This window comes from Capsicum annuum, unplaced genomic scaffold (assembly GCF_002878395.1).
Source record: "Capsicum annuum cultivar UCD-10X-F1 unplaced genomic scaffold, UCD10Xv1.1 ctg2621, whole genome shotgun sequence".
In the NCBI taxonomy this organism is placed as follows: Eukaryota; Viridiplantae; Streptophyta; class Magnoliopsida; order Solanales; family Solanaceae; genus Capsicum; species Capsicum annuum.
Genome location: NW_025832465.1, coordinates 19,882 through 79,652, shown reverse-complemented (window position 1 = coordinate 79,652; position 59,771 = coordinate 19,882). Strand labels below are relative to the sequence as shown.

The window sequence follows — 59,771 nt, the reverse complement described above, 5'->3', positions numbered from 1 at the left end:
ATATATATATATATATATATATATATATATATATATATATACTATCACTAATTGAATCATTCACATACACTACCTCTTCTAGTGGAAGAAACATTTTATCACTAAGTTGGTTAAAATGTATGTGAATGATTCACTTATAGTAAACTATTTGTCAAAAAGAAGATTAAGGACCAAACATTAGTTTATATAACCATTTAGGGATGTAATCGCTATATAATAATAAGAGGTCTCAGAATTGAGTCTTAAGAGCGAAAAATTCCTAGTTACGTAGAAAGCACTTTATCTTTATGAGCTCTACGTCGCTCAAATCTGAATTAGTTGGATCAGCAATTTTCAGGAAAATGATTATACGAAAAGCAAGTGCATGTATGGATCAATAAATAAGAGCACCTAGCAAGGGTGCACTTTAATTTGCTCTTCATTTTTAGTATTATTGATCATAAGACAATAAGGAATCTTCATATTTACGACATTATGAATGACAGAATGAGTTTAGGTAGTAGTCAAATTAAACTATGTAGGCTTCTAGGGTATTTGTCTCTGTTCTTACAAAATTGTTCTTCGTGCAACTCTAGCTTATTTAAACCTAGTAGATAGGTGTCTTAAATAATTTAGGTATGAACAAACTCTCTTCAAGCAACTTCAGAAAATTAATTAAGTGGTCCACTGGATAAAAAATTTAGTACTTAAATGGATAACTCATAGAGTAACTATATACGCATTAAACATGTAGGCCATACATATGTAGCTAAATTATATAAGTTCTCAATTAAATTCAGTGTGATACATACGTGTTATTATGAACACAAATTAAATGGCTATTTGAATAAATATATTGTCACTGTGGCGTGCTACATTTTACACCTAATATACTTCTGTATTAAATATATGACAATGCATATTTAGAACAAGAGAATTTAATTATAGTACATTTGTACATACAAAACATGTGAAATATCAGTACTAATGTTTTTTACTATGGTTATATAATTAAATTAAGTAAAATGCATATTGATTAATCATGATTAAGTAACATAAACTTTAAATTCAAACATGGCATGCATGTATTGACTTGGTGTGCGTGTAAATTTTTTCCATGTTTCTACATATATATACATAGTAGAAAGTTTCAACGAAGCGATGTCATTCCTCTAAGGTTGTGGCTCTGCCCCGGTTTAAAAATATACCTTCTGAAAAACGAATAGAAAAGGTAGCCCATTAAGAAATTAACCTCAAGTAGCAAGATTTTGTTCTAGATGGAAGTGAAAATTAGTGAATATATACGTACTGCATGTTCATGAAAACAAGCTAGAACTAGTAGTTTATAGTAACATGGAATAATTAGTAGATTTATGAAATGTACATTTACCATCACATGTGATGATGCAGTGAGTATAGTATTGTATGAAAAATCATTAGTAGATAAGATATAGGCAATGGAGAAATCTGTACTTTCAAAGTGTTTGGACCACCACCACCCATGTGATTGCAATGATTGCCCCTACAATGCATGTGACTTCAATTGTTGTGATGAGATAATATGTTACATTCATGCTTCCATGTTTTTTGGTTTGGTTTTCACTAAATGTCCGATGTCCAAGTAAGTGTTGAGCTTCGATTAAATTCAAATTTATATCAATAAACCCTATATTGGAGGGCAAATTGCTCTTTAACTAGCAATTCTTATAGGTAGAGCTATAAGTTGCGCCGACCAATAAGAGATGAAGAAGAGCTATTATAAATATTTTTAGGGAAAATTCTCACTTCGTCACAGCTTATTTTATACGTAATGCTTTCATGTGAAAACGTACTACCTCACTGCAGGTCCACTTAATTTCCAAAGAACCAAAACAGAAATCCAGTGCATGACGTTAAAATCCACTTTTCACAACCGTACAAATAATAAAATTGACTAAACCTTTCATAAGGTTACTCTGGTAGAACTACTGCAAAAATATTTAGTAATTGCCTAATTGAGTCTTACAAACATTAATTAAATTCTAATGGAAGTTTACTAATCCATTCTAGTTGAAACCAAATTATATTAAACGAGCAGTTCATGACAATTGTACAGTTACTTATGAAAAATGCAAAACTAACATCTTTCTAACGTATGATGTATTGTTATCGATCGTGAAAATTCTACATATTCCTTAAAAAAAAAATATTTAGTGTCCTTAGTCGTCAGGATATTGTCTAAAATATTATTTCGTTACTCTCTTAAACATCTCTCTTAACTAATACTGTGGAATAAATTGATGCAGTAAAGTTGGATTTGAAAAAAAAAAGTAACAAATGCTTCTCTTTTGTTTAAAATAATAAGTAGGTATTTCAACGTGAACTTGGTGACGTTATTCCGAAAAAAAAAAAAAAAAAAAGTAGCATCCCAAGTTTTGTTTATAAAAATCTATTTTAAATTAAAGTTGTATCGGAACAGATTCATTTGGAAAAATGTTGAAATTCAATGAATTTTTTTTGTTTGCTTAGCTTGAAAGTGCTTAGAACTGCTAGTTTCTCAATGCATAACCAAACAGATTTTTGAAACACAAACAAAGAATTTGCATGTCTAAACGAATCCTAAAATATATGTTTGGAATAAACTTAAGAGCAAACAACATAAATTTGACAGAAGCTTGATTACAGAAAATCTTGATATTTTGTATAATTACTAAAACTTTCGATTTTGAGTTTGTCAAGATATATGAAGCTCCCAATATATTCTATGAAGCTATATTTTTTCCTTTGTAAAGAAACATGATTACCTTTCGATACGTTTTTTTTTTTTTTGGGTCTGTCGAGATACATAATACATCCAACGAAGATACGTTTTTTTCTTTGTAGAGATACATAATTAGCTCCCGATCTATTTTTTTCGATTTTGTGGCTGACGAGATACATAATTAGCTCCCGATACATCCAACGAAGATACATAATTAGTTTGAATTTTTGTAATTACTTTATAAGAGTGGAAATTTATGTAAATATAATAAGTTAAAGGGTATGTTTATGTTATTTTTCTTAAAATTAATAATCCAAAGGAGTACTTATATTTAGGAGAACCATAAATGGTAGATTTTAGTTTATAGTTTTAGTTTAAAAAGGAAAAAAAGATAGTAGTAGACAGTTGAATATGTGAAGGAGCGTCAAGGTAAGTTAAACCCGAGATAGCATTGGACCACACACTATGGCCCATTGTTTCAGGGACAAGTTAGGCCCACTATTTGCAAGTTGGTAATTACAAGACCCCACTAGGCCCAATGCCTTCTTGATTTTTGGGGATCTTTTGATTCCCATCTTCAATCCCCATGATTTAATATGAATAATTAATTAATAATTAGCAAACACAAACAAACCTTGATTATACCAATTCTTCAATTATTGAGCGTCCAAGAATTCTTTATGGAAATTGGAACCAACTTTCACTTCTTGTATCACTTTTGTTGTAAGGAAAAATAATATAAACATACACCTTTAACTTATCATATTTATATAAATTTTCACACTTATAAAATAATTACAAAAATCCCAACCCTCGGCTTTATAAAGTAATTATAAAAATCTCAAAAAATTATGTATCTTCGTTGGATGTATCGGGAAGCTAATCTCAATAAATTATGTATTTTTATTGGATGTATCAGAGAGCTAATTATATATCTCGATAGATTCTAAATCGAAAAAATATATCGGGAGCTAATTATGTATCTTTACAAAGAAAAATCCATCTTCGTTGGATGTATCGAAAACTAATTATGTATCACGATTCAAAATTGAGAATTTCATTAATTATATAAAATGTCGCAATTTTTTGTAATTAATCTCCAAACTATTGAAATTTATGTTGTTTGCCCTTCTTTTGAAGGAAAAGATCTCCCTCGATGTTATGTAGCTTCTATTAAATTTGAATAAGAAAACTTGACCTATCTTTTAATTCAGAAGTCTTATTTTTTAGTAAGAGAGGTAATCTACTGGCGATTTGGGGATGCAAGGGAGTTCATCCGAATTTTACTATACAACGTCAAATTAGTTTGATATTTTTATGAGTTTATTTTCATTGTAACTGAATTGCATTAATAAAAGTTCTAATTTTCTACTAGATTCCCGTAGAAATGAACATGAGAGATCACACTCAGAAATATGATTAAATGTTGGGCATACTTCTACCTTTTATAAGAGATTTTAGATTCGCATTCAAAGACAATTTAAAATATCTTATTTTTAAATGAATCTTTAGAGATGGATCAAGTTTTTAACATTAGAATTTTGAGTTTGAATTTGTTATTGCTTGCAATTTTGATGCCTTTTCTTTTTTATATAAAATCATGTTCTATATCAAATACTTGCTCAACAGAATTTTAATTGATGTTATTAATAAATTTCGAATACTAATAGTTAGAATAAATATGAGATGGAAGGATTGAAATGTCCCTATGGTCAATTTTAGAGGTCTATCCAAGGGATATGAGATTCTTGTCTATGTTTTGTCTCATGATCAGCACATAAAAACAAAAAATACCCTTTCGAAACGCATGCCAGTGACCCATTTTATTATTGTTAGTAATAAAGTAATTGATTAAGTATGGAGTTAAATAAACAATTGCTGAGTAATTCTATTTAAGAACACTTGGTGTCCCTTAATATTTTTGTCTCATCCGATAAATACAACAAATATTTGTCTCACTTACAATATAAAATCGGAACTTGAGCAGAAAAAGTTGGTACCAGTTACTCTCCATCTGTTTTAGTTTACCTTGTTTCAATTTGTTTACTATGAGTATATTTTATCTAACATAAATCTAAGAAAATAATATTTTAAACTAAAAATATATTTAATACATCAAAATGTGGTTCTCTCTCTGCCATTGTACATGTCAATGATATAGGTGCAATAACCGATCTAAGATTTAAGGATCATGAGTATTTATGAAGTTCAAACATACGTATTGATGTCTTAAAATTTTAAGGATCGCGAGTATATATTCTTGAAGTTCAAACATACTTCCTCCGTCTTATTTTACTTGTCTCAAATTGAGATGACACATTAATTAAAAAAAATAATTAATAGTATGACTAATTTACCTTATTACCTTTATTAAATGAATATTATATTTTAATTTAAAGAAAAAATAATTAATGTAAAGTATAAAACATGAGAATTTTTTTTTATCTCTTCTTGATTTGTGAGTGAAAAACTTGCACGCACTCAGTGTATACACCAAGACAATACATATACATCGGGTGCGTGTAAGTTTTTATCGTGAAATATGACAAGTAAAATAAGCAATCAAATAAGGATGCTTGGGACATGTAAAATGGGACGAAAGGAGTACATATTAATGTCCAAAGCTTTAATGTTGTGTCTGAAAATCGAAACACTGAATTTATCTTCTTGATTTTCTGAGCATTTTTTTAAAAAATTTATACTCCCTTCGTTCCAAATTTTCTAATTTAATTTTTTTTTCATTCTACTTATTTTTTTTCATTAATCAAGAAGGGACAAAAAAAAATTTTCGGATTTTACTTTTTGCATTAATTATTTTTTCTTCAAATTAAAATGTAAAAATTATTTAATAGGGGTATTATGATAAACTAGTCAAGTTATTAATTATTTTTCTTAATCAATGTATTATCTCAATTTAAGACAATAATTTAAAACGAAAAAAATATCAATTTTCATGCTTTTATAAATACAATTATCTATAATCTTTATCGAATTTAATCGATACTAAAAGAATGCATATAGATCCATCCTGCATAGTGTTTAAAATTAAAACATTACTGTGCATTTTGATACCTTCTATATTTTATAAGTATAATTTAAAACGCAGAGAAATTAACAAAAAAGGAAAAAGATAATGAAAGGAGCTGGACATGATCCGTGGAAAGTGGCGCCCCTAAAAACAGACGCCGTCTGGTCGCCGTCAGGTAACAGTGGGCGTATTAAAGAGGTTAGGTCTCTCTGTTAACGTGACAATAAAGATATGGTTCAGTGAAACGGCGAGACGTTTGCTGACACTTTTGAGTGACGGCGTCTTCTTCTTCTTCTTCTTGTTCATTGGGAATCGGTATTCCCTATATTGTGCTGTGATGGAGTGGGATTGACGGAGATGGGATAACGGCGTGTTACGTCTCGTTCTGCTCCGTCCAGTCAAGTGTCACCCTTGTCAGGCTGGTTAGAATTGCCACGTCAGCTGTGAACAGTGTGTTTGGTCATTTTGAAAATTCACATGACCATTATAATTCATAATTACCGCTGAGGTTGGTCGAAATTTTTAATTCGTTATAAATATATCATTTTTCACTGAATCTCAGTCATAATAAAGAGGGTAAACACATGACACGTGTTAAATATGTTTAATTTATATTTTTTTAAATAAAATTTTACTTTTTATTTAATTTAACACCCCATCCCACCCCACTCCGTCTTCCCCACCCCTATTCAGCACCCCTACCCCCGTCCAACACCCCCATCCCATCAGCATCTCCCCCAAACCCCCACTCCGTCAGCATGCATTTCCGTTCATTTTTTTTTTTTTGGTTCAAATCACTTTAAAAAATAATTTTATGATTGAATTGAAAGTTTTATGATTGAATTGAATTTTTAAGATAGTTAAACGATATGATTTAACTGAAAATGAAGCTTTAATGATATAATTTTTTTCTAAAAAAAAAACTTTAATGGAGGAGTTTTAATGGTGATATTGTGTTGAAGAGCTTTAATGGTGTTGAATAAGACATTGTGTTGAAGAAGAAATGGTGAGTTGTTAAATGATATATGATTTAATTATAAAATAGAGTTTTAATGAATGATTTTTTTAAAAAAAATAAACTTCAATGAAAGCTTTATTGGTGAATTGAGTTGAAGAAAAAGAATGGGTAGGAGGGTTGGGAAGGGGGGGGGGTGGTGAGAGAGGATAGTAATTTTAAAAATAAATAAACATTATATATATTTTTTTAAAGAATATAAACTATACACGTGACAGATTTTAATTGATCAAAAAAGTCAAATTTGTGCCCTTTCACGTAACTATAGAGCTTGTATACACGTAGAGGATCAAAATAGTGTGTTTGTAATGAAATAAAAAAGAATCATGAGTAATAGGTCAAAATAAAAATTTAGGTATTTTTTTATAAATTTCGGACAAAATCAATGATATAATTATGTAGTTACTCTAATTACTACAACCATTTCAATTCTTAGCTCATCCATACATATCAGATGGATGTTGAGCATTCACACGTATTAAATTGTTGAACGCACGAGGAGCGTCTGCATTAAATTGGCCTTCTTATAATAACTAATGCAATACTTTCTATTTTTGCATTGAGATACATCGAAAGTGTGTTTTCTTATAATTAATGGTTCAACAAAAAAAAAAAAGACTTTGTTTTCTTATTACTTCCTCTGTTTTTTTTTTTTTTAACATGATCTCCGAATTAATTTGACTAAATTTTAAACTATACGGATCCCCTTGGGCACCCATAGCTTTTCTTCTTCCTCTTGTCTAGTGTACTGGTTCCCAGTGTGCCCAGTCTGGGAAAAGTAAAAAGATTTGAATATTAACCTGAGCCATATGGCTTTGGGCACGGTGCAACAGGACAAGAGGAAACATCTAGGCCTTTAGGTGTTTTTTGTGTTTCTCATGAGTTTTGTTTGATATTGTTGTGATTGGCATCGTGGTTGATTTAAATTTATGTTGAGTAAAATTATTTAAGTAAAATAATATCGTATAATATAATTTTCTTTTATAATAAGGATTTAAAATTGAGATCTCTAATTAAGGATTAAAAAATTTTATTCATGGACCACAATCCATATTGGTAAGCTTTGGATATTATTCTTATCCAAGAGATGAAAACAAAGTTAAAATTTTAATTTTTAAAATATTAGTATTAATAGTATTTAGTATTAACAATTAGATTAAACCGATTAGTACTATATTAATTTGTGATCTATAAGACTTGTTAAATGGGTTACACTCTATGACTTTTTTTTTAAGCTAACGACTTTGGTGTGATGGGTCAAAAAATGAAATCAAGATTTAAATTTTAGGATCTTTAAATATTAGTATAAGAATTGTTAGCCCATATGTTATTGGGCCTTTAGTTTATGGACCTTTAGGTTATTGGCTATGTATATATAGCCTACTTTTGTTTAGTTAGTTTCAGTTTTTTCAGATTATATTGTAAACCTTAGCCTTTCTTCCTTTCAATAAAGTTCTATTAACATGGTATCAAAGCTAGTTCGATCCATGTCCTTTGATTTGTTGGTTGAAGATTTTGTAGCAGGCACCTACTGCGCGGATCGAACTCCGCGGTGAGTTTGCTGGGGGGTACGGGGTTCGGGGCGGAGCCCCGAATTTTTTTTTTTTTTTTTGAGGTGCTGCTGTATTCGTTTGCTGTTTTCGTTGGGTTTTTGGTTGGATTGATTTGTTGCTGTCTTCGTTTGCTGTCTGGTATTGTTCGTCTTTCGTTCTTTTGCTTGCTGCCATTGTTGTTCGTTCGGAATTGTTCAACCTAGGGTTTTGCATCTTTTTGTTTTTTGAATTGTTTGTGTGTTGCTGTGTTTACAATGACTGGAAAGGATGATTCTCTCCAGTCCATTAGTACTCAATTAGATGGTAAGAACTATGCCTATTGGAGTTATGTCATGAAGAATTTTCTTCGTGGGAAGAATATGTGGGGTTATATCACTGGAGTAAAACCAAGACCTATCGATGATAAAACTGAAAATTTTGATTTGTTGGTGGACTTATGGGAAACTAATAACTCCAAGATTATCACTTGGATTAACAATTCTGTAACTCAGTCAATTGGTATGCAATTGGCTAAGTATGACACAGCAAAGGAGGTCTGGGATCATTTGGAAAGACTGTACACTCAGTCTAATTTTGCTAAGCAGTACCAGTTGGAGTATGATATCCGTGCTCTTCAACAGCATGATCTCAGTATTCAAGATTTTTATGCTGCCATGTCGGATTTGTGGGATCAATTGGCACTTACTGAATCTGCAGAGTTAAAAGGTTTTGGGCCGTACATTGCTAGACGGGAAGAGCAACGCTTGGTTCAGTTTTTGATGGCACTCCGTTCTAACTTTGAGGGCCTACGTGGAACAATCCTTCATCGATCTCCCCTCCCTACTGATGATTCTGTGGTTCATGAACTGATTGCAGAGGAGACTCGTATCAAGTCTCAAGTGGATAAAGGGTCTAAAGTAACTACTACTCCTGTCGTGTTTGCTGCTTCAACTGATCAGTCTAGGTCACCCCGTACTCAGACTCGACAATCTCCTAAAGTTGCATTTGATGAGTGTGCATTCTGCAAACAGAAAAATCATTGGAAGGCTCAGTGTCCGTTGTTACTTAACAAGGTCAAACAGCCTCAATCTGGGCAGCAACAGAAATATGGGCAGCAAAAGTCTCCGTCACGCTCCTCTGGTGCTCCTCCGTGGTCATCTCGTCCTCCACAGTTCGCTGCTGCTGCACCATCTGTAGATGTTGAGTCTGTTAGCACTATGCCACCTTCTGCGTTGGATCCCCAGGTTTTCGAACAGTTCAGACAGTTCTTCGTTTCTAATCCTACGGCCATGTCAGCATCTATGTCTCATTCGGGTTCAGTTTCTTCTAGTACCTCAGGTATTCCTTCCTCCTTGTGGATATTGGATTCTGGTGCGTCTCATCACATGTCCCCTCATTTGTTATCGTTTGGTTCTTTGTCACCCATTTCACCAATCTCTGTTATGTCTGCGAGTGCTGTACCTATGTCAGTCGAGGGTGTTGGTTCTGTTACTACCCCTCACATTGTCCTCTCTGATGTTTATTACATTCCCAAACTTGCTTTAAATCTTGTTTCGGTCAGTCAGTTGTGTAAGGCTGGTAATTGGGTGTTTTTTTCTGATTCTGTTTGTGTTATACAGGACCAACACACTCAGAGGGTGATTGGGACCGGCCGTAGGTTGGGGGAACTCTATGTCTTGGAGAATCTCAAAGTGTCTGTAGTTGCTGCCTCTAGCATAGATTTATCTTCTTTTCGTTTGAGTCCTTTGTCTTCTCAGTTTTATCTTTGGCATTCCAGATTAGGACATGTGTCAGTTTCACGTTTACGTTTTTTGGTCTCTAGTGGTGCTTTGGGTCATGTGAACACTAGTGATATTTCAGATTGTAGTGGTTGTAAACTGGCAAAATTTTCTGCCTTACCGTTTAATAAAAGTGTGTCTTATTCTGTTGCTCCTTTTGACATTATTCATTCTGATGTATGGGGACCAGCGCCAGTATCCACTAAGGGTGGATCGACCTATTATGTTTCGTTTATAGATGACTATACTCGTTATACCTAGGTGTATCTTATGAAACGCAGATCTGATTTCTTTGGCATTTACAACAACTTTAGAGCCCTTGTTAAAACACAACATTCAGCTGTGATAAAGTGTTTCAGGTGTGACTTAGGGGGTGAATATACCTCTAATGACTTCACTCAGTTACTTGCCTCTGATGGTACCATACACCAGTCATCTTGTACCGACACTCCTGAGCAGAACGGTCTGGCAGAAAGAAAACATCGTCATATTGTTGAGACAGCACGCTCTTTACTTTTGTCTGCAGAGGTTCCTAGTATTTTTTGGGGAGAAGCAGTTCTAACTGCTGTATATGTGATTAATCGTATTCCTACTGCATTGACTTCAGGGATGTCTCCGTTTGAGAAACTATATGGTCACCCGTCGAATTATTCTGCATTACGAGTTTTTGGATGTACTTGCTTTGTTCTTCGTCCTCATGTTGAACGAAATAAGTTAGGGTCAAAATCAGCTATATGTGTGTTTTTGGGGTATGGTATTGGACAAAAAGGCTATCGTTGCTATGATCCTGTAAGTCAGAAATTATATGTTTCACGACATGTCACTTTTTTGGAACATATTCCTTTTTATTCCATTCCAGCTAAAACCCATGATGTGACAAAGTCAGATATTCGGCTTATTGATCCCTTTGGGATTGACATAGAGGTTCCAGTTCCGGATTCATCCATGCCATCTGGTGTGCCACCTGATAGTGCTTCAGCCTCGCCTGTGCCTGAGTCTGCTCCTTCGACTGTTGAGACGGGAGACCCACCACCTCTGAGGAGGTCTACTCGACCTTGTAAGTCCACCAAACTGCCAGATTTTTACTATTCTACATATTCAGCCTCATTTGCTTCCTTTATTGCAAACATACATCATCTGTCTGAACCTGAGTCGTATAGAGAGGCTGTGTCTGATCCTCTTTGGCAGAATGCTATGGCCGAGGAACTTGCTGCTCTTCATCATACACATACATGGGATTTGGTTACTCTCCCACCTGGTAAGCATGCGATTGGTTGTCGATGGGTGTATAAGATAAAAACAAAATCTGATGGGTCTGTTGAGCGATACAAGGCAAGACTTGTGGCAAAAGGGTATTCACAACAATATGGTATGGATTATGAGGAGACTTTTTCCCCCGTAGCAAAGATGACGACTGTTCGCACTATGATTGCTGTTGCATCCATTCGACAGTGGAAGATATTTCAGATGGATGTCAAGAATGCTTTTCTGAATGGTGATCTCCACGCGAAAGTTTATATGACTCCTCTCCCAGGTATTGACCACCAGCCAGGTGAAGTTTGTCGGCTTCAAAAAGCTTTATATGGTCTCAAACAAGCCCCTCGTGCTTGGTTTGAGAAATTCTCCACTGTTATTACTTCCCTTGGATTTGTCCCGAGTAACCATGATTCAGCATTGTTTGTTAGATGTACAAGTGCAGGGCGAATTCTATTGTCCTTATATGTAGATGATATGATTATTACTGGTGATGATCATAGTGGTATTGAGTTATTGAAGTATGATTTGGCTCATCGATTTGCAATGAAGGACTTGGGCTTGCTGCGTTATTTTCTGGGTATTGAGGTGGCTCAATCTAAGAAAGGGTATCTTCTTTCTCAGACTAAGTATATATCTGACTTGTTTACACGGGCGCGTCTTTCTAACAACAGGACTGTAGATACTCCCCTTGAAACCAATGCACGTTACTCTCCTAGTGATGGTGTTCCATTATCAGATCCGAGTCTTTATCGGACTATTGTGGGTAGTTTGGTTTATCTTACGGTTACTCGTCCAGATATAGCACATGCAGTTCATGTTGTTAGCCAGTTTGTTACTGCTCCTACTTTTGTGCACTGGGGAGCTGTACTTCGTATTCTAAGGTATCTTCGTGGCACTCAGTTTCAGAATCTCTTATTTCCCTCGACGTCATCTTTCGAGTTGCGAGCCTATAGTGATGCTGATTGGGATGGAGATCGCAATGATCGTAAATCCACCACTGGTTTTTGTGTGTTTCTTGGAGACTCTTTAATCTCGTGGAAGAGCAAGAAACAAGATGTTGTCTCTAGATCTTCCACGGAGGCTGAGTATCGTGCTATGGCTGTGACTACATGTGAGATTATTTGGTTACGTTGGCTTCTTGCAGATATGGGGGTTCACATTTCTATGCCTACTCCCCTGCATTGTGATAACAAAAGTGCGGTACAAATTGCAAAGAATTCTGTCTTCCATGAGCGTACGAAGCACATTGAGATTGATTGTCACTTCACCCGTCATCATTTACAGCTCGGGACCATATCGCTTCCTTTTGTTCCATCGTCTTTGCAGATTGCTGACCTTTTTACGAAGGCTCAGTCGGCGTCTCGATTTCGTTTTTTGTGTGACAAACTCTCAATGCTTATTGCTGTTGCATTGTGAGTTTGAGGGGGGATGTTAGCCCATATGTTATTGGGCCTTTAGTTTATGGACCTTTAGGTTATTGGCTATGTATATATAGCCTACTTTTGTTTAGTTAGTTTCAGTTTTTTCAGATTATATTGTAAACCTTAGCCTTTCTTCCTTTTAATAAAGTTCTATTAACAAGAATATTAAGTATCAACAATTAGGTTTTAAATACTAGTATAATGTTTTAGGTGAATATAAAATTTTAATTAAAGATATTGGAGGTGATCAAATTTTTTAAAAATCTAAAATAAGCAAAGAAATAAAATGTTAATTGCATGGGCACACTCTGATTAAAAAGAGGTTGTCAATAAATCATTTTGCATAAGATTAGTGGGGGGAATTATCTACATCTCATCATTGATGGGATTATTAAAATAAAGTTAGTCATCATATATGTATGATCACCAATATGTAATATTGTCTGTTTTATTGCCAACTTTTTTATTAATTATATATCAATTGAAAAGCAAAGTGTACTAATTATTTGCAAAATTATACTCTATAATGCCAAGTGCATCTACCAAATAATTTGGAGAGGAATCAAAAGTTATTTTAAACAATTTAAAGAAAGAAAATTTAGGAATAAAGTTTATAAAAGTTAGGTATATTAATGTCGTTAACTAAGCTTTTTCTTTTTCTTTTTGATTTCTCCTATTCTTTTTTAAATCTCTAAATATACTTTTTTTTCTACCTTTTGTTTTAAATTTTGGATTTTTGTATCAAATTCCCTCCTAAATTTAAAATTTGCATTGAGACACTGAAATTGTCTCTATTCACTTTATTATAATATTGAGCAAAATACAATAAAGTTTTCACTGGGTATGACTATTCATCATTGCTACTTGTGAAGTTGATGATTCCCAAGAAAAAAAAAGACAAAAATACAATTATATAAATAAAAAAAGGACAAAATTAATGCTGCTATGCCACCTTCCATTCCCTAGTAGGGTCTCACAGCAAATCTTCAGCTCATTCAAAAATACAATAAATAAATATAATAATAAAAGTGCAATAAATAAATAAGTATAATAAATATTGAATTTGGTGAATTTTGTGCCAAAATAAAAAAAAAAGGAAAAGACAAGTATGGAACACATTAACTGTAGCCTTACAGAAAATGTAGCAGTAATTGTGGGACATTCAAATTTGGCTGGTACGTACAGATAAAACTTAGAAGTATCCAAAATCTTGATTTTATTTTCATTTGCAATAATTTACTTGACGCTGCAGAATTTCAAACACAAAAAGTTTTGATCTCATTCGACACCTTTATTTATTTATTTATTTATTTTTCCATTACATATGATGAATTAAGAAAAAAAAAAAGGAGATAGGTGAGGGCAGGTTGAAAATTATGCAAGCTTGTGTAAGAATATTATGTTGCTAGAATTTATGATCCGAATTTTATTGATTCGGTTCAAAAAGATTTCGATACGATCCATGTTAGTAAAATTGTAATTATGAAAATTTTTGGGGGACTTGTATGTTTTGGGGCTTAAGATTTCCTTGAATGCACGTATTATATAATTACAATTTACAGAGTTGATTTTTTAACGATTTTTCTTGTATTCTTCTCCGATATGATGATTTTTTTTCTCCTTCTCTGCCCGAGGGTTTTTCCGTCTAGAATTTGCACATAAAATCTATGTGTTCTTTTTATTTTCTTTGATTTACTGTATTACCTATTCCAGTTTGATTTCATAACATATTTATAACTGAATTTATTTTCTTGCATATTATATGGTGATTTCTTTGATGTAAAGTTACTTAGAAATACGCATGTGACTTCATGCATATACTTTGATAGCCATGGTCTAAAAAAAACTAAAATTAAGTTTATGCTCTAAATTTATTATTCTCTCTTCTCAATCTTGGATAATGATGGCCAAAAGTACGTTCTAAGATGACATGAATCTCGACTTATTATTACCTTTGCGATCAAATTATTATTAATTTTTACCTACTATTTGAAGATACGCACATTATGGAGAAAATATAGTTTAGCTGTCATAAAGATATTTTATTATTTTAGAGAACATAGTATTATACAATATGAAAGTAGACTTTGTTGAAAACTTGATAAATTTAACTGGAATGAAATGTGAAAATTTCCTTCACTTCATTGCTTTAAAAAAAGAGTAAATACAAAATTACACGATTGATTTTGTTCGAGATTTTCAAGAAGACACCTAAATTTTAACATTGATTTATCACTCCATGATTCTTCTTTATTTCGTTGCAAACGTACCATTTTTCTCTGAATCTCAGTCACAACAAAGTGAGTGAAGACATGCGTCAATCAAGTGCTGTCACGTGTCAACTCCTTTTAATTTCATATTTTTTAAATAAAACTTTCCCTTTTATTTAATTTAACACCCCACCCATTCCTCTTTTCCTACCCCATCCAGCACCTCCCCCTGCGTCAGCACCTCCCCTCAACCCCCACCCCCATTCAACACCCCCACCTCCCGTCCAACAGCCCCATCCCCATCAGCATTTCCCTCTACCCCCCCAACCCCTCACTCCGTCAGCATACATTTCTTTTTTTTTTTTTTTTTTTTGGGTTCAATCACTTCAAAAAATAATTTTATTATTGAATTGAAAGTTTTATGATTGAATTGAGTTTTAAATATAGTTAAATAATATGATTTAACTGAAAATGAAGTTTTAATGATATGATTTAAAAAAAAAAAACTTCAACCGAGGAGCTTTAATGGGGACATTCTGTTGAAAAACTTTAATGGTGTTGAGGAAGACATTGCGTTGAAGAATAAATGATGGGTAGTTAAATGATATGATTTAATTGTAAAATGAAGCTTTAATGAATGATTTTTTTTTAAAAAAATAAATTTCAATGGAAGTTTTAATGGTGAATTGAGTTGAAGAAGAAAAAGTGGATGGGTTGGGGGGACGGAGAGGGGTTGCGATAAATAACTATTATTTAAAAAAATATATAAATTATATATCAATTATTTTACACGTGACAGCTTTTAATTGGTTAAAAAGATCAAATTTGAGCCTTTTCACGCACTTGTGACGCGTGTATACAAGCAAAGAGTCAAAATAGTGTATTTGCAGCGGATTAAGTATGAATCGTGAAGTAATAGATCGAATTCAAAATTTAAATATCTTTTTAAAAATTTCAATCAACATCGAAGAATAATTATTTATTTACTCGTTAAAAACGTAGGCATGATTAATTCATCATAAAGAACTACTACAATAAAGTGATCTCTATTCTCTGGTGATCATACTTTATGTTTGAAACTTGAAAAAGTAAGCAACGAAAACAGTACATAATTTATTTATTTACTTTTTTTTTGCAAGAGCACACAACAAATCAAAACGTGAATCTGTATCATTTAATTTAAACTCCACGGCATTTGACTAATTTTCTATACATCTCTGAATTCAATGTCATCACTTACTATAAAAATAAATAATTAATAAATAATTGTACTTCTCCATGGTTAAATATTTGTCGTTCTTATTAAAAACGCACACTTCTTCCATCTCAAATTTTCTAATTTAGTGTCTCATTTTACTTGTCCTTTTTTACTTATCAAGATAAGATAAAAAAAAATTTCATGTTTTACCCTTTGCATTATTTACTTTTTCTTTAAATTAAAATGTAAACACCATTTAATAGGGGTACTATGGTAAACTACCCATGTTATTTATTATTTTTCTTAATAACTGTGCCATCCAATTTGAGACGGAGGGAGTATTTTATGATACTTGTCATTTTAAAAAATAAGGTGTAATTAATTGTCTAGCTATTAAGCAGAAATGAGTATTCAATATAGTGGCGAAACCAGAATTTTTACTAATGAAATTCATAAATGAACATATAAACTAATTGAATGGAGTTCAACATCTAGTATATACATAACTTTTGGCTGAAGGATTCGATCCCTAACCCCAAAATAACTCCGCCCCTATAGAAATAAGGAAAGTTTTGTCAAACCTAAGAGGACATAATAACTAAAGGCCTTCATTAAATCTCCGTTATGCGCGAGCATTAACTAATATTTTTTATTTTATGAAGTCTTACCTTACATTTTTACACGAAGCCCTTCTACCACTTCAAATTATAATATTCTAATCAAATGACAATAACTTTACCTCTCACTCCAATGCTAAATAAAAAAAAAATGTGAGAGAGAAGGTCAAGGTGGATATTTGTGTGAACAAACAAGGGCATTTAGTACCAAGCTTGTAATGGGAACATGAGCATGGACTAGTCATGGAGTAGCAAGGAAAGTTGATTTCCGACCCATCCTTATCTCAGTACAAAGTTTTGTACTTCAGTCAGCTTGATGCTTATGCATGCTTCACATCTCAGTTTCATGAACATAGCTTATATTCGCACGTTTTTCATAGAATCGTGTGCACTTTTAGTTCACTCAGTGTTACAAATCATGTCTCATGAACATAGAAACTCTAAACTCAGGTCATGCAACTCATGACTCATGTACACATGTCATGCTTTACAGTATACTCAGCTTCCATGACTCATGCTATGCCCCTACAGATCAGATACATCCAGACTGCGTTATGTATATCCTCAGTCCAGACCTTATTGGTAAATCTATACTATTGATATTTTATTCCCTAAAGTTTCAGTCATATGTCAAGTTCAGTTTGTATCCATTCTTGCTTCAGGTCCTTCTGATTTTAACCCTTCAGTGAGCTCTCCTTGTGAAATCAGTGTAGTGATAAACAGTGCTTAGATGGGTGAGAGTAAATGTTTTATGTCAAGAGAAGATTGTTGCTTGCTCATGTTACACAAAGGTGCAGTTATGAAAATAGGCTTTAATGTTATGTTAGTGTGCAAGTAAAAGGCCTGGGAAAGTACCGAGTGTAAGTGTACATTCAAATCCTTGACTTATGTCAGTCCCCATCGCGTGGCCATCAAAACTCAGTTACCATCCTAATTACAGTTTCAGCATTCAGTACTCAGTAATCAGTTTCAGTCCCAGAGTTTAGTATTTCAATATTTCAGTATCAGTAATCAACATTTGTCCAGTATCCAGAAACCAGTATTCAGTTTCAAAAATAGTCCCAGTTACAGTCTTAGTTATAGTTCAGCTTCAGATCAGTATTCAGCTTAGAAACTCAGTTCAGTTTCAGACTTGCTTGACCATAGCGTACAGTTATCAATTATAGGTATTTCGATACCTCAGACTATGGAATTTGGAAGTGCTGAATCCTACTCCGATCTGAATAGACACTGAACATAAATATTGAGTTGAGTTACTGAGTTCCGTTGACTGACGGAATACTACTTACGACTGACTGAGTTCATGAGATTTCTGAGAATACTGAGTTACTGCATTTTTCCTGAGTCACATGACTGACTGAGTTCTATGGAACATGGCTTGACTGTGGATATCGTGAAAACATGACATAGCTCTAGGCACACAGCTATATTTTTCGGGTACAAGTACCCACAGGACTCGATAAAAGGAAACTGACACAACATGACAATTCTTAATCATTGGACTAAAGTCCACATTTCATTACATCATAACTTGAAGATTTCATACCATACATGGTTCTTGCAAATCCTATACATGAGAGGGATTTCATACAATCAACATGCCATGAGTTCATCAATCTAGTTTCATAATCACCCCATTAACATTCACAACTATATCATGAGCATCTCATACAACATCTTCAATTCAAGACAATAGCATGAAAATTACGTTGAACATAAGCATGGAGCGTGGACTAGTCATTTAGGACATATTTCATCCATTTCATTTTATGTGTCGTTATTTGACTGGGCACGAAATTTAAGAAATAAGGAAAGACTTGGTAAAGTTTACTAAATTATCCTTTGTCAAAAAATGTGTCAATATTTTTTTTTTTAATTAAGTGGGACCAATAAGGGTAAAAGGATAATTGTGTCTTTAAAAAGTTGCCAAATAAGGAAAGGCGACTCTTATTTTAGGACGAATTAAAAAAAAATGATGACACATAATTTAGGACGGAGGGAGTAATAAGTAAAGGCCCTCGTTAAATCTCCGTCATGCACGAGCATTAACTAATATTTTTTATTTTATAAAGTCTTACCTTACATTTTTACACAAGCCTTTTTTACCACTTCAAATTATAATATTCTAATCAAATGATAATAACTTTACGTGTTGCTCCAATGCTAAACAAAAAAAGACATGTGAGAGAGAAGGTGAAGGTGGATATTTGTGTGAACAAACGAGGGCATTTACGTGAACAAAAATTGCTTTTCTGACTGGTATAGAAAAGGAGTATTTGAATTGATTGTGTTTGACACAGTAAAATAATCTGCAAAATAGAAGACTTTTAACAACAAACGGCAACACAACTAGCTAGCAGCACAAAGAAAGAGAAATAGAGTTAATAGTAGTAACTACGTAGTATATATATTAGCTGTCTAGTTCATCTGAACATTTTTTGATGTCTATATTTCTGTGTAAACATTTCTATAACAATGTTTACTGATACCTAAAAAGAAACTGCAGATGCAAAAATATATAGTACTATTTTTCACTCATATTGGAAAAACCCAAACTCATCATTCACCAGCTGAAATTATTGATTTTATGAGTTGTTGAAGTCTGTGGGTCAACTTTGAAAAACCCCTTTTATGTTTTTCTGATTCAGCTCTTTCAGGTAGTAATAATTTTCTTGATTTTGAAGAATGTTTTTTTTTTTTTAAGCTGTTGAAAGAAGAGCGAAAACATGAAGAGGTAAAATTAGTTGATAGAGATGTATATATGTATTACAGACAGCTAAAACCCATCACATTGTTTCTCCAAAAACCCAGTATGATGAAACTGTTTGTTTACTGCTGTCGCATTTTTTTTAACCAACCGAGCTACTAAAATTTTCGTGTTTTTTTTTTTTTTTTGATAAATCATGTGTTACTGTACATCTTATTTATGGGTTGATATTGGAATTTTGCAGGTGGGGTTGATTTGTTTTTGGGTTTTGAGGAGTCACTATTGTTATCTATAAATCAGCAACAGGTCACTGAAAACTCAAAGCTTGTGTCATTTCAGCGATTTGGGTCGTTGTTTTCTAGTTTTTTGGACATATGGGTGCTTTACATTTTGTGATGTGAAATGGCAGAGGGCAACTGTTTAGAAGTTTACTGTTCTTTACCTTTTATAGGTTTCTGAATTATACTGTTTTGAATGAATACAAACATTCCATTTTGAAGAAAAGGGGTGAAAATGGGGTCACAGATTCAATAGTTTTTTTCAGTAGGAAACAGCTAATCTCCTTCACCTGAAGCTTTTTTAGCATCAATTTTTGACTCTTGTGATCTGAAAGTAGACTGAAAGAGAATACCTAATTTGGTAAACCTTTTTGACTGTGGTGTTTGTGGGGCAATATTGCTGTCAAATGCCATTTTATTTTTTGCAGAAATCATGTAATCCCAATCTGTTCATTCATTTTTATAGCACATGGTATATTTTTGCTTTTATCATGTCATTTTGGAGTTCCACTCAGTAGAAGAATGAAAAGGGAAGGTTGGGTGAATTTTCTTGATTTTTACTTAAGAGATTCTTGAGAAATTTGGTAGACTTGTAGGGGATACAAAGGGGTCTAATCAGTTGATATTAGGTGGTCATTTAGGCTTATATGCATGAGAATCACATCTTTTTGGTGGGTCAGTACAATAATGCATATATTGTTTTCTTCTTGTTTGGAGCAGACATGATTACCTTGTGGGTTCTGAGATCTTGGTAAAGAGAAATGGATGTCACGTTCGGTCTAGCTTCGCGTTGATTTGAGCTGAAAGTTGGAAAGTCAAATAGGTAAAGAAAGACATTGTTGTGTTCTGATGAGCCGGGAGATGAATAAAGGGAAACAAAATACGAGTGCTGATGCCGCTGAGAAAGTTATGGTGGCTGTTAAGGCATCGAAGGAAATACCCAAAACAGCTCTTGTGTGGTCTTTGACTCATGTTGTTCAGCCTGGAGATTGCATTACACTTCTCGTGGTTGTACCTTCACAAAGTTCTGGTAACGTCTCTGGATTTCTTCATATTCTGACTTCACCTATGATGTCCTGAAAATGAACATTCATTTTAGGTAGAATTCTCTAGTTGCTTACTTCTGTACTAGTTATTTGAATTGTTGATTAAAACTCTGAAATCAGTGAGAAATTTTTGCTTGTTATTGGTTGACATTATGGTGGTTCTTGGTAGAGATGATTTCAATTTCTTAAAGTTAACCAATATGATTTCTTTTTCCTGAAAGCTTTCCATGAAAAAGATAAGCTTTAGCCGGCAATTCGTAAGATTATGGGAGGCTGTAAAGGTTAGACTTTACTCTTGCAGCTGGGAAGTACTTCGCATGCCACTGGATCCTAATTAGTTCATTGAAGATATTCCGTGTTTATGTTATCTCTGCATATTTAGTTATTCTGCCCTTTTATATTCATGCTACTTCTGCGTTTTAACAAAAGGAGGTCTAGTGAATAGTACTCTAAGAGTTTTGCGATCATTTGTAGGTAGAAAGTTATGGGGATTCCCTAGATTTGCTGGAGATTGTGCCAGTGGCCACTGGAAGTTGCACTCTGGAAATAGTTCCGAGCACAAGTCAGATATAACAGATTATTGCTCCCAGATGATCCTTCAGCTTCATGATGTTTATGATCCCAACAAGGCAAGCGTACAACTTCATCATCTCCATTGTTGGTACATCGTTACAATTACTGATGCTAAACAATTGGTTCTCTTTGTACTCTTGTTCTCCTCCAGATAAATGTCAAGATTAAAATTGTTTCTGGTACACCGCATGGAGCCGTGGCTGCTGAGGCAAAGAAGTCTCAGGCTAATTGGGTTGTTTTGGACAAGTAATTTTAGAAAATTCTTCGGAGTCTGATGCCTTGTTAACGTGATTTTATATTTTCAAGTTTTATTAAACTTTGCTTCCTATTGTCGGTGTTTTTCCAGGCATCTCAAACATGAGAAGAAACGCTGCATGGAAGAGTTGCAATGCAATATTGTTGTCATGAAGCGATCTCAACCAAAAGTTCTACGCTTAAATTTAGTAGGTTCACCTAAAAAGGAACCTGATGTCACGGGCACATTATCTTCAGAGCAAACTCAAATATGTGGAAAAGAGTCAAACAATAAGGATTCATTGGATTCTTCTCGAGGTCCACTAGTAACTCCATCAAGTAGTCCAGAGATGTTCAGTACTACTGAAGCTGGTACTTCATCAGTTTCAAGCTCTGATCCTGGAACATCACCATTTTTTGTCGCTGAAGTAAATAGGGATCTGAAGAAAGCAAGTTTATTAGCTGCAAAGGAAGATGTAGATGAATCGGATTCAGAGAGCGAGAGTGAAAATTTATCTGCGTCATCAAGTTTAAGGTTCCAACCATGGATCGTGGACATAATCAATTCACATTCTGAACAAATCAAAGGGAAGAACTCATTAAGAACTAACGACAGGCCGCAAGATTCCGCCAACAAGGCACTGCTGCGGAAGTTTAGTAAGCTTGATGAAGAAAGTGATTTTGGATCCCCAAGTTGTAGAGGAACTGATTTGGATTACAGTGGGAATGTGAGAGAAGCAGTTTCGCTGTCTAGAAGTGCACCTCTTGGCCCTCCTCCCTTGTGCTCGATTTGTCAACACAAGGCACCTGTATTTGGGAAACCTCCCAGGTGGTTTACTTATGCTGAACTGGAGCTTGCGACAGGAGGATTTTCGCAAGCAAATTTTTTGGCTGAGGGAGGATATGGATCTGTTCATAGAGGAGTCCTTCCCGATGGTCAAGTTGTTGCTGTTAAGCAACACAAATTGGCAAGTTCTCAAGGGGATCAAGAGTTCTGCTCGGAAGTGGAAGTGCTGAGCTGTGCCCAGCACCGAAATGTTGTAATGCTGATAGGATTCTGTATTGAGGACAGCAGAAGACTACTAGTATACGAATATATATGCAACGGTTCCTTAGATTCTCATCTATATGGTATGTGGTACTGTTTTTATCTTCTTCTGTCCTTGACAGTTCTCACGAATTTTGAAGCTTTTTCTTTAGGTCTGTTCCTTTGTCCTTTTATATCTTAAAATCACTTTCTGTATTCACAGGTCGTACTAGAGATCCTTTGGAGTGGTCTGCTCGACAAAAAATTGCTGTAGGTGCTGCACGAGGTTTGCGTTATCTTCATGAAGAATGCAGAGTAGGCTGCATAGTCCACCGAGATATGAGACCCAACAACATTCTCATCACCCATGACTTCGAACCACTAGTATGGAACATCTCTTTCTCCTAAGTTTAAAGTTCAACGATGCACATTAGTATATAGGATAGGACTGCATCGAAGCATAAAAAGTCTAATATACACTAATTAATACTTCATTGATGCATAAAATATCTAATATACATTAATTAATACTGCATTGAATCATCATCTAAATTCTATCTGTAGTATCTGTAGTCTTACCTTACAACAACAATATACCCACTGTAATCCCACAAATTGATCTGGGGAGGGTAAGAGTGTACGCATACCATACCCCTACCAAAGAGGTAGAGAGGACATGTGTCTACCTTGGTACACATTATTTTATGCTTGATTCAGGAGCACAGAACTTGATGCGTTGTGCTTCATTGCATTATGTCTACCTTTGACGTAGCACTCTTTACTTTATTTATCTAATTCATCTTGCTTTTTCCAGGTTGGAGACTTTGGTTTGGCTAGGTGGCAACCTGATGGTGACACAGGCGTTGAAACAAGAGTAATTGGAACATTTGGGTAGGTGTTAAAAAGTCTTTTGGTTTATTTTGATGTTATGTTACGGAGAATCAATAGGCTAATTTGTGGAATTTTAGGTACTTGGCTCCCGAGTATGCTCAAAGTGGCCAGATTACTGAAAAAGCTGATGTCTACTCATTTGGAGTGGTACTCGTGGAGCTTGTTACAGGACGCAAGGCAGTGGATCTTACCAGGCCTAAGGGCCAACAGTGTCTCACTGAATGGGTATATATGTAGTTAACCTTAATTTGCAGCTATTTTTGTACTGTAATGAGGAATACAGATATAAAGGTGGGCACGCCCTCCTTCCCTTTTATGTTTGGCTGATATAGTGATTGATCTCTATTAGGCGCGTCCATTGTTGCAAGAATGTGCTGTTGATGAGCTAATAGATCCTCGGCTAGGGAACTGCTACTCAGAACATGAAATATACTGCATGTTGCATGCTGCATCTTTGTGCATACGACGAGATCCTCAAGCTAGGCCTCGCATGTCTCAGGTAAGTGGTACAATGCAGTATAAGATCCACATCATCATGTTAAGTAGAAATGTATGTCTCAGGTAAGTGGTACAATGCAGTATAAGATCCACATCATCATGTTAAGTAGAAATGTGACGATAGATCGACAATGCTTTGCACAGAATTCAGTCTATGATGTTGCATCTTTGTGCTTTTGGTACTTTGCCACAAAAGATAAGTTAATTCTCATGTTTCGTTGGATAATGTTATGAAGGTACTTCGAATACTCGAAGGTGACCTTATCATGGAATCTGGAAAATTGTCAACAACACCTGGATACGATGTTGGAAGCCACAGCGGGAGGATTTGGTCAGATGCTCAGCAACAGTATCAAAGGTTCAGTGGTTCCTTATTAAGCGATGGATCGGAGGAATTCAATGCTAAGCTCTCATTTGACAAGAGGAGCCCCTCCAATATTTGGAATAGGGATCAATCCAGGACAGCATATTCGGACCATCTGTAAATAACTTGATCTTGACACTAAGATACATTTTGCTGCTTTATCCGGCCTCTCCTTAGCCAGGCAGTTTTGTCGAAAGCCATGTGTTTGTCATATCTTTGTACAGAAGGTAGGCGTATTATAGTATATGGTCTGTATTTGATCTCCTGTCTACATGTTTTTGTAATTCATGATAAAATGAAAACTGTTTAGTCATTCCAGTCGTCGTTCTTCCAAGTTTATTCATGTTTGCTCAAAGAAAAGACCGTTATTTTGAAGAAAAAGAAACCTGCCTTCACAATCTTGATTGCCATCTTGCTTACAATTCACTATGGTTTAGAGAGTTAAACAATCCAATGTGGGAACACACGTTCAAACATGGGATGCGATGTTTCGGACTTTTTTGACCCTGTCAATTGGAACCTTGCCATTCAAGTTGACTCAAGGTTATTTAAGGAAATAAACTCAAAAGGACATATGAGCTGAAATCGGTTTACAAGGAGGCCTTAGGCAGTAGCTAAGAAGACGGAAGATGAGCTTCAAACTGCAATTGATTTTGAAGTTCCAGCAGCTGCAAGATGCTTAGGTAAAACTGAGTCGATGAGCAATTAGATTGGTTGCAGTCAAATATAAGGTCAGTTTAACGGCATTTGCATACATGTCATTGTCTTAAAGATCAATATCTGGTTTATCCATAAATAGTTCTATACGCTCTAAAATCAAATAATAATTAGATAACACATAAAGACATCAAGGAAACTAAGCACCGCAAAAATCTTCAGTTCAGCACTACAGAGTAGCCCAGTAAGTCTGTAGTCATTGAAACACTTGTTGTTTTACCAGAAAATGGTATCTACGGCTTCCTCATTTTGGATCTTGCATACCTGAATAGGACAGGAGGGAAATTTTAGTAACATCATTACAAGAATGTAAACCCTCACATACATGATAAGGACTGAGAAGAGTACTCTATGTGCATGCCACCCCGATCAGATGATGGTAGTGTGCTTCCTTGAAGTGCATTCAGCGCTTCAGTTGCTTGCTCAACGCCCTATAGAAACACAAACTAAATACATAGCTGATAGGAATATAATTAACATCCCTTTTCCAGTTAGTAGCAAATGCAGATGCATGGTGCTTCCTGAACCACCCAACTTCACCTCCCTTTTACAGAAAATAGCACAAAAGGGGATTTCATTTTTTTTAAAGCAGAGAACAGAATGGTTGAAAATTTAAAGCAAAAGAACCATGTCTATTGGATATTCTAAATGCAGGTAAATTAGCTTCAATTTGTAAGTCTTTGACCTGATAACAAATTTACATTTTGCTGTAGCCACACAAAGAAGCTGAGTGTAGTACCTCAAAATCAGCAAAAGCAACAGGCATCCCGCCTCTTGCACGCACCTTGAGGGTGTTAAATCCAGGATACCTGGCAGTAAAAGCAACATATACAGTCAATTTGAGGTAGACTTTTCACATTGCCATTCTGCAGCTAGCACTAACAGAACTAACTGCTTAACCATAACACTGAGTTCTCAAGAAAGAAGTGAAAGCGAATGCCCTCCTTTGGGGGAGTTATACAGGAACTTACTGAGAAATAACTTGCGTCAGTTCATCCTCAGTGCAGTTTGGACCAAGATTGGCGATAAACAGAGTGGAACATGGTTGTGCTCCATCTGTTGTCTTGTCGTTTTGCTCCTATAACATCAAATCCAAATGAGATGCTAAAGCCGCATCCGTTCATGCATAGAAATTGGAGAGCACTTGTGGCATATATAGAGCAAAATTTTACTTGGAAATAAATAAGAACTTCAGAAAGAGGAATTCATCAGTAATAAAAAAATCCATGATACTCTGTCCTAGATGTTTGATCCAATCCAATAATGAAACAAGGCAGGTCTCTTCTTCAATAAGAACAAGACATGTAAATCGAAAGTCAGGTCTGCTTCCCGTGCCTATGTAATAGTCCATACAATACATGCTACAGATAGAGGGTAATATATAGACTCACACTTTTCGGGGCCAAAGCATGGTCAGGCTCCACCAATTTCTCCTCACTGTTCCACGATAGAGAATAATAAGCCTTCCATGACAGATCAAAGCAACAAACCTCAAATAACACGTCTTTATAAATAAAATTCAGTTTGAGAATCAAGAATGCTTGACCGTTTCTCTTCTGAAGAATCATCCTTTGTCCCAGAATCAGGATTCTCGGGCTTGGAAGCATCATTAGAATCATTATTATTATCTGAACAAGCAAACAGTGTTTAACACTTTGTGAGTCTCGCTAAAAAATTGGACGAAAATGCTTCCTTGTAGGAATTCGTAAACTAAAGGAATATGAGAAACACATATATAATTTGGCATCTTAAATGTGGTAGTGGAAGCATATAGCAAAGTCAAAGCCGGCACCTTCATCACTTGATGTGTCTTCAGCATCATAATTGAACTTGTTTCTGTTGTCAATAACTACATAAGGTCCTCTTCCTGAGGGCAACCATTTAAATAAGTCGATAGAAGCAATAATCATAAAATTTTAAAAAAAATAACTGGAAAAGAAATTTCCATTTTATTGGATGCAAGCACTTTATTGATATCAAATAAATATCAACGATTGCAACATATTTATACCTGGAATTTGTATTCTTCTAGAGTTTGACCTCGCCGGTTCAATATGCAAAGTGGATCCAGTTTGAGGATCAAATTTTACACCCTGGAATTGGGATTGGTAAAGAAAAATAAATTACAAATTGACTAGATTTATAAAGCAAATGTTTAAAGTTTACATGAACCTCAAGATCAGGTAGTAACAAACTCAATTAGAACTTAAAGGAGGTTAGCAGAAAAAGAATTTGTTTGTTCCCTTTTGCACTTGATGGGCACTCTGGGTTTTTAGTGCTAGAAGAAGGGGGGGGCAACAAAAATAAACCAAATTAAGTCATCAACAGCCACAATTCATAATGCAAAAAAAAATAATACATATTTGCAGATGAATTGAGACGCTCAGATAGTAAGGCAGGGTCTCGGTGTGAATAGTTGGACAAATTTAATATTTCTGAGCCTTTTAATCTGTTATACAGAACATAAAAGGCACGGAATAAGATGGTCTTAAGAGCAGCATATATGTAATTTCCAAATCCAAGCAGAATAAGGAACATAACTAGACCTACTCAGATTAGATATCTCACATTCAAGGCATGCATGGCTGCCATTGCTGATGGATGATCAATAAAAATAGCAAAGGCAACAACCTGCATTGTGGGAGAATAAGATTATGAATAGGACTGTAAAATTGAAAGGATTGACTCATAGATACTAAAATTGATTAAGATTTGTTACCAATCTTTATTTTCTATATGAGAAATGCTGAGAAACTTCATACCAGAATAAAGTTTACACAGTGATCCGGTTGTCTTCAGAATAACAAATGTAACTATTTTACTTCCTCCGCCTGAAAAATTGGACAAGAGTCTTTTTGCATATGGAGTATGCTAAGTAAATGGTCTTTGCTTTCGTCTGCTCGCAAGGGCTGAGCTAGACGCATGGATACGGGTTTAGTTGAACCCAATAACTTTTGCTCAAATAGTGTATTTGTGTAAGATCCTAGAGTCTATTAGAAACAACCATTGTGTTAGAGACGAGGGTCTATCGGGAACAACCTCTCTACCTCACAAGGTAGGAATAAGGTTTGCGTACACATTACCCTCCCCAGACCCCACTTGTGGGATTTCTAAACTGGGTACGTTGTTGTAGTGTATTAGTATTGAGAAATTAAGTAAATAAGTATGAACATCAAGATGAGAACCCAGTTATTAACACTTGAAGTCATCGTTTTGAATTCCACTACCCATAAATTTGAAATCTTGGCTCCGGCTCTACCTGCTCAGATTGTGCATCTTCCGAAGAAGAATGAAGAGACCATTCTATCCTCACCAAATCCAAATCAGTAAAATTTCACCAGTGAAACCTAAATTATTTCCAATAAAAAGTAAAAATCTTTCCGTATCCAAAATTTAAATAGCCAACAATAACTTCCAGAAATTGATTATCCTAGACGCTCCCGAACTTCATTCAACTTCGACTCCCCCTCCACCTCCACCGTGTGAATAACTGCTCCAGTAGCAATTCCTCTTCTATTGCTATCGGTAAAAAATCAACTTCTTTCCAACAAGTAATTCGCAGAATGTTATGAACAAGGACGCCCAATGCAGATAATCATACACTTGATTCGTGCTAAAACAAAGCATAACTACTCACACAGGCAACTCAAATATCCTTACTCGATCACTTCATAGCTTCTTGTAATCGAAAAATCTTAGTAGTTCACCTTGTTCTCGAGGGTTCAATTCCCCGCCTTGTAATCCCCTCACTCATTTCCACTTCACCTATTCCAATTTTTAGCATCTAAAATATGCAGCTAATTAGGTTATTTCTTCCTGTCTACCCTAGTTACCTGTTGCTGGTAGGAAGTGACACACACACGTGTGTGTACACATATATATAGCTAATTAGGAAAGAGAGGATACCTGATTTCCTCGGCCGGTGTATTTGAGCTGACACGATTCAAAACCAGGACGGCGGCGAAAGAGATTGTGAATCTCACGAGCTTTAACATCGTCGGGAAGTCCCGAGACGAATAGCGTTTTTATATCATTCTTCTCATTGTTGCTGTATGCATATACTGGTTGATGATTTACGTAGTAAGGATCGTACGCCGGAAGTTGAGCCATTTTCACGGCGGCCGGCGGTGGTTGCAGTACAGGAGGGGAATGAAAAAGTAAATAGCAAGTACAACTCCTTTAGCACAGTGCACAAGTATTCGCACTTGCTTTTAGGGGTCTGTTTTTCTCAGCTTGAGATTGTAACACAGTAGCAAATTATTTAATAGTAGTACAAATAATTTTATTTAATTACCAATTAATGACATTAAGTTACGGCTTATAATAGCAATTTTCTAATTTATTTTTATAAGTGATCTGATAATTTTATTTTAGGTTTACATAGACTATTCTATTTTATAATTTTACTAAAAATTACATAGAGCGACAACTTAAGTAGCATTTATTATATAAAATTTCAACTCTCAAAACATATTACAAAAATTTCACTTTTTAAATATCTCTCTCTGAAAATATATATACATTACTTTACTATTATCTATTTACAAATTTCACTCCTTGAAATATGCCTACAATCAAGGAGCAACTTTCTATGAGTTGTCAATTTTAAATTTTCAATCATATTTGATTCAATCTCTTCTTCAATGACATTTTTTTTTTCCAGAAACTCCATTAATATCATTCTTAAATGTAAGATGGAAAGTTAGTAAGATTTTTCTTGTACTTTATCAAATCAAGATTTTGATTGAATAAGTATAATATATATATATATATATATATATATATATATATATATTATACTTATTCAATCAAAATCTTGATTTGATAAAGTACAAGAAAAATCTTACTAACTTTCCATCTTACATTTAAGAATGATATTAATGGAGTTTCTGGAAAAAAAAAATGTCATTGAAGAAGAGATTGAATCAAATATGATTGAAAATTTAAAATTGACAACTCATAGAAAGTTGCTCCTTGATTGTAGGCATATTTCAAGGAGTGAAATTTGTAAATAGATAATAGTAAAGTAATGTATATATATTTTCAGAGAGAGATATTTAAAAAGTGAAATTTTTGTAATATGTTTTGAGAGTTGAAATTTTATATAATAAATGCTACTTAAGTTGTCGCTCTATGTAATTTTTAGTAAAATTATAAAATAGAATAGTCTATGTAAACCTAAAATAAAATTATCAGATCACTTATAAAAATAAATTAGAAAATTGCTATTATAAGCCGTAACTTAATGTCATTAATTGGTAATTAAATAAAATTATTTGTACTACTATTAAATAATTTGCTACTGTGTTACAATCTCAAGCTGAGAAAAACAGACCCCTAAAAGCAAGTGCGAATACTTGTGCACTGTGCTAAAGGAGTTGTACTTGCTATTTACTTTTTCATTCCCCTCCTGTACTGCAACCACCGCCGGCCGCCGTGAAAATGGCTCAACTTCCGGCGTACGATCCTTACTACGTAAATCATCAACCAGTATATGCATACAGCAACAATGAGAAGAATGATATAAAAACGCTATTCGTCTCGGGACTTCCCGACGATGTTAAAGCTCGTGAGATTCACAATCTCTTTCGCCGCCGTCCTGGTTTTGAATCGTGTCAGCTCAAATACACCGGCCGAGGAAATCAGGTATCCTCTCTTTCCTAATTAGCTATATATATGTGTACACACACGTGTGTGTGTCACTTCCTACCAGCAACAGGTAACTAGGGTAGACAGGAAGAAATAACCTAATTAGCTGCATATTTTAGATGCTAAAAATTGGAATAGGTGAAGTGGAAATGAGTGAGGGGATTACAAGGCGGGGAATTGAACCCTCGAGAACAAGGTGAACTACTAAGATTTTTCGATTACAAGAAGCTATGAAGTGATCGAGTAAGGATATTTGAGTTGCCTGTGTGAGTAGTTATGCTTTGTTTTAGCACGAATCAAGTGTATGATTATCTGCATTGGGCGTCCTTGTTCATAACATTCTGCGAATTACTTGTTGGAAAGAAGTTGATTTTTTACCGATAGCAATAGAAGAGGAATTGCTACTGGAGCAGTTATTCACACGGTGGAGGTGGAGGGGGAGTCGAAGTTGAATGAAGTTCGGGAGCGTCTAGGATAATCAATTTCTGGAAGTTATTGTTGGCTATTTAAATTTTGGATACGGAAAGATTTTTACTTTTTATTGGAAATAATTTAGGTTTCACTGGTGAAATTTTACTGATTTGGATTTGGTGAGGATAGAATGGTCTCTTCATTCTTCTTCGGAAGATGCACAATCTGAGCAGGTAGAGCCGGAGCCAAGATTTCAAATTTATGGGTAGTGGAATTCAAAACGATGACTTCAAGTGTTAATAACTGGGTTCTCATCTTGATGTTCATACTTATTTACTTAATTTCTCAATACTAATACACTACAACAACGTACCCAGTTTAGAAATCCCACAAGTGGGGTCTGGGGAGGGTAATGTGTACGCAAACCTTATTCCTACCTTGTGAGGTAGAGAGGTTGTTCCCGATAGACCCTCGTCTCTAACACAATGGTTGTTTCTAATAGACTCTAGGATCTTACACAAATACACTATTTGAGCAAAAGTTATTGGGTTCAACTAAACCCGTATCCATGCGTCTAGCTCAGCCCTTGCGAGCAGACGAAAGCAAAGACCATTTACTTAGCATACTCCATATGCAAAAAGACTCTTGTCCAATTTTTCAGGCGGAGGAAGTAAAATAGTTACATTTGTTATTCTGAAGACAACCGGATCACTGTGTAAACTTTATTCTGGTATGAAGTTTCTCAGCATTTCTCATATAGAAAATAAAGATTGGTAACAAATCTTAATCAATTTTAGTATCTATGAGTCAATCCTTTCAATTTTACAGTCCTATTCATAATCTTATTCTCCCACAATGCAGGTTGTTGCCTTTGCTATTTTTATTGATCATCCATCAGCAATGGCAGCCATGCATGCCTTGAATGTGAGATATCTAATCTGAGTAGGTCTAGTTATGTTCCTTATTCTGCTTGGATTTGGAAATTACATATATGCTGCTCTTAAGACCATCTTATTCCGTGCCTTTTATGTTCTGTATAACAGATTAAAAGGCTCAGAAATATTAAATTTGTCCAACTATTCACACCGAGACCCTGCCTTACTATCTGAGCGTCTCAATTCATCTGCAAATATGTATTATTTTTTTTTGCATTATGAATTGTGGCTGTTGATGACTTAATTTGGTTTATTTTTGTTGCCCCCCCCTTCTTCTAGCACTAAAAACCCAGAGTGCCCATCAAGTGCAAAAGGGAACAAACAAATTCTTTTTCTGCTAACCTCCTTTAAGTTCTAATTGAGTTTGTTACTACCTGATCTTGAGGTTCATGTAAACTTTAAACATTTGCTTTATAAATCTAGTCAATTTGTAATTTATTTTTCTTTACCAATCCCAATTCCAGGGTGTAAAATTTGATCCTCAAACTGGATCCACTTTGCATATTGAACCGGCGAGGTCAAACTCTAGAAGAATACAAATTCCAGGTATAAATATGTTGCAATCGTTGATATTTATTTGATATCAATAAAGTGCTTGCATCCAATAAAATGGAAATTTCTTTTCCAGTTATTTTTTTTAAAATTTTATGATTATTGCTTCTATCGACTTATTTAAATGGTTGCCCTCAGGAAGAGGACCTTATGTAGTTATTGACAACAGAAACAAGTTCAATTATGATGCTGAAGACACATCAAGTGATGAAGGTGCCGGCTTTGACTTTGCTATATGCTTCCACTACCACATTTAAGATGCCAAATTATATATGTGTTTCTCATATTCCTTTAGTTTACGAATTCCTACAAGGAAGCATTTTCGTCCAATTTTTTAGCGAGACTCACAAAGTGTTAAACACTGTTTGCTTGTTCAGATAATAATAATGATTCTAATGATGCTTCCAAGCCCGAGAATCCTGATTCTGGGACAAAGGATGATTCTTCAGAAGAGAAACGGTCAAGCATTCTTGATTCTCAAACTGAATTTTATTTATAAAGACGTGTTATTTGAGGTTTGTTGCTTTGATCTGTCATGGAAGGCTTATTATTCTCTATCGTGGAACAGTGAGGAGAAATTGGTGGAGCCTGACCATGCTTTGGCCCCGAAAAGTGTGAGTCTATATATTACCCTCTATCTGTAGCATGTATTGTATGGACTATTACATAGGCACGGGAAGCAGACCTGACTTTCGATTTACATGTCTTGTTCTTATTGAAGAAGAGACCTGCCTTGTTTCATTATTGGATTGGATCAAACATCTAGGACAGAGTATCATGGATTTTTTTATTACTGATGAATTCCTCTTTCTGAAGTTCTTATTTATTTCCAAGTAAAATTTTGCTCTATATATGCCACAAGTGCTCTCCAATTTCTATGCATGAACGGATGCGGCTTTAGCATCTCATTTGGATTTGATGTTATAGGAGCAAAACGACAAGACAACAGATGGAGCACAACCATGTTCCACTCTGTTTATCGCCAATCTTGGTCCAAACTGCACTGAGGATGAACTGACGCAAGTTATTTCTCAGTAAGTTCCTGTATAACTCCCCCAAAGGAGGGCATTCGCTTTCACTTCTTTCTTGAGAACTCAGTGTTATGGTTAAGCAGTTAGTTCTGTTAGTGCTAGCTGCAGAATGGCAATGTGAAAAGTCTACCTCAAATTGACTGTATATGTTGCTTTTACTGCCAGGTATCCTGGATTTAACACCCTCAAGGTGCGTGCAAGAGGCGGGATGCCTGTTGCTTTTGCTGATTTTGAGGTACTACACTCAGCTTCTTTGTGTGGCTACAGCAAAATGTAAATTTGTTATCAGGTCAAAGACTTACAAATTGAAGCTAATTTACCTGCATTTAGAATATCCAATAGACATGGTTCTTTTGCTTTAAATTTTCAACCATTCTGTTCTCTGCTTTAAAAAAAATGAAATCCCCTTTTGTGCTATTTTCTGTAAAAGGGAGGTGAAGTTGGGTGGTTCAGGAAGCACCATGCATCTGCATTTGCTACTAACTGGAAAAGGGATGTTAATTATATTCCTATCAGCTATGTATTTAGTTTGTGTTTCTATAGGGCGTTGAGCAAGCAACTGAAGCGCTGAATGCACTTCAAGGAAGCACACTACCATCATCTGATCGGGGTGGCATGCACATAGAGTACTCTTCTCAGTCCTTATCATGTATGTGAGGGTTTACATTCTTGTAATGATGTTACTAAAATTTCCCTCCTGTCCTATTCAGGTATGCAAGATCCAAAATGAGGAAGCCGTAGATACCATTTTCTGGTAAAACAACAAGTGTTTCAATGACTACAGACTTACTGGGCTACTCTGTAGTGCTGAACTGAAGATTTTTGCGGTGCTTAGTTTCCTTGATGTCTTTATGTGTTATCTAATTATTATTTGATTTTAGAGCGTATAGAACTATTTATGGATAAACCAGATATTGATCTTTAAGACAATGACATGTATGCAAATGCCGTTAAACTGACCTTATATTTGACTGCAACCAATCTAATTGCTCATCGACTCAGTTTTACCTAAGCATCTTGCAGCTGCTGGAACTTCAAAATCAATTGCAGTTTGAAGCTCATCTTCCGTCTTCTTAGCTACTGCCTAAGGCCTCCTTGTAAACCGATTTCAGCTCATATGTCCTTTTGAGTTTATTTCCTTAAATAACCTTGAGTCAACTTGAATGGCAAGGTTCCAATTGACAGGGTCAAAAAAGTCCGAAACATCGCATCCCATGTTTGAACGTGTGTTCCCACATTGGATTGTTTAACTCTCTAAACCATAGTGAATTGTAAGCAAGATGGCAATCAAGATTGTGAAGGCAGGTTTCTTTTTCTTCAAAATAACGGTCTTTTCTTTGAGCAAACATGAATAAACTTGGAAGAACGACGACTGGAATGACTAAACAGTTTTCATTTTATCATGAATTACAAAAACATGTAGACAGGAGATCAAATACAGACCATATACTATAATACGCCTACCTTCTGTACAAAGATATGACAAACACATGGCTTTCGACAAAACTGCCTGGCTAAGGAGAGGCCGGATAAAGCAGCAAAATGTATCTTAGTGTCAAGATCAAGTTATTTACAGATGGTCCGAATATGCTGTCCTGGATTGATCCCTATTCCAAATATTGGAGGGGCTCCTCTTGTCAAATGAGAGCTTAGCATTGAATTCCTCCGATCCATCGCTTAATAAGGAACCACTGAACCTTTGATACTGTTGCTGAGCATCTGACCAAATCCTCCCGCTGTGGCTTCCAACATCGTATCCAGGTGTTGTTGACAATTTTCCAGATTCCATGATAAGGTCACCTTCGAGTATTCGAAGTACCTTCATAACATTATCCAACGAAACATGAGAATTAACTTATCTTTTGTGGCAAAGTACCAAAAGCACAAAGATGCAACATCATAGACTGAATTCTGTGCAAAGCATTGTCGATCTATCGTCACATTTCTACTTAACATGATGATGTGGATCTTATACTGCATTGTACCACTTACCTGAGACATACATTTCTACTTAACATGATGATGTGGATCTTATACTGCATTGTACCACTTACCTGAGACATGCGAGGCCTAGCTTGAGGATCTCGTCGTATGCACAAAGATGCAGCATGCAACATGCAGTATATTTCATGTTCTGAGTAGCAGTTCCCTAGCCGAGGATCTATTAGCTCATCAACAGCACATTCTTGCAACAATGGACGCGCCTAATAGAGATCAATCACTATATCAGCCAAACATAAAAGGGAAGGAGGGCGTGCCCACCTTTATATCTGTATTCCTCATTACAGTACAAAAATAGCTGCAAATTAAGGTTAACTACATATATACCCATTCAGTGAGACACTGTTGGCCCTTAGGCCTGGTAAGATCCACTGCCTTGCGTCCTGTAACAAGCTCCACGAGTACCACTCCAAATGAGTAGACATCAGCTTTTTCAGTAATCTGGCCACTTTGAGCATACTCGGGAGCCAAGTACCTAAAATTCCACAAATTAGCCTATTGATTCTCCGTAACATAACATCAAAATAAACCAAAAGACTTTTTAACACCTACCCAAATGTTCCAATTACTCTTGTTTCAACGCCTGTGTCACCATCAGGTTGCCACCTAGCCAAACCAAAGTCTCCAACCTGGAAAAAGCAAGATGAATTAGATAAATAAAGTAAAGAGTGCTACGTCAAAGGTAGACATAATGCAATGAAGCACAACGCATCAAGTTCTGTGCTCCTGAATCAAGCATAAAATAATGTGTACCAAGGTAGACACATGTCCTCTCTACCTCTTTGGTAGGGGTATGGTATGCGTACACTCTTACCCTCCCCAGATCAATTTGTGGGATTACAGTGGGTATATTGTTGTTGTAAGGTAAGACTACAGATACTACAGATAGAATTTAGATGATGATTCAATGCAGTATTAATTAATGTATATTAGATATTTTATGCATCAATGAAGTATTAATTAGTGTATATTAGACTTTTTATGCTTCGATGCAGTCCTATCCTATATACTAATGTGCATCGTTGAACTTTAAACTTAGGAGAAAGAGATGTTCCATACTAGTGGTTCGAAGTCATGGGTGATGAGAATGTTGTTGGGTCTCATATCTCGGTGGACTATGCAGCCTACTCTGCATTCTTCATGAAGATAACGCAAACCTCGTGCAGCACCTACAGCAATTTTTTGTCGAGCAGACCACTCCAAAGGATCTCTAGTACGACCTGTGAATACAGAAAGTGATTTTAAGATATAAAAGGACAAAGGAACAGACCTAAAGAAAAAGCTTCAAAATTCGTGAGAACTGTCAAGGACAGAAGAAGATAAAAACAGTACCACATACCATATAGATGAGAATCTAAGGAACCGTTGCATATATATTCGTATACTAGTAGTCTTCTGCTGTCCTCAATACAGAATCCTATCAGCATTACAACATTTCGGTGCTGGGCACAGCTCAGCACTTCCACTTCCGAGCAGAACTCTTGATCCCCTTGAGAACTTGCCAATTTGTGTTGCTTAACAGCAACAACTTGACCATCGGGAAGGACTCCTCTATGAACAGATCCATATCCTCCCTCAGCCAAAAAATTTGCTTGCGAAAATCCTCCTGTCGCAAGCTCCAGTTCAGCATAAGTAAACCACCTGGGAGGTTTCCCAAATACAGGTGCCTTGTGTTGACAAATCGAGCACAAGGGAGGAGGGCCAAGAGGTGCACTTCTAGACAGCGAAACTGCTTCTCTCACATTCCCACTGTAATCCAAATCAGTTCCTCTACAACTTGGGGATCCAAAATCACTTTCTTCATCAAGCTTACTAAACTTCCGCAGCAGTGCCTTGTTGGCGGAATCTTGCGGCCTGTCGTTAGTTCTTAATGAGTTCTTCCCTTTGATTTGTTCAGAATGTGAATTGATTATGTCCACGATCCATGGTTGGAACCTTAAACTTGATGACGCAGATAAATTTTCACTCTCGCTCTCTGAATCCGATTCATCTACATCTTCCTTTGCAGCTAATAAACTTGCTTTCTTCAGATCCCTATTTACTTCAGCGACAAAAAATGGTGATGTTCCAGGATCAGAGCTTGAAACTGATGAAGTACCAGCTTCAGTAGTACTGAACATCTCTGGACTACTTGATGGAGTTACTAGTGGACCTCGAGAAGAATCCAATGAATCCTTATTGTTTGACTCTTTTCCACATATTTGAGTTTGCTCTGAAGATAATGTGCCCGTGACATCAGGTTCCTTTTTAGGTGAACCTACTAAATTTAAGCGTAGAACTTTTGGTTGAGATCGCTTCATGACAACAATATTGCATTGCAACTCTTCCATGCAGCGTTTCTTCTCATGTTTGAGATGCCTGGAAAAACACCGACAATAGGAAGCAAAGTTTAATAAAACTTGAAAATATAAAATCACGTTAACAAGGCATCAGACTCCGAAGAATTTTCTAAAATTACTTGTCCAAAACAACCCAATTAGCCTGAGACTTCTTTGCCTCAGCAGCCACGGCTCCATGCGGTGTACCAGAAACAATTTTAATCTTGACATTTATCTGGAGGAGAACAAGAGTACAAAGAGAACCAATTGTTTAGCATCAGTAATTGTAACGATGTACCAACAATGGAGATGATGAAGTTGTACGCTTGCCTTGTTGGGATCATAAACATCATGAAGCTGAAGGATCATCTGGGAGCAATAATCTGTTATATCTGACTTGTGCTCGGAACTATTTCCAGAGTGCAACTTCCAGTGGCCACTGGCACAATCTCCAGCAAATCTAGGGAATCCCCATAACTTTCTACCTACAAATGATCGCAAAACTCTTAGAGTACTATTCACTAGACCTCCTTTTGTTAAAACGCAGAAGTAGCATGAATATAAAAGGGCAGAATAACTAAATATGCAGAGATAACATAAACACGGAATATCTTCAATGAACTAATTAGGATCCAGTGGCATGCGAAGTACTTCCCAGCTGCAAGAGTAAAGTCTAACCTTTACAGCCTCCCATAATCTTACGAATTGCCGGCTAAAGCTTATCTTTTTCATGGAAAGCTTTCAGGAAAAAGAAATCATATTGGTTAACTTTAAGAAATTGAAATCATCTCTACCAAGAACCACCATAATGTCAACCAATAACAAGCAAAAATTTCTCACTGATTTCAGAGTTTTAATCAACAATTCAAATAACTAGTACAGAAGTAAGCAACTAGAGAATTCTACCTAAAATGAATGTTCATTTTCAGGACATCATAGGTGAAGTCAGAATATGAAGAAATCCAGAGACGTTACCAGAACTTTGTGAAGGTACAACCACGAGAAGTGTAATGCAATCTCCAGGCTGAACAACATGAGTCAAAGACCACACAAGAGCTGTTTTGGGTATTTCCTTCGATGCCTTAACAGCCACCATAACTTTCTCAGCGGCATCAGCACTCGTATTTTGTTTCCCTTTATTCATCTCCCGGCTCATCAGAACACAACAATGTCTTTCTTTACCTATTTGACTTTCCAACTTTCAGCTCAAATCAACGCGAAGCTAGACCGAACGTGACATCCATTTCTCTTTACCAAGATCTCAGAACCCACAAGGTAATCATGTCTGCTCCAAACAAGAAGAAAACAATATATGCATTATTGTACTGACCCACCAAAAAGATGTGATTCTCATGCATATAAGCCTAAATGACCACCTAATATCAACTGATTAGACCCCTTTGTATCCCCTACAAGTCTACCAAATTTCTCAAGAATCTCTTAAGTAAAAATCAAGAAAATTCACCCAACCTTCCCTTTTCATTCTTCTACTGAGTGGAACTCCAAAATGACATGATAAAAGCAAAAATATACCATGTGCTATAAAAATGAATGAACAGATTGGGATTACATGATTTCTGCAAAAAATAAAATGGCATTTGACAGCAATATTGCCCCACAAACACCACAGTCAAAAAGGTTTACCAAATTAGGTATTCTCTTTCAGTCTACTTTCAGATCACAAGAGTCAAAAATTGATGCTAAAAAAGCTTCAGGTGAAGGAGATTAGCTGTTTCCTACTGAAAAAAACTATTGAATCTGTGACCCCATTTTCACCCCTTTTCTTCAAAATGGAATGTTTGTATTCATTCAAAACAGTATAATTCAGAAACCTATAAAAGGTAAAGAACAGTAAACTTCTAAACAGTTGCCCTCTGCCATTTCACATCACAAAATGTAAAGCACCCATATGTCCAAAAAACTAGAAAACAACGACCCAAATCGCTGAAATGACACAAGCTTTGAGTTTTCAGTGACCTGTTGCTGATTTATAGATAACAATAGTGACTCCTCAAAACCCAAAAACAAATCAACCCCACCTGCAAAATTCCAATATCAACCCATAAATAAGATGTACAGTAACACATGATTTATCAAAAAAAAAAAAAAAACACGAAAATTTTAGTAGCTCGGTTGGTTAAAAAAAATGCGACAGCAGTAAACAAACAGTTTCATCATACTGGGTTTTTGGAGAAACAATGTGATGGGTTTTAGCTGTCTGTAATACATATATACATCTCTATCAACTAATTTTACCTCTTCATGTTTTCGCTCTTCTTTCAACAGCTTAAAAAAAAAAAAACATTCTTCAAAATCAAGAAAATTATTACTACCTGAAAGAGCTGAATCAGAAAAACATAAAAGGGGTTTTTCAAAGTTGACCCACAGACTTCAACAACTCATAAAATCAATAATTTCAGCTGGTGAATGATGAGTTTGGGTTTTTCCAATATGAGTGAAAAATAGTACTATATATTTTTGCATCTGCAGTTTCTTTTTAGGTATCAGTAAACATTGTTATAGAAATGTTTACACAGAAATATAGACATCAAAAAATGTTCAGATGAACTAGACAGCTAATATATATACTACGTAGTTACTACTATTAACTCTATTTCTCTTTCTTTGTGCTGCTAGCTAGTTGTGTTGCCGTTTGTTGTTAAAAGTCTTCTATTTTGCAGATTATTTTACTGTGTCAAACACAATCAATTCAAATACTCCTTTTCTATACCAGTCAGAAAAGCAATTTTTGTTCACGTAAATGCCCTCGTTTGTTCACACAAATATCCACCTTCACCTTCTCTCTCACATGTCTTTTTTTGTTTAGCATTGGAGCAACACGTAAAGTTATTATCATTTGATTAGAATATTATAATTTGAAGTGGTAAAAAAGGCTTGTGTAAAAATGTAAGGTAAGACTTTATAAAATAAAAAATATTAGTTAATGCTCGTGCATGACGGAGATTTAACGAGGGCCTTTACTTATTACTCCCTCCGTCCTAAATTATGTGTCATCATTTTTTTTTAATTCGTCCTAAAATAAGAGTCGCCTTTCCTTATTTGGCAACTTTTTAAAGACACAATTATCCTTTTACCCTTATTGGTCCCACTTAATTAAAAAAAAAAATATTGACACATTTTTTGACAAAGGATAATTTAGTAAACTTTACCAAGTCTTTCCTTATTTCTTAAATTTCGTGCCCAGTCAAATAACGACACATAAAATGAAATGGATGAAATATGTCCTAAATGACTAGTCCACGCTCCATGCTTATGTTCAACGTAATTTTCATGCTATTGTCTTGAATTGAAGATGTTGTATGAGATGCTCATGATATAGTTGTGAATGTTAATGGGGTGATTATGAAACTAGATTGATGAACTCATGGCATGTTGATTGTATGAAATCCCTCTCATGTATAGGATTTGCAAGAACCATGTATGGTATGAAATCTTCAAGTTATGATGTAATGAAATGTGGACTTTAGTCCAATGATTAAGAATTGTCATGTTGTGTCAGTTTCCTTTTATCGAGTCCTGTGGGTACTTGTACCCGAAAAATATAGCTGTGTGCCTAGAGCTATGTCATGTTTTCACGATATCCACAGTCAAGCCATGTTCCATAGAACTCAGTCAGTCATGTGACTCAGGAAAAATGCAGTAACTCAGTATTCTCAGAAATCTCATGAACTCAGTCAGTCGTAAGTAGTATTCCGTCAGTCAACGGAACTCAGTAACTCAACTCAATATTTATGTTCAGTGTCTATTCAGATCGGAGTAGGATTCAGCACTTCCAAATTCCATAGTCTGAGGTATCGAAATACCTATAATTGATAACTGTACGCTATGGTCAAGCAAGTCTGAAACTGAACTGAGTTTCTAAGCTGAATACTGATCTGAAGCTGAACTATAACTAAGACTGTAACTGGGACTATTTTTGAAACTGAATACTGGTTTCTGGATACTGGACAAATGTTGATTACTGATACTGAAATATTGAAATACTAAACTCTGGGACTGAAACTGATTACTGAGTACTGAATGCTGAAACTGTAATTAGGATGGTAACTGAGTTTTGATGGCCACGCGATGGGGACTGACATAAGTCAAGGATTTGAATGTACACTTACACTCGGTACTTTCCCAGGCCTTTTACTTGCACACTAACATAACATTAAAGCCTATTTTCATAACTGCACCTTTGTGTAACATGAGCAAGCAACAATCTTCTCTTGACATAAAACATTTACTCTCACCCATCTAAGCACTGTTTATCACTACACTGATTTCACAAGGAGAGCTCACTGAAGGGTTAAAATCAGAAGGACCTGAAGCAAGAATGGATACAAACTGAACTTGACATATGACTGAAACTTTAGGGAATAAAATATCAATAGTATAGATTTACCAATAAGGTCTGGACTGAGGATATACATAACGCAGTCTGGATGTATCTGATCTGTAGGGGCATAGCATGAGTCATGGAAGCTGAGTATACTGTAAAGCATGACATGTGTACATGAGTCATGAGTTGCATGACCTGAGTTTAGAGTTTCTATGTTCATGAGACATGATTTGTAACACTGAGTGAACTAAAAGTGCACACGATTCTATGAAAAACGTGCGAATATAAGCTATGTTCATGAAACTGAGATGTGAAGCATGCATAAGCATCAAGCTGACTGAAGTACAAAACTTTGTACTGAGATAAGGATGGGTCGGAAATCAACTTTCCTTGCTACTCCATGACTAGTCCATGCTCATGTTCCCATTACAAGCTTGGTACTAAATGCCCTTGTTTGTTCACACAAATATCCACCTTGACCTTCTCTCTCACATTTTTTTTTTATTTAGCATTGGAGTGAGAGGTAAAGTTATTGTCATTTGATTAGAATATTATAATTTGAAGTGGTAGAAGGGCTTCGTGTAAAAATGTAAGGTAAGACTTCATAAAATAAAAAATATTAGTTAATGCTCGCGCATAACGGAGATTTAATGAAGGCCTTTAGTTATTATGTCCTCTTAGGTTTGACAAAACTTTCCTTATTTCTATAGGGGCGGAGTTATTTTGGGGTTAGGGATCGAATCCTTCAGCCAAAAGTTATGTATATACTAGATGTTGAACTCCATTCAATTAGTTTATATGTTCATTTATGAATTTCATTAGTAAAAATTCTGGTTTCGCCACTATATTGAATACTCATTTCTGCTTAATAGCTAGACAATTAATTACACCTTATTTTTTAAAATGACAAGTATCATAAAATACTCCCTCCGTCTCAAATTGGATGGCACAGTTATTAAGAAAAATAATAAATAACATGGGTAGTTTACCATAGTACCCCTATTAAATGGTGTTTACATTTTAATTTAAAGAAAAAGTAAATAATGCAAAGGGTAAAACATGAAATTTTTTTTTATCTTATCTTGATAAGTAAAAAAGGACAAGTAAAATGAGACACTAAATTAGAAAATTTGAGATGGAAGAAGTGTGCGTTTTTAATAAGAACGACAAATATTTAACCATGGAGAAGTACAATTATTTATTAATTATTTATTTTTATAGTAAGTGATGACATTGAATTCAGAGATGTATAGAAAATTAGTCAAATGCCGTGGAGTTTAAATTAAATGATACAGATTCACGTTTTGATTTGTTGTGTGCTCTTGCAAAAAAAAAGTAAATAAATAAATTATGTACTGTTTTCGTTGCTTACTTTTTCAAGTTTCAAACATAAAGTATGATCACCAGAGAATAGAGATCACTTTATTGTAGTAGTTCTTTATGATGAATTAATCATGCCTACGTTTTTAACGAGTAAATAAATAATTATTCTTCGATGTTGATTGAAATTTTTAAAAAGATATTTAAATTTTGAATTCGATCTATTACTTCACGATTCATACTTAATCCGCTGCAAATACACTATTTTGACTCTTTGCTTGTATACACGCGTCACAAGTGCGTGAAAAGGCTCAAATTTGATCTTTTTAACCAATTAAAAGCTGTCACGTGTAAAATAATTGATATATAATTTATATATTTTTTTAAATAATAGTTATTTATCGCAACCCCTCTCCGTCCCCCCAACCCATCCACTTTTTCTTCTTCAACTCAATTCACCATTAAAACTTCCATTGAAATTTATTTTTTTAAAAAAAAATCATTCATTAAAGCTTCATTTTACAATTAAATCATATCATTTAACTACCCATCATTTATTCTTCAACGCAATGTCTTCCTCAACACCATTAAAGTTTTTCAACAGAATGTCCCCATTAAAGCTCCTCGGTTGAAGTTTTTTTTTTTTAAATCATATCATTAAAACTTCATTTTCAGTTAAATCATATTATTTAACTATATTTAAAACTCAATTCAATCATAAAACTTTCAATTCAATAATAAAATTATTTTTTGAAGTGATTGAACCCAAAAAAAAAAAAAAAAAAAGAAATGTATGCTGACGGAGTGAGGGGTTGGGGGGGTAGAGGGAAATGCTGATGGGGATGGGGCTGTTGGACGGGAGGTGGGGGTGTTGAATGGGGGTGGGGGTTGAGGGGAGGTGCTGACGCAGGGGGAGGTGCTGGATGGGGTAGGAAAAGAGGAATGGGTGGGGTGTTAAATTAAATAAAAGGGAAAGTTTTATTTAAAAAATATGAAATTAAAAGGAGTTGACACGTGACAGCACTTGATTGACGCATGTCTTCACTCACTTTGTTGTGACTGAGATTCAGAGAAAAATGGTACGTTTGCAACGAAATAAAGAAGAATCATGGAGTGATAAATCAATGTTAAAATTTAGGTGTCTTCTTGAAAATCTCGAACAAAATCAATCGTGTAATTTTGTATTTACTCTTTTTTTAAAGCAATGAAGTGAAGGAAATTTTCACATTTCATTCCAGTTAAATTTATCAAGTTTTCAACAAAGTCTACTTTCATATTGTATAATACTATGTTCTCTAAAATAATAAAATATCTTTATGACAGCTAAACTATATTTTCTCCATAATGTGCGTATCTTCAAATAGTAGGTAAAAATTAATAATAATTTGATCGCAAAGGTAATAATAAGTCGAGATTCATGTCATCTTAGAACGTACTTTTGGCCATCATTATCCAAGATTGAGAAGAGAGAATAATAAATTTAGAGCATAAACTTAATTTTAGTTTTTTTTAGACCATGGCTATCAAAGTATATGCATGAAGTCACATGCGTATTTCTAAGTAACTTTACATCAAAGAAATCACCATATAATATGCAAGAAAATAAATTCAGTTATAAATATGTTATGAAATCAAACTGGAATAGGTAATACAGTAAATCAAAGAAAATAAAAAGAACACATAGATTTTATGTGCAAATTCTAGACGGAAAAACCCTCGGGCAGAGAAGGAGAAAAAAAATCATCATATCGGAGAAGAATACAAGAAAAATCGTTAAAAAATCAACTCTGTAAATTGTAATTATATAATACGTGCATTCAAGGAAATCTTAAGCCCCAAAACATACAAGTCCCCCAAAAATTTTCATAATTACAATTTTACTAACATGGATCGTATCGAAATCTTTTTGAACCGAATCAATAAAATTCGGATCATAAATTCTAGCAACATAATATTCTTACACAAGCTTGCATAATTTTCAACCTGCCCTCACCTATCTCCTTTTTTTTTTTCTTAATTCATCATATGTAATGGAAAAATAAATAAATAAATAAATAAAGGTGTCGAATGAGATCAAAACTTTTTGTGTTTGAAATTCTGCAGCGTCAAGTAAATTATTGCAAATGAAAATAAAATCAAGATTTTGGATACTTCTAAGTTTTATCTGTACGTACCAGCCAAATTTGAATGTCCCACAATTACTGCTACATTTTCTGTAAGGCTACAGTTAATGTGTTCCATACTTGTCTTTTCCTTTTTTTTTTATTTTGGCACAAAATTCACCAAATTCAATATTTATTATACTTATTTATTTATTGCACTTTTATTATTATATTTATTTATTGTATTTTTGAATGAGCTGAAGATTTGCTGTGAGACCCTACTAGGGAATGGAAGGTGGCATAGCAGCATTAATTTTGTCCTTTTTTTATTTATATAATTGTATTTTTGTCTTTTTTTTTCTTGGGAATCATCAACTTCACAAGTAGCAATGATGAATAGTCATACCCAGTGAAAACTTTATTGTATTTTGCTCAATATTATAATAAAGTGAATAGAGACAATTTCAGTGTCTCAATGCAAATTTTAAATTTAGGAGGGAATTTGATACAAAAATCCAAAATTTAAAACAAAAGGTAGAAAAAAAAGTATATTTAGAGATTTAAAAAAGAATAGGAGAAATCAAAAAGAAAAAGAAAAAGCTTAGTTAACGACATTAATATACCTAACTTTTATAAACTTTATTCCTAAATTTTCTTTCTTTAAATTGTTTAAAATAACTTTTGATTCCTCTCCAAATTATTTGGTAGATGCACTTGGCATTATAGAGTATAATTTTGCAAATAATTAGTACACTTTGCTTTTCAATTGATATATAATTAATAAAAAAGTTGGCAATAAAACAGACAATATTACATATTGGTGATCATACATATATGATGACTAACTTTATTTTAATAATCCCATCAATGATGAGATGTAGATAATTCCCCCCACTAATCTTATGCAAAATGATTTATTGACAACCTCTTTTTAATCAGAGTGTGCCCATGCAATTAACATTTTATTTCTTTGCTTATTTTAGATTTTTAAAAAATTTGATCACCTCCAATATCTTTAATTAAAATTTTATATTCACCTAAAACATTATACTAGTATTTAAAACCTAATTGTTGATACTTAATATTCTTGTTAATAGAACTTTATTAAAAGGAAGAAAGGCTAAGGTTTACAATATAATCTGAAAAAACTGAAACTAACTAAACAAAAGTAGGCTATATATACATAGCCAATAACCTAAAGGTCCATAAACTAAAGGCCCAATAACATATGGGCTAACATCCCCCCTCAAACTCACAATGCAACAGCAATAAGCATTGAGAGTTTGTCACACAAAAAACGAAATCGAGACGCCGACTGAGCCTTCGTAAAAAGGTCAGCAATCTGCAAAGACGATGGAACAAAAGGAAGCGATATGGTCCCGAGCTGTAAATGATGACGGGTGAAGTGACAATCAATCTCAATGTGCTTCGTACGCTCATGGAAGACAGAATTCTTTGCAATTTGTACCGCACTTTTGTTATCACAATGCAGGGGAGTAGGCATAGAAATGTGAACCCCCATATCTGCAAGAAGCCAACGTAACCAAATAATCTCACATGTAGTCACAGCCATAGCACGATACTCAGCCTCCGTGGAAGATCTAGAGACAACATCTTGTTTCTTGCTCTTCCACGAGATTAAAGAGTCTCCAAGAAACACACAAAAACCAGTGGTGGATTTACGATCATTGCGATCTCCATCCCAATCAGCATCACTATAGGCTCGCAACTCGAAAGATGACGTCGAGGGAAATAAGAGATTCTGAAACTGAGTGCCACGAAGATACCTTAGAATACGAAGTACAGCTCCCCAGTGCACAAAAGTAGGAGCAGTAACAAACTGGCTAACAACATGAACTGCATGTGCTATATCTGGACGAGTAACCGTAAGATAAACCAAACTACCCACAATAGTCCGATAAAGACTCGGATCTGATAATGGAACACCATCACTAGGAGAGTAACGTGCATTGGTTTCAAGGGGAGTATCTACAGTCCTGTTGTTAGAAAGACGCGCCCGTGTAAACAAGTCAGATATATACTTAGTCTGAGAAAGAAGATACCCTTTCTTAGATTGAGCCACCTCAATACCCAGAAAATAACGCAGCAAGCCCAAGTCCTTCATTGCAAATCGATGAGCCAAATCATACTTCAATAACTCAATACCACTATGATCATCACCAGTAATAATCATATCATCTACATATAAGGACAATAGAATTCGCCCTGCACTTGTACATCTAACAAACAATGCTGAATCATGGTTACTCGGGACAAATCCAAGGGAAGTAATAACAGTGGAGAATTTCTCAAACCAAGCACGAGGGGCTTGTTTGAGACCATATAAAGCTTTTTGAAGCCGACAAACTTCACCTGGCTGGTGGTCAATACCTGGGAGAGGAGTCATATAAACTTTCGCGTGGAGATCACCATTCAGAAAAGCATTCTTGACATCCATCTGAAATATCTTCCACTGTCGAATGGATGCAACAGCAATCATAGTGCGAACAGTCGTCATCTTTGCTACGGGGGAAAAAGTCTCCTCATAATCCATACCATATTGTTGTGAATACCCTTTTGCCACAAGTCTTGCCTTGTATCGCTCAACAGACCCATCAGATTTTGTTTTTATCTTATACACCCATCGACAACCAATCGCATGCTTACCAGGTGGGAGAGTAACCAAATCCCATGTATGTGTATGATGAAGAGCAGCAAGTTCCTCGGCCATAGCATTCTGCCAAAGAGGATCAGACACAGCCTCTCTATACGACTCAGGTTCAGACAGATGATGTATGTTTGCAATAAAGGAAGCAAATGAGGCTGAATATGTAGAATAGTAAAAATCTGGCAGTTTGGTGGACTTACAAGGTCGAGTAGACCTCCTCAGAGGTGGTGGGTCTCCCGTCTCAACAGTCGAAGGAGCAGACTCAGGCACAGGCGAGGCTGAAGCACTATCAGGTGGCACACCAGATGGCATGGATGAATCCGGAACTGGAACCTCTATGTCAATCCCAAAGGGATCAATAAGCCGAATATCTGACTTTGTCACATCATGGGTTTTAGCTGGAATGGAATAAAAAGGAATATGTTCCAAAAAAGTGACATGTCGTGAAACATATAATTTCTGACTTACAGGATCATAGCAACGATAGCCTTTTTGTCCAATACCATACCCCAAAAACACACATATAGCTGATTTTGACCCTAACTTATTTCGTTCAACATGAGGACGAAGAACAAAGCAAGTACATCCAAAAACTCGTAATGCAGAATAATTCGACGGGTGACCATATAGTTTCTCAAACGGAGACATCCCTGAAGTCAATGCAGTAGGAATACGATTAATCACATATACAGCAGTTAGAACTGCTTCTCCCCAAAAAATACTAGGAACCTCTGCAGACAAAAGTAAAGAGCGTGCTGTCTCAACAATATGACGATGTTTTCTTTCTGCCAGACCGTTCTGCTCAGGAGTGTCGGTACAAGATGACTGGTGTATGGTACCATCAGAGGCAAGTAACTGAGTGAAGTCATTAGAGGTATATTCACCCCCTAAGTCACACCTGAAACACTTTATCACAGCTGAATGTTGTGTTTTAACAAGGGCTCTAAAGTTGTTGTAAATGCCAAAGAAATCAGATCTGCGTTTCATAAGATACACCTAGGTATAACGAGTATAGTCATCTATAAACGAAACATAATAGGTCGATCCACCCTTAGTGGATACTGGCGCTGGTCCCCATACATCAGAATGAATAATGTCAAAAGGAGCAACAGAATAAGACACACTTTTATTAAACGGTAAGGCAGAAAATTTTGCCAGTTTACAACCACTACAATCTGAAATATCACTAGTGTTCACATGACCCAAAGCACCACTAGAGACCAAAAAACGTAAACGTGAAACTGACACATGTCCTAATCTGGAATGCCAAAGATAAAACTGAGAAGACAAAGGACTCAAACGAAAAGAAGATAAATCTATGCTAGAGGCAGCAACTACAGACACTTTGAGATTCTCCAAGACATAGAGTTCCCCCAACCTACGGCCGGTCCCAATCACCCTCTGAGTGTGTTGGTCCTGTATAACACAAACAGAATCAGAAAAAAACACCCAATTACCAGCCTTACACAACTGACTGACCGAAACAAGATTTAAAGCAAGTTTGGGAATGTAATAAACATCAGAGAGGACAATGTGAGGGGTAGTAACAGAACCAACACCCTCGACTGACATAGGTACAGCACTCGCAGACATAACAGAGATTGGTGAAATGGGTGACAAAGAACCAAACGATAACAAATGAGGGGACATGTGATGAGACGCACCAGAATCCAATATCCACAAGGAGGAAGGAATACCTGAGGTACTAGAAGAAACTGAACCCGAATGAGACATAGATGCTGACATGGCCGTAGGATTAGAAACGAAGAACTGTCTGAACTGTTCGAAAACCTGGGGATCCAACGCAGAAGGTGGCATAGTGCTAACAGACTCAACATCTACAGATGGTGCAGCAGCAGCGAACTGTGGAGGACGAGATGACCACGGAGGAGCACCAGAGGAGCGTGACGGAGACTTTTGCTGCCCATATTTCTGTTGCTGCCCAGATTGAGGCTGTTTGACCTTGTTAAGTAACAACGGACACTGAGCCTTCCAATGATTTTTCTGTTTGCAGAATGCACACTCATCAAATGCAACTTTAGGAGATTGTCGAGTCTGAGTACGGGGTGACCTAGACTGATCAGTTGAAGCAGCAAACACGACAGGAGTAGTAGTTACTTTAGACCCTTTATCCACTTGAGACTTGATACGAGTCTCCTCTGCAATCAGTTCATGAACCACAGAATCATCAGTAGGGAGGGGAGATCGATGAAGGATTGTTCCACGTAGGCCCTCAAAGTTAGAACGGAGTGCCATCAAAAACTGAACCAAGCGTTGCTCTTCCCGTCTAGCAATGTACGGCCCAAAACCTTTTAACTCTGCAGATTCAGTAAGTGCCAATTGATCCCACAAATCCGACATGGCAGCATAAAAATCTTGAATACTGAGATCATGCTGTTGAAGAGCACGGATATCATACTCCAACTGGTACTGCTTAGCAAAATTAGACTGAGTGTACAGTCTTTCCAAATGATCCCAGACCTCCTTTGCTGTGTCATACTTAGCCAATTGCATACCAATTGACTGAGTTACAGAATTGTTAATCCAAGTGATAATCTTGGAGTTATTAGTTTCCCATAAGTCCACCAACAAATCAAAATTTTCAGTTTTATCATCGATAGGTCTTGGTTTTACTCCAGTGATATAACCCCACATATTCTTCCCACGAAGAAAATTCTTCATGACATAACTCCAATAGGCATAGTTCTTACCATCTAATTGAGTACTAATGGACTGGAGAGAATCATCCTTTCCAGTCATTGTAAACACAGCAACACACAAACAATTCAAAAAACAAAAAGATGCAAAACCCTAGGTTGAACAATTCCGAACGAACAACAATGGCAGCAAGCAAAAGAACGAAAGACGAACAATACCAGACAGCAAACGAAGACAGCAACAAATCAATCCAACCAAAAACCCAACGAAAACAGCAAACGAATACAGCAGCACCTCAAAAAAAAAAAAAAAAATTCGGGGCTCCGCCCCGAACCCCGTACCCCCCAGCAAACTCACCGCGGAGTTCGATCCGCGCAGTAGGTGCCTGCTACAAAATCTTCAACCAACAAATCAAAGGACATGGATCGAACTAGCTTTGATACCATGTTAATAGAACTTTATTGAAAGGAAGAAAGGCTAAGGTTTACAATATAATCTGAAAAAACTGAAACTAACTAAACAAAAGTAGGCTATATATACATAGCCAATAACCTAAAGGTCCATAAACTAAAGGCCCAATAACATATGGGCTAACAATTCTTATACTAATATTTAAAGATCCTAAAATTTAAATCTTGATTTCATTTTTTGACCCATCACACCAAAGTCGTTAGCTTAAAAAAAAAGTCATAGAGTGTAACCCATTTAACAAGTCTTATAGATCACAAATTAATATAGTACTAATCGGTTTAATCTAATTGTTAATACTAAATACTATTAATACTAATATTTTAAAAATTAAAATTTTAACTTTGTTTTCATCTCTTGGATAAGAATAATATCCAAAGCTTACCAATATGGATTGTGGTCCATGAATAAAATTTTTTAATCCTTAATTAGAGATCTCAATTTTAAATCCTTATTATAAAAGAAAATTATATTATACGATATTATTTTACTTAAATAATTTTACTCAACATAAATTTAAATCAACCACGATGCCAATCACAACAATATCAAACAAAACTCATGAGAAACACAAAAAACACCTAAAGGCCTAGATGTTTCCTCTTGTCCTGTTGCACCGTGCCCAAAGCCATATGGCTCAGGTTAATATTCAAATCTTTTTACTTTTCCCAGACTGGGCACACTGGGAACCAGTACACTAGACAAGAGGAAGAAGAAAAGCTATGGGTGCCCAAGGGGATCCGTATAGTTTAAAATTTAGTCAAATTAATTCGGAGATCATGTTAAAAAAAAAAAAAACAGAGGAAGTAATAAGAAAACAAAGTCTTTTTTTTTTTTGTTGAACCATTAATTATAAGAAAACACACTTTCGATGTATCTCAATGCAAAAATAGAAAGTATTGCATTAGTTATTATAAGAAGGCCAATTTAATGCAGACGCTCCTCGTGCGTTCAACAATTTAATACGTGTGAATGCTCAACATCCATCTGATATGTATGGATGAGCTAAGAATTGAAATGGTTGTAGTAATTAGAGTAACTACATAATTATATCATTGATTTTGTCCGAAATTTATAAAAAAATACCTAAATTTTTATTTTGACCTATTACTCATGATTCTTTTTTATTTCATTACAAACACACTATTTTGATCCTCTACGTGTATACAAGCTCTATAGTTACGTGAAAGGGCACAAATTTGACTTTTTTGATCAATTAAAATCTGTCACGTGTATAGTTTATATTCTTTAAAAAAATATATATAATGTTTATTTATTTTTAAAATTACTATCCTCTCTCACCACCCCCCCCCCTTCCCAACCCTCCTACCCATTCTTTTTCTTCAACTCAATTCACCAATAAAGCTTTCATTGAAGTTTATTTTTTTTAAAAAAATCATTCATTAAAACTCTATTTTATAATTAAATCATATATCATTTAACAACTCACCATTTCTTCTTCAACACAATGTCTTATTCAACACCATTAAAGCTCTTCAACACAATATCACCATTAAAACTCCTCCATTAAAGTTTTTTTTTTAGAAAAAAATTATATCATTAAAGCTTCATTTTCAGTTAAATCATATCGTTTAACTATCTTAAAAATTCAATTCAATCATAAAACTTTCAATTCAATCATAAAATTATTTTTTAAAGTGATTTGAACCAAAAAAAAAAAAATGAACGGAAATGCATGCTGACGGAGTGGGGGTTTGGGGGAGATGCTGATGGGATGGGGGTGTTGGACGGGGGTAGGGGTGCTGAATAGGGGTGGGGAAGACGGAGTGGGGTGGGATGGGGTGTTAAATTAAATAAAAAGTAAAATTTTATTTAAAAAAATATAAATTAAACATATTTAACACGTGTCATGTGTTTACCCTCTTTATTATGACTGAGATTCAGTGAAAAATGATATATTTATAACGAATTAAAAATTTCGACCAACCTCAGCGGTAATTATGAATTATAATGGTCATGTGAATTTTCAAAATGACCAAACACACTGTTCACAGCTGACGTGGCAATTCTAACCAGCCTGACAAGGGTGACACTTGACTGGACGGAGCAGAACGAGACGTAACACGCCGTTATCCCATCTCCGTCAATCCCACTCCATCACAGCACAATATAGGGAATACCGATTCCCAATGAACAAGAAGAAGAAGAAGAAGACGCCGTCACTCAAAAGTGTCAGCAAACGTCTCGCCGTTTCACTGAACCATATCTTTATTGTCACGTTAACAGAGAGACCTAACCTCTTTAATACGCCCACTGTTACCTGACGGCGACCAGACGGCGTCTGTTTTTAGGGGCGCCACTTTCCACGGATCATGTCCAGCTCCTTTCATTATCTTTTTCCTTTTTTGTTAATTTCTCTGCGTTTTAAATTATACTTATAAAATATAGAAGGTATCAAAATGCACAGTAATGTTTTAATTTTAAACACTATGCAGGATGGATCTATATGCATTCTTTTAGTATCGATTAAATTCGATAAAGATTATAGATAATTGTATTTATAAAAGCATGAAAATTGATATTTTTTTCGTTTTAAATTATTGTCTTAAATTGAGATAATACATTGATTAAGAAAAATAATTAATAACTTGACTAGTTTATCATAATACCCCTATTAAATAATTTTTACATTTTAATTTGAAGAAAAAATAATTAATGCAAAAAGTAAAATCCGAAAATTTTTTTTTGTCCCTTCTTGATTAATGAAAAAAAATAAGTAGAATGAAAAAAAAATTAAATTAGAAAATTTGGAACGAAGGGAGTATAAATTTTTTAAAAAAATGCTCAGAAAATCAAGAAGATAAATTCAGTGTTTCGATTTTCAGACACAACATTAAAGCTTTGGACATTAATATGTACTCCTTTCGTCCCATTTTACATGTCCCAAGCATCCTTATTTGATTGCTTATTTTACTTGTCATATTTCACGATAAAAACTTACACGCACCCGATGTATATGTATTGTCTTGGTGTATACACTGAGTGCGTGCAAGTTTTTCACTCACAAATCAAGAAGAGATAAAAAAAAATTCTCATGTTTTATACTTTACATTAATTATTTTTTCTTTAAATTAAAATATAATATTCATTTAATAAAGGTAATAAGGTAAATTAGTCATACTATTAATTATTTTTTTTAATTAATGTGTCATCTCAATTTGAGACAAGTAAAATAAGACGGAGGAAGTATGTTTGAACTTCAAGAATATATACTCGCGATCCTTAAAATTTTAAGACATCAATACGTATGTTTGAACTTCATAAATACTCATGATCCTTAAATCTTAGATCGGTTATTGCACCTATATCATTGACATGTACAATGGCAGAGAGAGAACCACATTTTGATGTATTAAATATATTTTTAGTTTAAAATATTATTTTCTTAGATTTATGTTAGATAAAATATACTCATAGTAAACAAATTGAAACAAGGTAAACTAAAACAGATGGAGAGTAACTGGTACCAACTTTTTCTGCTCAAGTTCCGATTTTATATTGTAAGTGAGACAAATATTTGTTGTATTTATCGGATGAGACAAAAATATTAAGGGACACCAAGTGTTCTTAAATAGAATTACTCAGCAATTGTTTATTTAACTCCATACTTAATCAATTACTTTATTACTAACAATAATAAAATGGGTCACTGGCATGCGTTTCGAAAGGGTATTTTTTGTTTTTATGTGCTGATCATGAGACAAAACATAGACAAGAATCTCATATCCCTTGGATAGACCTCTAAAATTGACCATAGGGACATTTCAATCCTTCCATCTCATATTTATTCTAACTATTAGTATTCGAAATTTATTAATAACATCAATTAAAATTCTGTTGAGCAAGTATTTGATATAGAACATGATTTTATATAAAAAAGAAAAGGCATCAAAATTGCAAGCAATAACAAATTCAAACTCAAAATTCTAATGTTAAAAACTTGATCCATCTCTAAAGATTCATTTAAAAATAAGATATTTTAAATTGTCTTTGAATGCGAATCTAAAATCTCTTATAAAAGGTAGAAGTATGCCCAACATTTAATCATATTTCTGAGTGTGATCTCTCATGTTCATTTCTACGGGAATCTAGTAGAAAATTAGAACTTTTATTAATGCAATTCAGTTACAATGAAAATAAACTCATAAAAATATCAAACTAATTTGACGTTGTATAGTAAAATTCGGATGAACTCCCTTGCATCCCCAAATCGCCAGTAGATTACCTCTCTTACTAAAAAATAAGACTTCTGAATTAAAAGATAGGTCAAGTTTTCTTATTCAAATTTAATAGAAGCTACATAACATCGAGGGAGATCTTTTCCTTCAAAAGAAGGGCAAACAACATAAATTTCAATAGTTTGGAGATTAATTACAAAAAATTGCGACATTTTATATAATTAATGAAATTCTCAATTTTGAATCGTGATACATAATTAGTTTTCGATACATCCAACGAAGATGGATTTTTCTTTGTAAAGATACATAATTAGCTCCCGATATATTTTTTCGATTTAGAATCTATCGAGATATATAATTAGCTCTCTGATACATCCAATAAAAATACATAATTTATTGAGATTAGCTTCCCGATACATCCAACGAAGATACATAATTTTTTGAGATTTTTATAATTACTTTATAAAGCCGAGGGTTGGGATTTTTGTAATTATTTTATAAGTGTGAAAATTTATATAAATATGATAAGTTAAAGGTGTATGTTTATATTATTTTTCCTTACAACAAAAGTGATACAAGAAGTGAAAGTTGGTTCCAATTTCCATAAAGAATTCTTGGACGCTCAATAATTGAAGAATTGGTATAATCAAGGTTTGTTTGTGTTTGCTAATTATTAATTAATTATTCATATTAAATCATGGGGATTGAAGATGGGAATCAAAAGATCCCCAAAAATCAAGAAGGCATTGGGCCTAGTGGGGTCTTGTAATTACCAACTTGCAAATAGTGGGCCTAACTTGTCCCTGAAACAATGGGCCATAGTGTGTGGTCCAATGCTATCTCGGGTTTAACTTACCTTGACGCTCCTTCACATATTCAACTGTCTACTACTATCTTTTTTTCCTTTTTAAACTAAAACTATAAACTAAAATCTACCATTTATGGTTCTCCTAAATATAAGTACTCCTTTGGATTATTAATTTTAAGAAAAATAACATAAACATACCCTTTAACTTATTATATTTACATAAATTTCCACTCTTATAAAGTAATTACAAAAATTCAAACTAATTATGTATCTTCGTTGGATGTATCGGGAGCTAATTATGTATCTCGTCAGCCACAAAATCGAAAAAAATAGATCGGGAGCTAATTATGTATCTCTACAAAGAAAAAAACGTATCTTCGTTGGATGTATTATGTATCTCGACAGACCCAAAAAAAAAAAAAACGTATCGAAAGGTAATCATGTTTCTTTACAAAGGAAAAAATATAGCTTCATAGAATATATTGGGAGCTTCATATATCTTGACAAACTCAAAATCGAAAGTTTTAGTAATTATACAAAATATCAAGATTTTCTGTAATCAAGCTTCTGTCAAATTTATGTTGTTTGCTCTTAAGTTTATTCCAAACATATATTTTAGGATTCGTTTAGACATGCAAATTCTTTGTTTGTGTTTCAAAAATCTGTTTGGTTATGCATTGAGAAACTAGCAGTTCTAAGCACTTTCAAGCTAAGCAAACAAAAAAAATTCATTGAATTTCAACATTTTTCCAAATGAATCTGTTCCGATACAACTTTAATTTAAAATAGATTTTTATAAACAAAACTTGGGATGCTACTTTTTTTTTTTTTTTTTTTCGGAATAACGTCACCAAGTTCACGTTGAAATACCTACTTATTATTTTAAACAAAAGAGAAGCATTTGTTACTTTTTTTTTTCAAATCCAACTTTACTGCATCAATTTATTCCACAGTATTAGTTAAGAGAGATGTTTAAGAGAGTAACGAAATAATATTTTAGACAATATCCTGACGACTAAGGACACTAAATATTTTTTTTTTAAGGAATATGTAGAATTTTCACGATCGATAACAATACATCATACGTTAGAAAGATGTTAGTTTTGCATTTTTCATAAGTAACTGTACAATTGTCATGAACTGCTCGTTTAATATAATTTGGTTTCAACTAGAATGGATTAGTAAACTTCCATTAGAATTTAATTAATGTTTGTAAGACTCAATTAGGCAATTACTAAATATTTTTGCAGTAGTTCTACCAGAGTAACCTTATGAAAGGTTTAGTCAATTTTATTATTTGTACGGTTGTGAAAAGTGGATTTTAACGTCATGCACTGGATTTCTGTTTTGGTTCTTTGGAAATTAAGTGGACCTGCAGTGAGGTAGTACGTTTTCACATGAAAGCATTACGTATAAAATAAGCTGTGACGAAGTGAGAATTTTCCCTAAAAATATTTATAATAGCTCTTCTTCATCTCTTATTGGTCGGCGCAACTTATAGCTCTACCTATAAGAATTGCTAGTTAAAGAGCAATTTGCCCTCCAATATAGGGTTTATTGATATAAATTTGAATTTAATCGAAGCTCAACACTTACTTGGACATCGGACATTTAGTGAAAACCAAACCAAAAAACATGGAAGCATGAATGTAACATATTATCTCATCACAACAATTGAAGTCACATGCATTGTAGGGGCAATCATTGCAATCACATGGGTGGTGGTGGTCCAAACACTTTGAAAGTACAGATTTCTCCATTGCCTATATCTTATCTACTAATGATTTTTCATACAATACTATACTCACTGCATCATCACATGTGATGGTAAATGTACATTTCATAAATCTACTAATTATTCCATGTTACTATAAACTACTAGTTCTAGCTTGTTTTCATGAACATGCAGTACGTATATATTCACTAATTTTCACTTCCATCTAGAACAAAATCTTGCTACTTGAGGTTAATTTCTTAATGGGCTACCTTTTCTATTCGTTTTTCAGAAGGTATATTTTTAAACCGGGGCAGAGCCACAACCTTAGAGGAATGACATCGCTTCGTTGAAACTTTCTACTATGTATATATATGTAGAAACATGGAAAAAATTTACACGCACACCAAGTCAATACATGCATGCCATGTTTGAATTTAAAGTTTATGTTACTTAATCATGATTAATCAATATGCATTTTACTTAATTTAATTATATAACCATAGTAAAAAACATTAGTACTGATATTTCACATGTTTTGTATGTACAAATGTACTATAATTAAATTCTCTTGTTCTAAATATGCATTGTCATATATTTAATACAGAAGTATATTAGGTGTAAAATGTAGCACGCCACAGTGACAATATATTTATTCAAATAGCCATTTAATTTGTGTTCATAATAACACGTATGTATCACACTGAATTTAATTGAGAACTTATATAATTTAGCTACATATGTATGGCCTACATGTTTAATGCGTATATAGTTACTCTATGAGTTATCCATTTAAGTACTAAATTTTTTATCCAGTGGACCACTTAATTAATTTTCTGAAGTTGCTTGAAGAGAGTTTGTTCATACCTAAATTATTTAAGACACCTATCTACTAGGTTTAAATAAGCTAGAGTTGCACGAAGAACAATTTTGTAAGAACAGAGACAAATACCCTAGAAGCCTACATAGTTTAATTTGACTACTACCTAAACTCATTCTGTCATTCATAATGTCGTAAATATGAAGATTCCTTATTGTCTTATGATCAATAATACTAAAAATGAAGAGCAAATTAAAGTGCACCCTTGCTAGGTGCTCTTATTTATTGATCCATACATGCACTTGCTTTTCGTATAATCATTTTCCTGAAAATTGCTGATCCAACTAATTCAGATTTGAGCGACGTAGAGCTCATAAAGATAAAGTGCTTTCTACGTAACTAGGAATTTTTCGCTCTTAAGACTCAATTCTGAGACCTCTTATTATTATATAGCGATTACATCCCTAAATGGTTATATAAACTAATGTTTGGTCCTTAATCTTCTTTTTGACAAATAGTTTACTATAAGTGAATCATTCACATACATTTTAACCAACTTAGTGATAAAATGTTTCTTCCACTAGAAGAGGTAGTGTATGTGAATGATTCAATTAGTGATAGTATATATATATATATATATATATATATATATATATATATAT

General features: G+C 34.6%; 4 protein-coding genes across 17 annotated transcripts; 2 read left to right on the top strand and 2 right to left on the bottom strand.

Moving 5' to 3' along the window:
• The first annotated feature begins 19,076 nt into the window (after window positions 1–19,076).
• On the top strand, window positions 19,077–24,711 carry LOC124890873 (inactive protein kinase SELMODRAFT_444075-like). Of its 8 annotated transcripts, none has more exons than XM_047402727.1 (11): window positions 19,077–19,432; window positions 19,727–19,788; window positions 20,481–20,790; window positions 21,281–21,435; window positions 21,531–21,625; window positions 21,726–22,744; window positions 22,864–23,024; window positions 23,455–23,531; window positions 23,609–23,756; window positions 23,881–24,030; window positions 24,266–24,711. In XM_047402727.1, the coding sequence occupies exons 3-11, from the start codon at window positions 20,610–20,612 to the stop codon at window positions 24,512–24,514; spliced, it is 2,235 nt and encodes a 744-aa protein (XP_047258683.1). In that variant the 5' UTR covers window positions 19,077–19,432; window positions 19,727–19,788; window positions 20,481–20,609; the 3' UTR covers window positions 24,515–24,711. The 8 variants fall into 8 exon arrangements, with proteins under 8 accessions (XP_047258683.1, XP_047258687.1, XP_047258684.1 ...); XM_047402731.1 differs by having other exon boundaries at window positions 19,078–19,155; XM_047402732.1 differs by lacking the exon at window positions 19,077–19,432 and adding an exon at window positions 19,469–19,509.
• A 364-nt stretch (window positions 24,712–25,075) lies between these two features.
• LOC124890874 lies at window positions 25,076–29,599 on the bottom strand. The gene is made up of 10 exons (XM_047402736.1): window positions 29,017–29,599; window positions 27,679–27,741; window positions 27,122–27,203; window positions 26,903–26,977; window positions 26,657–26,738; window positions 26,502–26,547; window positions 26,082–26,188; window positions 25,850–25,919; window positions 25,459–25,541; window positions 25,076–25,374 (listed from the first exon to the last, which is right to left on the bottom strand). The coding sequence occupies exons 1-10, from the start codon at window positions 29,218–29,220 to the stop codon at window positions 25,344–25,346; spliced, it is 843 nt and encodes a 280-aa protein (XP_047258692.1). The 5' UTR covers window positions 29,221–29,599; the 3' UTR covers window positions 25,076–25,343.
• Window positions 29,600–30,173: 574 nt separating this feature from the next.
• LOC107861749 lies at window positions 30,174–34,669 on the top strand. Its single transcript, XM_016707108.2, has 10 exons — window positions 30,174–30,756; window positions 32,032–32,094; window positions 32,570–32,651; window positions 32,796–32,870; window positions 33,035–33,116; window positions 33,226–33,271; window positions 33,585–33,691; window positions 33,854–33,923; window positions 34,232–34,314; window positions 34,399–34,669. The coding sequence occupies exons 1-10, from the start codon at window positions 30,553–30,555 to the stop codon at window positions 34,427–34,429; spliced, it is 843 nt and encodes a 280-aa protein (XP_016562594.1). The 5' UTR covers window positions 30,174–30,552; the 3' UTR covers window positions 34,430–34,669.
• A 392-nt stretch (window positions 34,670–35,061) lies between these two features.
• Window positions 35,062–40,696, bottom strand: LOC107861748 (inactive protein kinase SELMODRAFT_444075). Of its 7 annotated transcripts, none has more exons than XM_016707102.2 (11): window positions 40,341–40,696; window positions 39,985–40,046; window positions 38,983–39,292; window positions 38,338–38,492; window positions 38,148–38,242; window positions 37,029–38,047; window positions 36,749–36,909; window positions 36,242–36,318; window positions 36,017–36,164; window positions 35,743–35,892; window positions 35,062–35,507 (listed from the first exon to the last, which is right to left on the bottom strand). In XM_016707102.2, the coding sequence occupies exons 3-11, from the start codon at window positions 39,161–39,163 to the stop codon at window positions 35,259–35,261; spliced, it is 2,235 nt and encodes a 744-aa protein (XP_016562588.1). In that variant the 5' UTR covers window positions 39,164–39,292; window positions 39,985–40,046; window positions 40,341–40,696; the 3' UTR covers window positions 35,062–35,258. The 7 variants fall into 7 exon arrangements, with proteins under 7 accessions (XP_016562588.1, XP_016562589.1, XP_047258680.1 ...); XM_016707103.2 differs by having other exon boundaries at window positions 40,618–40,695; XM_047402724.1 differs by lacking the exon at window positions 40,341–40,696 and adding an exon at window positions 40,264–40,304.
• Window positions 40,697–59,771: the final 19,075 nt, after the last annotated feature.

Excerpts from the sequence above, each read along its gene's own strand:
- LOC107861749 (XM_016707108.2), top strand. The coding sequence starts at position 30,553 with ATGGCTCAACTTCCGGCGTACGATCCTTACTACGTAAATCATCAACCA. Across the intron at positions 32,871-33,034 it reads AGACACATCAAGTGATGAAG|ATAATAATAATGATTCTAAT; the intron begins GTGCCGGCTTTG and ends TTGCTTGTTCAG. Across the intron at positions 34,315-34,398 it reads CGGGGTGGCATGCACATAGA|GTATGCAAGATCCAAAATGA; the intron begins GTACTCTTCTCA and ends TGTCCTATTCAG.
- LOC124890873 (XM_047402727.1), top strand. The coding sequence starts at position 20,610 with ATGAGCCGGGAGATGAATAAAGGGAAACAAAATACGAGTGCTGATGCC. Across the intron at positions 21,626-21,725 it reads AATTGGGTTGTTTTGGACAA|GCATCTCAAACATGAGAAGA; the intron begins GTAATTTTAGAA and ends GTGTTTTTCCAG. Across the intron at positions 23,532-23,608 it reads AGAGTAATTGGAACATTTGG|GTACTTGGCTCCCGAGTATG; the intron begins GTAGGTGTTAAA and ends GTGGAATTTTAG.
- LOC107861748 (XM_016707102.2), bottom strand. The coding sequence starts at position 39,163 with ATGAGCCGGGAGATGAATAAAGGGAAACAAAATACGAGTGCTGATGCC. Across the intron at positions 36,319-36,748 it reads CCCATGACTTCGAACCACTA|GTTGGAGACTTTGGTTTGGC; the intron begins GTATGGAACATC and ends TGCTTTTTCCAG. Across the intron at positions 36,165-36,241 it reads AGAGTAATTGGAACATTTGG|GTACTTGGCTCCCGAGTATG; the intron begins GTAGGTGTTAAA and ends GTGGAATTTTAG.
- LOC124890874 (XM_047402736.1), bottom strand. The coding sequence starts at position 29,220 with ATGGCTCAACTTCCGGCGTACGATCCTTACTACGTAAATCATCAACCA. Across the intron at positions 26,548-26,656 it reads GATTCTTCAGAAGAGAAACG|TGAGGAGAAATTGGTGGAGC; the intron begins GTCAAGCATTCT and ends ATCGTGGAACAG. Across the intron at positions 26,189-26,501 it reads ATGCTTTGGCCCCGAAAAGT|GAGCAAAACGACAAGACAAC; the intron begins GTGAGTCTATAT and ends TTGATGTTATAG.